Source organism: Nicotiana tabacum, chromosome 6, assembly GCF_000715075.1.
Source record: "Nicotiana tabacum cultivar K326 chromosome 6, ASM71507v2, whole genome shotgun sequence".
NCBI lineage: Eukaryota > Viridiplantae > Streptophyta > Magnoliopsida > Solanales > Solanaceae > Nicotiana > Nicotiana tabacum.
Genome location: NC_134085.1, coordinates 205497270 through 205563950, shown reverse-complemented (window position 1 = coordinate 205563950; position 66681 = coordinate 205497270). Strand labels below are relative to the sequence as shown.

The window sequence follows — 66681 nt, the reverse complement described above, 5'->3', positions numbered from 1 at the left end:
ATACGGGATGGACTAAGTCACAATCCCAACGTAAGAGGCGATCTTCCAAACACTCTTTCTTCTCCCAAAACACTAGTAAGTGATTTCTAACTTATTTCTTTCACTCCTTAACTTCTTTTAACAATATTTCATCCTAGAATCTAGGGTTTTCATGATGGAATTAGGAATTTTGGGTAAAACCTAAGAATACTGAAATTTGGGGATTTAGACCTCAAATTGAGGTCGGATTCCAAAACCAAATATATATCCGGGCTCGGGGGTGAATGGGTAATCGGTTTTTGATCCGAATTTCGGGTTTGGACCAAGCGAGCCCGGGGTCGATTTTTAAAGTTTTGGGAAAATCATTAGAAAACCTATTTTCATGCATTAGAATTGATTCGTTTAGCATTTATTGATATCGTTAAGTAAATTGAGGCTAGATACAAGCGAGTTGGTAGTGGAAACAAAAGGTAAAGCGGTAGTTGAGGCTTGAATTGTGTTCGTGGCATTGAGGTAAGTGTTTGGTCTAACCTTAGCTTGAGGGATTAGGAGTTGAGTCTTATTTGCTATGCGTTAACTATCGAGTACGATGTATAGGCATGGTGACGAGTATCTATACGTTGGTGTCAAGCATGTTTGTGAGTCTTATACTATGATTAATGTGACTCCATTTCACATTGTTCCTGCTTTATATGATGATTTCTATTGAGGAATATGATTTGTGAAGGTATTATTGGTAATTGAACATTGTAGAGCGTTGGCTCAAGTGAGAATTGAATTGTTGAACATTGTAGAGCGTTGGCTTAAGTTGAGAATTGAATTGTGAGGTAAATGTGGAAAAGAAAAGATTTTGATATTATCTCCCTTGCCGGGATGTTATTGCTTTTGATATTATCTCCCTTGCCGGGATGTTATTATTCATGATATTGTTTTCCCTTGCCAAGATATTGTTGTTATGCTATTATTCCCTTGCCGGGATTTTATTGTAATCTTATTTATTCTCTTGCCCTTATTGCTTTGTGATTATTATTTGGGTAAGGAAGATTGTTAAAGCACGAAGGGTGATGTCATTCATGATATTTGTGAGAGAGTGCAAAGAACGAAGGGTGATGCCGTGTATGATTTTTGAGAGTGTTAATGCATGAAGGGTGATGCCGTGCCAATATTGTGAGTTAAAAGCACGAAGGGTGATGTCGTGCCGCACGATGTACCATTCTATGCCGATTTGATTGATTTTATGTTGAGGACGGGAGTAAAAGCATGAAGGGTGATGTCGTGCACTTGTCTTTTATTTCTGATTCTTGTTGGTAATCGAACTTTGGTGATCCTTATATTTATCTATTGTTCTTCTGTTATTTTGATGTTCCCCGCAGCATCTTTTCCCCTCCCATCTTTAACTGTAAATATCTGCTTTTATTTTTCTGCTGTATATGATTTAACTGCACATATTTATTTGGTAGTCTAGTCCTAGCCTCGTCACTACTTCGCCGAGGTTAGGCTAGGCACTTACCAGTACATGGGGTCGGTTGTACTGATACTACACTCTGCACTGTGTGCAGATCCCAAAGCAGCAGCTTTTGGACTACAGTGAGGGTGATGTCTTCAGTCTATTCAGGTGACCTGAGGTAGTCCTGCAGGCGTCCGCAGGCCCCGACGTCCCCTTCTATCTTTCTATATTGTTTCCTCTATGTATTTCTGTAATAACTTGTATTTACTTTTGGAACCCTTATTTGTAGTATTCTTAGACAGTCTGTAACATTGTGACACCAAATTCTGGGTAGAGTTGTACTTAGACTTCTGCAGTGTATATTAATCTAACTATCAAATTTTGTCTTCCACACTGTTTTTGTTATTATTATTTTTGCTATTTTTGGTTATATTGTTTTTGAATTGCTAAGGGGTTAAAAATGGAAATGGTTAAATAATTGGACTAATTGGTTTGCCTAACTTTCACTAGTGGGGGCCATCACGACTTCCGAGGGTGGAAAATTCGGGTCGTGACATATATAAACATGAAGCATGTATTTCCATAATATCATATAAGATCATTTCCTTTCTCAGATATAGGGGTGTACAAACCGAATTCGAAAATCGCACCAAATTGAAAAGTCAAATCAAACCGATTAAAAAAATCCGATTAGGTTTAGTTTGATTTGGTTTGGTATTGAGTAACAAAATCCGAACCAAACCGATATATAAATATATAATTTATATATATATATATATATATATATATATATATATATATATATATATATTAAAGACATTTTATAGAATTTTCTTTAAAAAAATATCTAAAAATATTTGCTCTTATGGGATATAATATTTAGTTAAATATGAAGTGCTCCTATTTTTATTAACTTTAAATAATGGTCGTATGATCACTTTCTTATCAAGTGTTGCTGAAATGCATCAATGAATATCGTTATCTCTCCAATTTATTATGAGTATCCCCAATACTTTTGAAGAATTATAAAATTCACCACAAACAAACAGTGGATTTCACATCAATTTGACTGTGGGGAAATCTTCACACGTCATCTGATACCTGTGCTACGAAACTGATTTGTTATTATTTAATTTTTTTAATTATTTAATTACTTAAGTTTTCCTACTACTATATAATTATATGTCTTCATTGTAAAGTTGTCATCAATATTGTACTATATTAGTGTTCTTCCATATTCATATGCCATGATCTATTAAATTCTTATATCTTTTTCAAATTTGAAGTGGTATTTCGATAATTTAAAATTAAATAGAACGTATCATTATTTAGGTATCATATTTTTTTTATATTTAATCATTAAATTCGGTTAACCTTAAAAATATTAATGAAAAATTATAGTCAGACGATTAAAAAAATAACTATCATGTGTTACTAAGAAAATTCTCCCAGAAGAATATTTTAATAGATTATATGTTTGTCAGTTTTTTAATTTCTACTAAACATATATTTATAAAAAATTTAACAAAATAATAATATTGATATAACAAAAAAACTAGGAGAACCTGAAAAACTCGACAAAATCGAATCAATCCAAACCGATATGTTTGTTTGGTTCGATTTTGATAAAAAACGAACCAACTCGGTCCATGTATACCCCTACTCAAATATATGGAAACACAACACTTACATTTCATTTTCATTTCACTCTTGATATTCCTTTCGTTCATTTTTTGATTAGTTCAGATACGGAAGAAATCAAGAACCTTTCACAAAAGATTGTCCCCAGGGCGATGGAGTCTACCTTTGGTTGGGAAATTGCACCAACTAATGAATGGCCATCTTCCAATACATCAAACTCTCAAAAGTCTATCGCAAAGATATGGACCGATCTTTCACTTACGTCTTGGAGAAATATTGATCATTGTTGTATCTTTACCTGAGATGACAAAAGAGGTTATGAAAACTCAAGACCTACGCTTTGCTACTAGGCCCGAATTTATGTCTGGAGATATTATTTTCTACAATTACACAGACATTGAAACTTGTCCATATGGTGAATACTGGAGAAATATGCGCAAAGTGTGCGTCATGGAACTTTTCATCGCAAAGATGGTCAATTAATTTAATTCAATTCGACAAGAACAGATATCAAGTCTCATTTCATCGATTAATTTGACTCATGATGACTCATTGATCAACTTATCAGACAAAATGTTTTGGTTTACAAGTTTTGTAACTTGTAGGTCAGCTTTCGGGAAAGTGATTCATGATCAAGATAAGTTGATAATGTTGGTGAAAGACGTAACACTATTAGCTGGTGGATTTGACTTGGCTAATTTGTTCCCTTCCCGAAAATGGCTTCACGAGATCAGTGGATTGAAGTCCAGAATGTTGAAGCTTCACACCAAGATAGATGTAATTTTGGAGAATATCATTAATGAGCATCGGAAAAATCGAACAATTGGTAAGAAGGGCAATGGTGAGTCTAGAGGTGAGATTTGATCGATGTTCTACTACGAGTCATGGAGAGTGGCAAATTAGGAACTCTAATCACAAATAAGAATATCAAAGGAGTTTCTTTTTTTCTTTTTTTGGTCAACCAAAGAAGCATATATTATAGATTACGTAATATTACAAGGAGCAAAGTGCGATGTTGGTTCAATATTACAAAAATAGGGTTGATCATTGATACCAATTTGCGCTGCAGTACAAAAAAGTACATGGTTACTATTACAAGTGGTTGCCAACATGTCTAAGCAAAAAAAAGGAGGTTCCAACTGCACTATGGTAGATGTGGTGGGCTTGTGGAGTTTTCCCTATTGTTCTGCTTTGTAGTACAAAAAAAAGGTGGTTGCCCAAGTTTAGTAGTTGGGGCATTACAAGCTAGGGTTTCCCCATATTTAGCTAGTTTATCCGCTACTTGACCTGTATGTGTGTATCACCCAAGGTCTACCCAGTTGGTGTAGCAGGTACATGCATTCATGAATCAAGGATGAGTAGTGCGGATTAAGGGAGTGGATTAAAAAAATTACCTCTGTTGAATCAAGATTGGCTTGTAGTGGAGTGAGATGGTGATGTAGAGCAAGTCATAAACCTTCCAGTAGGGTAGTGAGTTCCATATAAATGTGGTTTTCCATGTCATTGTACCTATATATCCCAATATCCATTTGCCTGTGGAGTCTTTAATTACACCCCTTAAGACCCCCTTTTTGTGAGGGATACGACAAGCTCCGTCAGAGTTTAGTTTAAAATATCCATTATTAGGAGGGTTCCATTTAGGGAAAAGGGTGAAAAATACCTCTCTACAATGCGAAAAGGATTATTTATGTCCTCCGTTATACTTTCAGTACACAATTATCCCTATTGTTACAAAACTAGTTCAAAAGTAACCCTCCTTCATTAGGGCCCTCCACCATGGCCAAGATCATACTATGTGGCCTGACATATTATTGAGGTGGATGCCATGTGGCACGCCACCTCACCGCCCCAACCCCATTTTACCCTCTTCCCTCACTTCTTCTTCCACCACCAACCTTCCCCTCCACCCAACCAACACACTACCATAAAGATGGTAAAGCAAACTCCTGATTTTGGTGCCATATTGTTTAGAGGTTTGTGTCACTAATAACTGTCCTTTCCTAAAAGAGGGAGACCAAGATTTGCTGGGTCACCTGTACGCGTTCATTATGCTAGATACTCTTAAGTCTCTAAGAACTGATTTTCATGTTATTTGCTTACCCAGTCCAAAAATACATATAAAAGAAGTAAACATATTGTGTCTAAAAACATGGATCACCCTTACAAGAACAAAATTGATAAATGTGCTACGACCTGCATAATCATCTCAAGCACTTTCAGGAATGTCTCTTTGTAAGGGGCATCCCGATAGAGTTCTATGCTGAAAAGGCTATAAGCTATTAGTATTCATTTAAATTCAGCTCTTTTCGGTGACCTAATTCACTCTTTTTTCCACATCTGCTGTCGAATCTCAAGAGCATCAGCCCACCGACCCACTACTTTGTACACATTTGTTAGAATATCGTAACTCATTGTACACATTTGTTAGAATAGCATAACTCAAATGATAATCAGGTTGTTGTTCCATCAATTTCTTTGCAATATGCTCTGCAACAATAGATTTGTATTGATTGGGTGAAGGGGAAGGTGGTTGTGGAAGAATAAGTGAGGGAAGGGGGTAAAATGGGGTTTGGGCGGTGAGGTGGCATGCCACATGGAGTCCACCTCAGTAAGATGTCAGGCCACACAAGATGGTCTTGGCCTTGGTGGAGGGCCCTAACGGAGGAGGGGTACTTTTAAACTAGTTTTGTAACGTCAGGGATAATTGTAAACCGAAAGTATAACGGAGGGCATAAATAATCCTTTTCGCATCGTAGAGGAATATTTTTGACCCTTTTCCCTTTCATTTAACGTGTATGTGTTTAGGTTGTGTGCGACACATGTGGTTGTTTAATCATAGATAGAAATATTCAGATGCTTGACCTATAATGTGTGGGAGGTTAGGAGAGTGGGTAAGCCTTCAAAAATAGTGTGATTCCTACTTTTCCAGAAGTGCCATAGAGCATATGGAATTAGGGTGTGGGAGTGGACCTGGTTAGCAGTAACTTTGTTGTTTAAAATGAAATTAGATAGCTTAAGTGAGGGATTCTCGTGAAACCTGTCTAGATTCCCATTGTGTGGATTGATGTCTAATTGATGCCAAACCATTTGTGCTTGGGGACATTGGAAGAAAATATGAGCGATGGTTTTATCATGGGACTGGCAGATTGGACAAAGCGGATTTGGAGATAGCTGTATATTGTGTAGATAACTTGTTGTGGGTAATTGATGGTGACTCATAGCCAGAGGAATTTTTTTGGGGGGTAGTTGAAGGTTCCATAACCATTGGAAAGATTTTTGTTTTGTTTTAGCACGCAATTGATTATATTATGATTTTACCGTGAAGATTCCATTTGGGGTGATCCCCCAGTAAATATGATCCTAGAATGTTTTATTTGTGAGGGTAGGAATGTAGTGATTACTTATTAGGTTATTTAAATTATTAGGGAGCTCAAAAGGTATTTTTTGAAAGTTTATTGAGTTCCCGGCAATATAGAGTGCTAATGTGGATGATTGTTTATTACGGGGTAGATGACCTTCAATTAATTCTCGTAATGTCAAAGTTAGGGCCTAACCAAGGTTTCGTACAAAATTTAATGTGGCTTCCATTTGTGATATTTCAATTTATTCCATTGTGACATGAAGCCCATCCTTGTTTGATGGCTTTCTAACTAGATGAGATGTTAGTTGGATTATTATTCCTAGAGTATTTTGATATAAGGATTGAAGCCCAATGGGAGGAAGGGGATTGGAACAATCTCCAAGCTAGTAAACTAAGTAAGACATTATTTTTATCTGAAAGATTGTAAATTCCCAATCCACCATAAGTTTTTGGTAATTGGATTGTTTCCCATTTAACAAGGTGAAGCTTATGTTTCTGTGGTTTCCCATAGAAAGTTTCTTCGATAATGTTCTAATTGATTAGTAATAATAGTACGTAATTTGATCAGCTGCATTACATGATTTGGTAAACAGTTTAGGATAGCTTTTATTAAGGTGTTTCGTCCCGCCATTGTTAACACATTTATTTTCCACCCGGCTAATCTATTTTTGTAGTTATCTAGAAGGAATTAAAAATTAGAGGTTGTAGGTCGTTTGTTGAAAATGGGATATCAAAGATATTTGCCAAAATTTGACCCCTTGCTCATATGGAAGGAACGAGTCACACTTTCTCTATCCACTATGGAAGTGTTCTTAGAGAAGAATATTTTGGATTTGGTATAATTAATAGTTAATCCCTAAACCTTAGTAAACAGGTTGAGTGTGTCAATTATAGAGTTGATACTCGTTATGGTTAATTTAGTGATTAAGGTAATGTCGTCAGCAAATAGGAGGTGAGAAATTTGCTGACCTTGCCTAGATAATTTGATGGGGTGCCACTTTTGGTAATCTACTTTAGCATGTATTTTACGGGAAAGCATTTCCATATAAAGAATAAAAATATAGGGTGAGAGGGAGTCCCCTTGGCGGATGCCTCTTGATGGTGAGAAGAAAGGGGTAGGTGCTCCATTAATTAAAACTGAGATGGACGTGGTGGTTATGCAAGACATAGTTAATTTGATCAACTTAGGTGGGAAATTGAAGTAGTGGATGGTGTCATGTGTGAATCCCCATTCCACTTTGTCAAATGCTTTTTCGAAATCTAATTTGAGTAGAAAGGAAGCCTGAGCACCCTTTTTCCTCCTGAAATGATGCATAATCTCTTGTACGATAATTGCATTATTAGCTGCTTTACGATTAGGCAGGAAGGATGATTGTTCTAAGCTGATGAGGCTAAATAAAATTGGTTTGATACGGTGGACTATGATTTTGAATTAATTTGTAGAGTGTGTTACAACGACTTATTGGTCGATATTAAGTGATGAAGGTAGGTTGTTGTGTTTTAGGGATAAAACAAAGGTAAATTTTATTAATTTCTGTAGGGATTTGTTGTGTATTAAAGACCTCTATACAAAAAGATGTGACTGAGGAGCTCACTTGAGTCCAGTAATTTTGATAGAAGTAAGGATGTAATCCATCAAACCCAGGTGCTTTAAAAGGTTGGAAAGACTTAAGGGCATTAGTGATTTCTAGTTGTGTAATGGTGGAGTCCAATTAGGAATAGTCATGAATATTGATGGTATTGGAACGAGCTTTATAAGTAGGATAAGTGTGGTGGGTGTGACTAGTAGTGAATAAGTTGTGGTAATAGTACTCAATCGAGGTATTGATTTCTTTTTGATCCAATATCCAATTATCCACCGAGTCTTTAAGTGCAGTAATACGACTGCGTTTATGTCGTAAAGTAGTTAGGTGAAAAAAAAATTGTGTTTGCATCTCCGTCTTGTAGCCAATTTATTCGAGATTTTAGTTTCCAAAACTCCTCTTCAATCTTTAAGATATCATTATATTGAGTTATTAGGTTAGTTTTCAGGTTGTATAGAAACTGACTAGTGGTGTATTTGGGAGAATTTTGAATTCCTTGGATTTTAGCTAGAAGCATTTTTTTATTTTTAAAAATGTTACCAAAGGTGGTTCGATTCCAATCCAAAATATATTCTGTAAAGTCTTTGATAGTTGTGAGTATAGGTTTATTCGGAGTCCAATTGTGGGTAATTATGGAAGGAAATTGAGGGTGAGTAGTCCAGATTATTTCAAAATGAAATTTTCTTTCGTTAGGACCTTTTGTGTTTATTAAGATTTAGTAACAACAGGCGATGGTCGGAGTGTGTTCTTGGTAGGCGTTGAACAGAAGCTTCAGGAAATAGGTTTAGCCATTCATAATTTGTTAAACATCTATCTAGTCTTTCTAGTATACGATGTGATGGATGTCTATTGTTGGACCATGTATATCGACTACCAGTATATCCAAGGTCTACTAGATTGCAATAGTTAAGGCAATGAATAAATTTATCACTCCTCCTATTATTAATCTATAAACCACTATATTTTTCAGTAGATTTAACTATTTCGTTAAAATCGTCTCCTATTAACCAAGGTAATTTAATTTAGTCTTGTAATGCTCGCAAGTTATCCCATAAAACAGAACGTACATAAATGTTATTTTTAGCATAAATGACAAATATTAACCAAGATTTAGGGTTTGGGGGTACCTGGACAATGGAATGAATTTCTTGACTTGTGGCTGTTACTTGATCCAGCTTGATTAGATCATCTTTCCAAAGTAGAGCAATTCCCCGAGAGATGCCTTCAGCAGGTTATTGAGCCAAGTGTGTAAAACTAAACTTAGATTTAAGTTCTTCATGATCTTGCATGTGCGTTTCAAGTAGTGCTACCAAAGCTGGTTTATGGTAGTTGAGCATGGAGCGAAAGTTGCGTTTGAACTCCGGTGACTGGGCCCCTCGACAATTCCAGATGATGAACTGTATGGATTGATTATTGAGTGGGCTTGGTGGAGTCTCAAAGGAGTTATTTTTGTAAGTGTAATACCATATGAGAAATTTCATTTTGTTTTCTTTTTTCATTTTATTATTTATAATATTTAAACATTGAAGTTAATATTTATGATAGAGTACAATATTGAAACGTTAGAAATTGTATATATCTTAATAGTTTTCTTTACATGCAGAACATATTCTTAGCAGGAGCTGAAACCTCATCTACAACAATTATTTGGGCGTTGGCTGAAATGATAAGAAATCCAAGTGTTATGGCTAAAACACAACTTGAAGTTAGAGTAAGGGTGTCTGATGGGTGGGACGGGCCGGGCTGGGTAGGGAAAAATTGAAACCGTCCAGGTTTCGAACCGGGCCGGTTATGGGTTAGCGGTTACCGGGCTTAACAGGTTGGGATTCATCCGGGTAAAAAATGAACCGTAAGGGTTACGGGTCCAAGGGACTGGGCTGGGCCTGGTTATTATATTTTTATTTTTTTTATTTTTTTTGTATTTTGTATAACTGTTGTAATGTATATTAATATAAATTAAAAATATAAAGAATACAATGAAGATGGAAACAAATGCACTTATAAATTGCAAGTGCTACATTTATTTCAAAATTCAAACTTATAAATTGAAAGGTTTACATTTAACAACAAGAAAATTAACGAAAAAAGAGAGAATTCAATGGTTTTGCATTACCTTAGACTCTAAAACCTTTAAAAAAATCTAACCTTTAAACCGGTCAACCAGTTCTACATGGATTTTGGTTGATCGGATTTGACCGGTCCGATTAATCGGATGAATTAAAGTGAACAGACCAACCCCTTAACCCCAGTAACCCAGCCCACCTGCCCCCTAAGTATCGGGCCGGGCCGGGCCGAGTTTCAACCGGTCTGGGCCGGGCCGATATCGGATCAACCTGGACCGTTTGACACCTCTAAGTTAGAGAATTCCTAAAAGGAAAGAGAACATTTGAGCATTCTGATTAGAAGAGTTGAAGTATCTAAAATTAGTAATTAAAGAAACATTAAGGTTGCACCCTCCTATTCCTCTATTACTCCCAAGGGAATGCAGAGAGAAAACAAAAATTGGCAAATACATAATACATATCAAAACTAGAGTCCTAGTGAATGCTTGGGCCAATAGAAGAGATACTAAATATTGACATGATAAATAAAGTTTTATACCTGAGAGATTTGAGAATAATTCTATTGATTTCAAAGGAAATCACTTTGAATTTATTTCGTTTGGTGCAGGACGAAGAATGTTTCTAGGATTATTATTCGGTTTAGTTAATATAGGACATCCTTTAGCTTAATTGCTTTATCATTTCGATTGGAAGATTCCATCAGGAATAACTGCAGACAGTTTCGACATGACTGAAACAGATGGAGTAAATGCCGGAAGAAAGGATGATCTTTGTTTAATTGCTGCTCCGTTTGGTCTCTCCTAGCAATAGAAATAGACTTAAGAACATTGTTTGGAGTGTGCACATTTCACTGGTTACTATCTGTGTATTAGGCAGTGATGAATAAGAAGATAGTGGTTTTTATTTTACAATAACTCGTTTATCTGTACATGGTGTATCTATTTTCATGTTTCATGTAAGCGGCAAATAAAGTAATCCATTATGTCAAAAGATTAATCTTTTCAAAATACTAGAGATTGTTTACAAAGTGGCGTGGTTATCAAGAAGTATAAGAAAGATACTAAAGAACCCTTTTTTTTTTCTTTTTCACCTGAGTATTAGGAGTTAGAAAATGTGTTTTAAGCCCTCAAACATCATAGGGTAAATTTTTATGTTTCTTTGAGCAAGGGAGAAAATTTAATTGATTACATTTATTCCACTTAATTAATTGAATTACTAATCAGTTTCAGATTGAAGAACAAAGCATACCATTTCAGCTGATAGCTGACTCTTCAGTCTTCATATTGTGTTAGGTACTCCTTCTATTTCAAATTAGATGAGATAGTTTGACTCGGCACGGAGTTTAAGAGAAAAGAGGGCGACTATTGAAACTTATGGTCTTAAAAGCTCAAGTGGTAAAAGCTTTGTGGAACCATGATATTTGTATGGTTATAAAAGCTTCTTATTAAGAGTAAAATGGGTAAAATAAAAAGTTTAAAGTTGTATTATTTCTCATTATAGAAATGTGTCATTTTTTAGCGAACTAATAAGAAAAATGTGTCATCTAAATTAGGAAGAATAGCATAGAAGACACCTATACTTGTTCCGATTTGACATCCCGGTCCTTGTAATCCATAAAGTTTCATTTAGACACTTCAACTCGATTAAAACTAAAATTTTAATCACCTCCGCCCATGTGTGTTGTTCACTCTCCGTGATATGGAGGACACATCAGATCCACCTAGATAAATAATATTCATATCATAATTTCTTTTACAAAAATCTACAGTTTAAAAAATCATCAAATCAATTTATTTTTCTTAACAAAAAAAAACTCACACCTTTTCTTCTCTCTCCACGTTTTTAGCTCTCTACCTTTCACCTATCACCACCATTTTCACCCTTGAAAGCTCACAAATTCTCATATGGTGACAAGCTACTTCTTCAACCCTTCAAGGTTTTCTTCTCTATTTAACCTCCTCTTTCTATTCTATTCTTTCCAAATTACATAAAGTCAACAACAATAATAACAACAACAACAACTCAGTAAAATTCCATTAGTGGGGTCTGGGAAGGGTAGTGTGTACGCAGACCTTACCCCTACCCCGAAGGAGTAGAGAGGTTGTTTCTGAAAGACCCTCGACTCAAGAAAACAAAAAGACAAAAGGAGACAATATTAGTGTCACCACAGAAATCATAGGAAAAATAGGGACAACATGAAATCCAGAAGAAAGATGCAAAGCAAAAGCGATAGCTAGTAAATAGGTCATGCACTGAAAAGTAAAATAGTAAGATACAACATTGCCACTAGCTATCTTAGACAAAAACCCTACCATACTAGTCTTACAATGGTACGAAGTAAGGCAAAACTCAATATCCCCAAATCCACTCTATGTACCAGTCTAAATTATGCACCAAGAGTAACAATTCAACGACTAATTTTCTTGATAGCCACAAATCTTTAATCTTCAAGGATAACAAAAAGAAAACATCAAAGGAGGATTTGAGTTGATTAACGCCATGAAATTTGTGGACAAGAAGGCTGGTAAAGGTCCAATTTATGTTGGGGTATATTGCCTTTAAGAACCAAATCATCATATCTGTTGAACTTGACCTATTTGAGAACTCCAAAAATTCATCCAAAATAGAGTCAAACACTTCAAATAATCAGATTTTTGTTTAATTTATTTTCCTATTTGGATTGAATTGATGGAGAAATAGGGAGAAGAGGAGGTGATTCTTTGTCATTGTGGAGGTGGTACTGGTGGCAGCAAAAGAAATGGCTCAAAAACAATTCTAAAATTTAGGGAGGTGGTGGTGATGATGGGAGAGTAGATGGAGGTGGCAACGGTAGAGATGGTGGCAGGGGCGGCTCAAGCTCATATGGGGCCTAAAGCCAAAGTTTAATATGGAGTTTAAGGCCAAAGTTTGTATCTTCGTCAGATTTCTCATAATCCTCTTCTTCAATTTGGATTTTGTTATCATTTGACTCAAAGTTAGTGACTTGTTTATCTACATAATATTCTCCTACATTTTGCGATTTAATTTTTTCATTATTTGTCAAAAAATTCTCAAGAGCTCCTTTTTGAGATTTTATTAAATTTTTAACTTTTCTTTTCTTTTGGATTTTTGAATATCCGGATGCATATTTTCTTGTAGACATGTTTATATTCTAAAAAATTTAAACGATATGTACATAGTAAAATTAATAAAATAATACTAGAAAGTTAGAATGATATTATCCGACTAACTGATTTAAGAAGTTTGAAGACTATGATTCCAAAATATCTAGTTGTTGGCTTGTTGGAGTCTTGGAGAAAGAAAGAAATATAGTAGAAAGAAGATGAGAATGAATAAAAAGGAAGGAAGAAGGTATGTCACTATGTCTCATTCTCCTATATGGAATATGAAAATGAAAGGCCAAATACATAGACATCTCATTAAACTTGACCCAATTTTTCATTTTGGCACTCTAACTTAGTCTTGTTCTATTTTGGCCCTTCAACCTTATTTCTTGTATTCCACTTTAACACAAAAGCTGACTAGATTGAGTGTGTGATTTGCCACACCTTGTAGGCGCGTGAGGGATATTTTTTCAGCCAAATTTCCATCTCCAACAGTAACAACATAAATGTTGGCCCCATATTTAATCCCCCATCTTCCTTCCCCATTATTTTATATTCATTATTTTTCTTCCCCATTTACTTTGCCCCACCTTCACTCTCAAAGTTTCAAAGAGCCAAGTTTGAAGGCCAATCTGCCGATTTCATACTTTGCCCCATTTATTTAATATGATTTCTTTGTTGTGAGTTTATTTCAACTAAGTTTGAAGTTTGAAGTTTGAAGTGAATTCATGTCTCAAAGAAAATTATTTTCTCACAATGGAATGGATATTTGTTGTTGTGGATTTCAAGTTTAACTGAAAGTATCATGGACACCAAGAAATCCAGGTCGTCGCTTTTATGGGTGTAAATTTGACAAAGTAAGTGAACCATTTTCGAATTTCATTTTTAGTGTTATCATCTTCTTGTCTCTATTTACATTGATTTATTTGCTTTTGTCTTGTGTTTTACAGCGTGGCCGCAATTATTTTAGATGACATGATGATGAGTTTCCAGCTCAAGCGAACAAGGTTATTTATGGTTTGCTAAACAAAGTAAAAGAAAGAGATGCAAAGTTGGCTATGTGGAAGAAGTTAGTTGTGTTTCTTGTTGTGTTCATGTTATGGAATTGGCTAGGTTTTCCTGGGTTTTATTGATGTAATTTGAGTCAAATTGATGTAATCGATCAGCCCTTTCAAGTTTCAAAAGTTCATATTAGTTGGTGATAAATCAATTTGGTCAATTGCAAACTTTCTTGTTTGTTGATTTCAAGTAACTCAATAGATTGGTAAATCTCCAGAATTTCGGCAATACAGTTTTTTGCACCAACCAAATATCCAAATAATTAGCTATTCGGTAGATACATAAATATCCAATATAAACCAACCAAAGATAAAAAGGAAGTCATATTTTGTGAAGAGTAACGTATAACATTGGCAAAACCAAAAGCCAAAAGCCATGAATATTGCCAAAACGTATAACTCTAAGTCCATGAACATTGGCAAAACCAAAAGCCAAAAGCCAACTATTTTTGCAACTTGCAGACTTAACACAAAAAACATAACACTTCACAAAGCTGCCAAAAGCCAATTGTTTTTGCAACTTGCAGACTTAACAAAGCCACCCAAAGCCAAAAATATAACAATGTGTTTAAATCACATTCTTGAAACAAAACTGCAAAAAATATAACACCTCACATGGTGCCAAACAAGTTTTTATCAGAAGGAAGACATGTTGCTTCCACTTTGTTGAAAAGACCCTATATTCCTTATTGCTCGCATCTGCTGCAGTTGAGAAGTTGTTACTGCATTTTCCCCCTTCCATTTGAGACCATGAGGTTTAAATTCAAGATCTATATTTGTTGCAGATGTATCTTTGTAAGTTCCAGGTATTATCACTCTCTCAGAAGGTATACCGGGCTGCAAAATGATATCAATCAGTCACTATTTAAATTGATAAAAGCCATAGCAAAGTAGTACAAGTTCAAGCTTACATTGATAAATGTTCTTCCACTCCTAATGTATGTATATACTCCAAAACCTGCTGCTGGCCTTGGCCTTTTAAGTCCCAGACCTCTACCCCCTCCCCTGCCTATACCGGTAGACTGATTTTGGCTACTTCTTTTCACTGCGGATGTGTCATTACACATTGAAGGTGGATTGCTAGTTTGAAATGATCTACTTGGAGCTGGTGGGATTGGTTGAGATTGTTGAGTTGGTTGACTTGGCTGATTGGAAGTTGATACAGGCTATAAAACAACAATACATAGTCAATTATACATCAAAATCTATAAAAATAAAACAGCATAAAGTAACAATTACCACTGATTTACAAGAAGTTCTGTTGTGGCGCAATTGATGATACTTTGAGCAAGTCATTTTCACCCCATTCTTTGACAACTTTCCATATTTCCTTTTTGGCTCATCCTTTGACTTTCTCCTGCATCTTTTAGGTCTTCCTGACATTGGTTTTGGTTCATGAGGTTCAATAGAGGGGTTGTTTGTTTCAAGCCACATCTTCATATTAGGCATGAGTTTTATGACATATTGGTAAGCCTTTACAAACACATTCTGTCTGTACCAATCCTCGACTTCATTCTCTGGTTCTTGGTCTAAGTCATAGAAGGCACAAACAGCATGAGCACATGGAATGCCTCTCAACTGCCAAGTTCTACATGTGCATGTCCTTCTTACTAAGTCAACAATAAACCTTTTGTCACTATCACTTATTTCAATCCAGAATCTCCATTCCACAACACTTTACACTTCCTAGAAAGCTCTTTGTTTTCTTCTAATATTAACCTTGCCATTGGTGAAATGTCTATTATCCAGGTCTCAGCAAATCTCCTCATATCAACATGCCTATTCATAATTTTATGTCTAATTTCCTCTAACATAGTAATAATTGACTTATGTCTTGGTCATACTATCCAAGAATTGAAGGTTTCACACATATTATTCTCAACAATATCACATTTAGAACATGTAGAAAAGTAAGCCCTACACCAGCATTCTTTGTTATATGCGAGTAAGTCTTCACATATCTCCTTCTTACCAAGTTTTGCCATGTTTGCAATTTCTTCCTTGAATTTTATTTCATATGAAGACTTAGCACATTTCCAAAATTGCATTCTTCTTTCTTCCCCTCTCCAGATTTTGGCCCAATTAGACCAAATATGTCGAGCACACATTCTGTGCTCTGCATTAGGTAATAGCTCACTAATAATTGAAACTAGACCCTACAAAACAACAAAATAACAATTTAATTTAACAATAAAATGCAGAAACATTACATTATACAAATAGAAACAGATTATTTAAAAGAGAATACCTTTTGCATATCTGACATAACTTTTAAGCCGACTCCATCTCCTAAGTCCAAGTCTGAAATCAAATTTTCAATGAACCAAATCCAAGAGTGTTTTGTCTCCTGGTCAACAACAGCCCAAGCTATAGGAAACATTTGATTATTTCCATTTTTACCAACAGCTACTAGCAACTCACTTTTACATAACTCCTTCAAGAAGCATCCATCAAATCCAATAATTTTCTTACAACCTTTTAACCACCCTCTTTTAAGAGCATCAAAACACACATAAAAATACACAAACAAGTTCTTTCCAGGTTTAGTATCTTTATCTATCCCGATCCAACACGAACTTCCAGGATTTGTGCTTTTAATGATATCAACATAGTCACACAACCTAGAGAATTCCAACTTCCAGTCCCTCATGAACTGCTTGAGTACCATACACTTAGCTCTATAATAGATAGTCCTTCCCACATATAACCCCTCTTGATCCCTAACCCACTCCTTGATTTCCCAAAGTTTTATATTTGGTTGGGATATGATCATGTCTTTGTATTTATGTGCAATATACTTGGAAGTGCACAACTTGTTTTTGTTTTTGGTAGTGCACTTGTGAATTGATTGGTATTTCTTCACAATAAAGTCCCCAGAATCTCTGTCAGTGCTTGCATATAGCTCCCATGTACATAGCCCTTTGCTTTTACACTTTACTCTAATCCTGTGCTTCTCATTGGGATTAAGTTTTAGCTGAACTTTGTACGCTATAGCATAAGATTGCACTGCTTTCGTAAATTGCATAGCATTCTCAAAAACCGTACCAAGCTCAAATATAGTTATTTTACAAAATGGGTCAACCCTTAATTTTTTACTTTTCCTTCTAGCTAGTAAGTCAACACCCCTTTCAGCTAGAACATCCAACTCATCTCTACTATCATCACTTCCAATATCTGAACTGTTGTTGTAGTAGTCCTCATCCCCCCTAATCTTCCAGCATACTTGTCTCTTTTATTTGGCCTCTCAATGTTATCAAACCTTTTGTCTACTCCAGCCTCTCCTAATTCAGCCTCTGGTGTGGGAGTAGGATTCTTCCTCTTTTTCTTTGGGTTTTGATTGTTTTTTCTTCTTCTTTCTTGCCTTAAGGCTCTACACTCATCATTTAACTCACTATCATCTTCCTCAGGTATAACATCTAATTCAGATTCACTACTCTCTATATCTGAAGGAAAAATAGTATTGCCATCTCCTAGATTAGAGCTTTCTTCCTTTCTAGTCAAATATGTGTTGTTTTCTACCTGTTCAATGAGAGGTTAGGTTTCTACAATAGTTTGTTGAGCATTTATATTGTCTAAGCCATCTAATGTTGCCCTAGACTCATTATTTATTGAATTGTCTAAGCCAAATGGGACCCCTTATTCTAGCAAACCGACATGACTAATAAACAAATCAAGAAAAGCACCATGTTTAAGCTGAGATACAATATTCAAAATCTGGTTGTCATTTTCCAACAGAACAAAACCATTGGAATTAGAGTTAAATACATAGAATCCCCCAACAGTTTCGTACCCCATGTCCTTTGAATAATTAATCAACTCGACAACAGAAAAGTGGTCCTTGTCAATAGGAGTTACCTTTATTTCTCTCTCACCAATGAATTTTGAGTCAGGCGTTTTGATAAAAGTTCCACCATGGTGGAAACGGACAATAATATAATCCTCTACCATTTTTTTTACTTTAATTTGACATGAAAAAGAAGAAAGAGACGATTACCAATAATATTATACACATACTGTTTTCAAAAATACAAAACCTAGCTTTCGTATCAGTTTCCCAATATACATAGACCAAAAAAATAGGGCCAAAAAATAACAATGCATTAAAAATCGACACTTACCAGTACAAGAACCACAACATTCGCTACTTCTAAGGCCAGCAATCACGTCTTCAGATCATGAAGAAACCATAAAAAATCGAAGGTTACCTCATGTTGAATTAGGGATTTTTACGGAGTAGGGTCACAGTAAGGGGTGTATTTTTACGGGACCGTTATGGTGAAAGCTTATTTTTACTGGATTTGATGGGTCGGGTTCGGATATAGGGTTTAGGGATTTGGTTTGACATGGCTGAAATGGCAATATTTGATTAGATATAATTACACATCAGTTTTGTGTGAATACACACGCTGCTTTATTTTTACTGGAGTCAGCTTTTGTATTAAAGTGGAACACAAAAAATAGAGTTTGGGGGCCAAAATGGAACAAGACTAAGTTAAAGTGCCAAAATGAAAAATTGCGCCAAGTTTAATGGGTTGTCTATATATTTGACCAAAATGAAATGAAATTGAAATGTTGGATTGGATCTCGGAATTATTTGGGAAGAAGAGCAAAAGTAGAGTTGTCAAATCAAATCCAAGTAACAACTATTTTTTAGTACTATTTTAAGCTTTACTTTATTAATATATTAAAAGTTTTTCTTTTTTTATATATGAAAAGTTAAAAAGCACTATATATTATTTATTTTTTTTTTTAAAAAAACCTATAAAATATATAGTATTCCTAAAAAATGGGACCTCACAAAATTGGGGCCTAAGACACTTGCCTTACGAGTCCGAAACTTTTTAATGCCTTTTTGAGCAAAAAATACATTTCTACTACTAAAAAAAAAGAGATTTTTACCTATCTATACCATATATCAAACTTTATTACTCTCAATGTTTAAGGTTTGTGTTTATTACATTTAAGCATACCAAATTACCATTTCTATACAATAATTCAAATTAGGGATATAATTAAGGGTTCATTTATATTAGGCATAATTATAGGACTGTATCTTCCCACTTTCTCTTTCCTTTCATCTCAACTGTTCACAACACACACACAACTCACGATGCTCCTATGCTTCCTCTCGTTGATCATCCCCAACTGCCCACCACCGTCGAAGAATATCATATTTTCAGATTCACAAGAAAATTTTAAATTCTTTGATCCAACCGCTTGAATTCCCACTGGAAATAATAATGGCAGAGAGTTCGAAATTCTTTGACCTATTTTTTTTTTGGACAGTGGTTGAAGGTTACTGGTTAACACAGTCGATTGAAATTCGAAGAAGAAGATGAGGAAGACATATTTCCAGAATTTGTAGATATTTTGTAGTCAAATTGTAGTCAAATTAGAAAAATTGTAGATAAATTGTAGACTGTTTTTTGCAGAAGATTTTGTAGAAGCTTTAGTCGTTTTGGATTTGTGAAAACAGAAAATAATGCATCTACAATCAGAATACAAATAATCTACAATTTATCTACAAGATATCTACAAAATAGATACATTGAATTTTAATATCCAAATTCTCATTTCAATTGTAGCATAATTGGCATTTTCGACATAATTGTAGAAGATTTGTAGAAGTTTTAGTCTTCCCAATCTACAATTCATCTACAATTTATCTACAATTTATCTACAATATATCTACAATTCTACAATTTAACTACAATTTCTGGAAATACGTCTTCTTCTTCTTCTTCTTCTTTCAGTCTAAAATTCAGTCAAAACCAAGTCTAATATTCACCAAAACCCCTCAAAATTGAGATATAAACTCCTAAACATATTCCGAATTATTTACAACAACACCCAATCCAAACAAATAATGATTTTTGAAAACCCAAATTTAAATTCAAAGCTTTCAAGCTTTTTAATGGCTATCAATGGTGGAAAATATATGGAAGAACAGATGAAGATGAAGATGAAGATGAAGAACAGAAATCTCCTTTCCGTTTGATTACTGGAGCTTCAGTAGCTTGCGTTTTTTGAGAATTGTAGTTGAGTGAGAGAAGAGAGATCTCTTTCCGTTGAGGAAGGAGAGAATTACGCAGCAATTCGAATTTGATGTTGACAGAATCACACGCAGATCTGGTGCCTCATTTTAGGGCTTTTTTTATGGCAAAATCTACCTATTTTTGGATTGGTATATAATTTGTAGTAAAAGTGTGGACTACACGGGTAAATAACAAATTATGAACATTTTTGGTAATAAGATTTGATATATGGTATAGATAGGTAAAAATCCCAAAAAGAAAGTTACATAAATAACTAAAACACAGTATAATACTGCATTTTACTTTAACGGAAAGTTAGTCGTTAAAGTAAAACACAGTACTATATTGCGTATTATTAAAAAATTATTTTTTTAAAGGAAAACGCAGTATAATACTACGTTTTCCTTAAACGTAGTATTATACTGTGTTTCCCTATTAATATTGGGTCCACCTATATTTAATTTAAGGAAAACGCAGTATTATACTGCATTTTCCTTTAATAAAATAAAGCCTTTCTTCTTCCCCAAGACAACGACAGAACGTTATCTCCATTAAAAAACACCCCTGCTCCACTACTGGTCCCCCCTCCCCTCGTCAAATAAAAAAAATGGGCCCAAAATTTGGGCTCCACCCGTCACCCAAAAAGCAAAGAGTGTAGGTCTCGCACACAAGACAAGCTTTGGATTCCTTCATTCGGGTGCAAAAATTCGATTTGAATCAATTTCAAAAAACTTAAATCGAGGTATTTCGATTTTGTTTATATTGAAACTCGTATAGTACATGCATATTTGTATTGTTGAATATGTTTCCATGTTAATTTTTGTTATGTTTGTGTTTAAATTTGTATCTTATTTATACCCGGATTGATTTATTAACTTTGGGACAGTAAAATTTGATAAATAATTTTTATTGTTAATGTTATGTTTTTATTTGCTTAAATAATAAATAAATATTGTTTATTTAGTTTGTTGTTCATATTTGTATGTTATATTTGCCGTTTTTATATGTAATAGGGACCTTTTAGCATAGTAAAATAAAGAGCCTTTTAGCGTAGTAAAATATATAGCCTTTTAGCGTAATAAAATGTAGAGTCTTTTATCGTAGAGTCTCTGTAGTTTAAGTATGTAGTAATTGCAAACTCTATCCAATTACACTTTACAAAATTAATTATTTAATTTATAAAAATAATCTTACACAAGTAAAAAATTAATATATGTTGTCAAATTAACTCAAATATCGAGCATGGAACTCATAAATAATTACTCAGTCCAATTCAATAATTAATTATTTAATTTATTAAATTAACATAATTGAAAAAATGCTGAAATTGACACGCATAATAATTAAGGATAACTTGGTGCTACCAGGCCTCAAATATCGAGCCTGAAACCCATACATAATTACTCAGTCCAATTTTAAAAATATTTATTTAATTTATTAAACTAACAAAATTCTAAAAATGCTGAAATTGACACACATAATAATTAAGGATAACTTGATGCTACCGGACCTCAAATATCGAGCCTGGAACCCATACATAATTACCCTGTATTCCTCCGAAATTCGCAAAAAATCTCTAAGAGTTTCATCATCTTCGATGTTAAACTCAGAGTAATAAGCAAATGTCTGCGAAGTCACTGAATACGGAAATCTACCGGTTACTTTAAGGTTAACCGAACGCTTCCTCTGACTCATTTTTTTACGTAACAACGATATTAATTTATCGTACTCCATGTAAGCGGCAATTTAACATCACACTGTGGAGGGTTTGAAGAAAAAGTATTAAATGAATTTTCATATAATTCAAACGCTTTTAAATAAGCTTGGGGTGCAGAATTTTTTTGTATAAAATCCTGTATTTGAATTATTGGTATGTCAGTTATCCGCAAAACACTTATTGGTGGGCCCAAATTTTAAAGCAAAACGCAGTATAATACTGCATTTTCCTTAAACGCAATATTGTACTGTGTTTTGCATTAAAAAAAATATTCCCAGCAGATTCTGCAGAAGTAGGCCCAATATTAATAGGGAAATGCAGTACAATATTACATTTAAGGAAAACGCAATATTATACTGTGTTTTCCTTAAAAAAAATTTAATTTTTTAATAATACGCAATATAGTATGCGTTTTGTTTTAACGGCTAACTTTCCGTTTAAGAAAATAAAACACAGCATTTTAGTTATTTATATAACTTTTTTTTTAGTAGTAGAAATGTATTTTTTGCCAAAAAAAAACATTATAAAAGTTTCGGACTCCTTGCCTTACCCCATACAATTATAGAGCCGGCCCTGGAGTGGTGGTGGAACAGGAGGCAGCGATGCTAGCGCCAAAAAAAAAATCGAAAAAGCTGGCGGGTTGAAGATGCTATTTTTTTCCCTTTCTCTTTTTAATTTTTTGTCATTCTCTAATTTAGAGACCATTTCACGCTCACTATGCGCATGTATATCAAGAATTTGTCCAACTGAGTTATATTTATGCCACACTGGTCAAAGGTAAAAAAATGATTAAAATATTAGTTTTGATTGAGTTCAGGCACTGCCAAAACCTCTTCTCAACAGCACAGTACCAATAACTCTTGTCCACCAATATAAGAGGGCAGAAATCACCTGCCCATTTCTACCTTCAATTATGGATCCATTAATGTGTTGGTCATACAAAATATATCATGTTTCGCAAACTCACCGCAGGCGTCAATGAGGAAGAAGAATCCTGCATTCTGGACTTGTAATCATTTACCATCAAACTACTCTTAGAACACAGCCCCAGGTTGCGCCACTACCAAGGGTAGAGGCCGGGGCTGAGGCAAAGCTCAGCCTAGAGCCCGTGCAGCAGCACCTATTGCCGAGCCTCAGATCGAGCAGGATGAGGAGATCCCTATTTCGGCCGCGCCAGTTGTAACAAAATAGCTACATAAATCATCAATCAACCAGAAGAAAACTGGAAATTTTTTGCGTCTAGCTCAGAAGTGAAACGAATCAGTTGGAAAGTGAATAAAGCATATAAACAATCTGAATGTGAAAATGTAATAAACAATGAAATGTACGAGCTTATTAGTGCACAAGCCGTAATTAAGAACGACACATGCAAGCATATAAACTCGCGCCGCAACGGCGTATTATCGGCAACTAAAAGGGCTGATTGCGCTACTCTTTGTTCAAAGCGCACCAGTGACGAATTCTGATTGCCTTTTCTATAAACTATAAAATAACAAAATTAACATATAAAATAGATATAATTTTCATACTTAAGATCTCCGGCCATTTTCCGACTATATGAATGGAGACGATAGGCGGCGCGGCTGCAGATTATTTAGAAGACGAGCAGGATCCGAGATTTTATAAACGGCGAAGTGAAGTGAAGCAAAAGGAGCCCTAGTTTTACTTGGTATTGGGCTAGTAGCCCGTCAGGAGAATGTGGGCCGTCTTATATCAAATATCGCTCAATATTCACCTAAATTACCAAAAACCCCTCGAAGTTCCTGTAATTTTCGTTTTCGCCCATAAAGTTAATCGAATTTTAATCAAAACGACGACATTTTGAATGGAAGCTTCAGTAGGATCATGGCAGCTTCCATCTCTAAAGCCCTAACCAGAAATCTTCTCCGGCGAAGTGGTGACATTACACGAGAAGTGCAGCTTCGGTTCTGCTCCGCCGCCACGTCAGCTGCAGCCATCTCTGCCCCTGAAACTCAACCTGCAGGTCTCACCTTCTTCTCTCTTCTTGTCAAAGTAAATATTTTTCCTGATTTAGGTTTTATGGGAAAATCTTCTTTTGTATTTTTTGCTTTTTTCCCCCCTTTCTCGTTGCTGAATTCAGGTGATCTGAATTACTACATTTTGTTTGTATTCCTCAGAGAAAAATGGACCTTCTAGATTGTCAAAGTTACTGCTTTTCGTACCTGGGGTTATCACCTTTGGCCTTGGAACGTGGCAAATCATCAGAAGGCAAGAAAAGGTTAAATCTTAATTTCCAAAAAAAAACATTTATTTTGGTATTTTAGAAGACTTCTCATTTCCCTATGATGCAATATATTGTGTGTTTCAATCGGAGAGGCAAAAAACACTAGAAGTTCCTCCATCTGTCTAAGCGATGGTCAGCACAATTACCAAATACATGTGTGCTTGTGTGAGGTAGCAGGTACCCGAGGTGCGCACAAGCTTGCCCGTACGGTCATCCAAAAAGATTTAAAAATAATAATAAAGGAAGCGTGTTAAAAAGTGCTGTTGATGCAATTCTTTTCAGATGGATACATTTTGTTGCTTGGTTTGATCAATCACTGTGTCTAAGTTCTGGAGTGTGGTTTGTTCATATAGTTTCAGTTAATTTGCCTGTTTATTGAATGCAAGATTGCTTGAGAAAGAAATTGTAACACCAATCACTATTTGCAGATTGAAATGCTTGAGTATAGACAAAATAGATTGCGAATGGATCCTCTAAACTGCAATGAGGTTTCCCCTTCTAGTGAAAATGTGGATTCCTTGGAGTTCCGCAGGGTACTTTGTAGTGGAGTGTTTGATGAGAAAAAGTCCATTTTTATAGGGCCCCGCTCCAGAAGCATTTCAGGAGTGACTGAAAATGGCTATTATGTTATTACTCCTCTCATGCCTTTGGCAAATGATCCTAAGAGGTACGTGTACCTAAAGTAGTTTAATTTTGGCATGTTTTGTGCATTAGTTGTTTTGGGTATCTATTTCTGGCTCAAACTTGGTTAATCATTAAACAGGATTTATTCTACATCTAGTCACCTGCTATATACGTTAAAAGGAAGTTACTTAATACTGAATTAGCAGTTGAAATGTCACTGAGTTACGATCTTGGGTTATTACAGAGAGCATAAAAAGATTTGGTTGATGTACTTGGCTGCACATAAAAGAATCAATATTGTCGTTTATATAGTCTTGAAAATAGCTTTCTCTTCTCATTTACAAGAATTTAGTTCCCTTACTTTTATTTTATTAATTTCATTAGTTCCTTTACTTCTTCTAAGTCTGGTGCATGAAAAACAAGCATTTAGTTCCTTTACTTCTTCTTAGTCTGGTGCATCTTTTTAGGACTTCGTCAAGTGTTTACCCCCCCATAACTCCACTTACTCACCTATGTATGTATCAGCTCAACTGCAATACAATATTACGGCCGTTCAGCTTTCTTATTGCATCTTATGGTTCAGTGAAATTTGGTTACTCTTTTTTTAATTTACTTCAGTACTCTTGGGATTTGATTAGGATTGAGGTGAGTGGATTTATTGATTGATTAATGTCTCGGTTTCTAGACTGTTGTGGAACTAATTCTTACACCATCTACTACCTTCTTTACTCTCCTTACCTTTGTATGCATTGGACCATCCATCATACGATCATTGAGATATCCCCTAGATCAATATTTCTGTTTGCTTTACTTTTTTGGCACCTTTTCATTTGAATTATTGATCCTTTTAGGAAAATCACTTCAAATTTATTGTGCTGTAATTTTTTGCCTTCTTATATCTTCTCTTGTTGTTATATAGTTCACGAATTTTACATATCCTATCTTAATGTTGGTCCTGTAGTGCAGATATAGCGAAACTCGATGAGATGTGATCCCCCCCTGAAATTCTCCATTATCGAACTTTTGACCTTCTGGTTGTCTGGAAATGTTAATTATTGACTCTCCTTGCCCTATTTCTTTGAGCAAAGGCCGCTCCATCCTCATACTCCTTCCACTTTTGGCCTTTCTTTGTGTTCCCATATAAGGCTGAAGCTACCCCGGAATTTTATTTGAGCAGATAATAGAAAAGAATTACGATGAACTTTTGTAGGGAAGTCATAGCAGACGCATCTTTGTATAAAAAGTTTCTCAAAGTTTGTAACTGCGCAAAAATCGAACAATAGCCCTGTTAGGACATGTAGAATCTAACAAAGTTCCTCCGTTCCTTTTAAATGAAGAAGCTCCTCCTTTCTTTAATTAAGTTGTAATTTCTTTGAGTAGGCATATGGTGTATGTTTTCCCTGATTTAACTTTTACATAGATAAAATAAATTATGCATCACACAGTTAGCCCCCCACCCCACCAAATGGGGGAAAATTCTTGAAGAAAATTTTGGAAAGAGTAGGACGCAGCTATGGAATCACAAATTTTCATGTCTGGCAAAGAAGTCAGTGGCTAAATCTGTCTAATCGTGTCAAATTCTTTTCAGCGTGCAGTCACCAATTCTTGTCAATAGGGGATGGGTCCCACGAAATTGGAGAGACAAGTCTTTGGAAGTGGCTGGGGCTGATGACCAGCCTTCAAGTACTGCGCCCCCATCTCAAGAGAGTGCAAAGAGCTCCTGGTGGATGTTTGGATCAAAAAAGAAGAAAGTAGAAGAGGTTTTTCTCTTTCCTTGCATAGTTCCTGATTAAAATCATGTATATCTGAACATGACACCTGATGGCAGTGCATTCAATCAACAGGATCAACTTCCAACTGTTAAGCCCACAGAGGTGATTGGAGTTGTTAGAGGAAGTGAGAAGCCCAGTATATTTGTTCCAGCAAATGATCCCAATTCGTTCCAGTGGTTCTACGTTGATGTTTCAGCCATTGCTCGTGCTTGTGGACTCCCTGAGAACACACTCTACATTGAAGACATCAATGATAATGTCGACCCAAGCAATCCCTATCCACTTCCAAAGGATACAAACACATTGGTTCAAAGTTCTGTAATGCCGCAACAGCATCTTAACTATACATTGACATGGTATTCCCTGTTCAATATATGTTCTAATACATGCTTCTGAGTTTTTTGCCATTGATATATCGATCTTTCCTCTCATCTTATTGAGGCTGCCTCTTGTCTATGTCTAATGCTAATACTTTTATCAAAACTCGAACGTAAAAGAATTTCATCTCACTAGTATATTTTGATTCCTTTTACCAACTTCTATCTGGCAAATCTTTTCTTATCACGTTTTGATGAGCTAATATTGGATTCCTTAAGAGTGAGAAAATTAATTTTTTGTTAAGATAAAGTATATTGAGCTGGCATCATTTCTTGTTTATACTAGACTTCCACATGCATGAAATAGATTCATTAATATTTGTGATACAAAACTACTACAACTCATTGTTTAGAAGTTTCTAGCTCATAATCAGTATAGATTTCAATTGGATGATACCTAGAGAACTTCAGTGCTGCTGTTATTGACACTACTGGCAATAGAGGGAAAGGGGGATGTTTGCTTGATCCGTGTTGCAGACTGGAATAAATTAGGGGACAGCCCTCTAAACAAAAAGAATAGTGACGATTTGGATTTCCTCTTTTTATTTGTTCTCTTTACGTTTACCTGATGTTTTCTTTTTAAATTTTTGCAAGGTATTCTCTATCAGCTGCAGTAACTTTTATGGCTTTTAAGAGGCTAAAGTCAAAGAAAAGCCGGAGATAGCGAATCGTTTGAGTTGTTTCCTTTGAGGGTATTTGGCAACGTTAGAGCAACTAGTCTGTGAGGCAATGCTGCTATAGCAGATTAGCTTCATCACATCGACCATTTCTAAGGAACGCAAAGCTGCTATATTTTCAACACGTCATACACCTTCATTCGCTTGGCTCCTAAGTTCTACAGGCGAAAACAATCCATATTTAAATGGTACAACCCAATAAATGCCCTTTTTGTAGTATTCTCGAGGTTTCGTTAGGTAGCATTTGCATGTCAGCTAAAAATTGTTTGATATTTGTTCTTTCAAATCCCAAAGGCATTTTCTCTGTCTCTGGAGGAGAGTTTTATCTGAACTACAGAACGAACTTCTGCTTATGACAATGCATCTAACGTAATGCATGTGAACCCTTCGCATTTTTTTATTCACAAAGAAACATAGCTCCTCGAAGAGGTTCAATTTGGCCAAAAACGTATTCCAACGGAAAGAGATTGCTGATTTGGGCATTCAATAGCTTGCCGTCCGAACTGATTCAGGACAATAAAATTATGATCCAGAAGGAAAGTAATTGCTCTTCTGTGCATGTGGTAGTTCGTACTGATTAAAAACTAGGTCAAACCGAAAATCTATTTACTCCCACGTAAAACTCAACCATCGCAAACTGACATTCATACACTGATTCTTTCCGTACACTTTATACACAAATTTCACTGCCTACACAATAAATCAAAGAATGGAAGACCTATGGGAAACACATCCACTGGAAAAAAGAAAAATAAGGAAAGCAAAGATAACACCGACAGGGGGAACAGGAAGAGTAAACCAGACCCAAAGAATGAAATGAATATAAAACAGAACCCCGAAAAAAGAAAAACAGATTTTACTTCGTTGAATGGTGATATACAAGGGGGTTTGTGGTTGCTTCACCATGTAATGCTTGCAATAAAGCCACAAAGTTGAAGAGACTTTCTTCTGAAAACCACTTGAGCTTCCATTTCTGGGGACCCAAGACAGGTTTTCTCTTTACGAGCTTCGTATCCTCGACTACCTTGCCCTCCTTCAATGTAAGAGGGAAATCTGACATGACACCTCCCAAAGTCAGGGTCACACAATAGCAATCTGTCATTTCAATTACCTGAAAGTTAAAGGAAATCCATATCATCAGCTTTGTTTCTTTACACCAAACAAAAGAACTCTTGATTTCTTGTATTCCAAAATATAATTTTTATCAAGGTATCCGAAAATATTTTCCTTTCTACATTTCTCATCAGGATGGATGGCATTGAGACAAAATCAGTGTACACGAGCATGCTAGTAAAACCGACTTATGATATGACCCTAGAAAAAGGTTCCATATAAACACGAATGATATTATATACTCATAACTCAACAATCAAGGGATAAACTGTTGAAAGGGACCATGTATAGGATGCTACTAGATTGATATACTTGGGTGGGTTTTGGTTTTGGTTTTGGGGGGGGGGGGGGGGGAGATGCTGCTGCTAGATTGATAGAAACAAATGTTCATAAACAAAATAATTACCACTTCAGACACGCCGACAATGGGGCAACAAGAGTCCAACGAGAAGTAGGAAGAGCAAGATACACTCTCCGAAAGGGACCCAATTAGGGTTACGTCTTCCATGCACAGAAGTAAATGCCTTTCAAGCACAAATAGTGATCTCCCCAGCCATGGATCCTCTGTCAATGACATAGAAGTTTCATTATAACCAACAAACCTAATTCACTGCAGACGTGTTATCAACCTAAGAAAATCACATTTATGTCGACCAGTATATGTACTCCAACGCAAGATGGACAATTGTTTCCTTGTCCAACAACATCCAAATCTCCCCAACCCCCCAACCCACAACCGAAAAAGGAGGAAACAGGAAAAGTGGAAAAAAGAACTGAAACCAAATTACCTACACAATCAAAGGAGACACAAAGAGAGAACAACAAAAAGGATGCTATTTCTGCTAGCAAAAATAGATGCACGGCTTAGGGGTAAAAAGAATGTTATTTTCTGTAGCATGTAGATCATCTGTTTAAGCTAAATAATGGATTTCTGCTGCCTAGCTAACTAAGTTTCATGTTTCATAAGACATAGTTCTTTTTCTTTCATGTTGGTGCTACTTACGGCCATCTTATTTCCGCTGCCAATCAAGTTAAAACTTCTTTGGATAAAGTAAAAGTGATTGAAGTTATAACGAAACGAAATGGAAATGCTTGCAAACAGGCCACCCTTTCTTTACACCAAGAAAGCCTTACTAACTAAAAACACTTAGCCTTGTACAACAGAAGAAGCAACATCTCAATGATGAACTTCTGACAGAACAAGAGCTTAACCTACTCATCAAACAATACGGCTATTCACTTTTTCTTGACATCAGCACTGAAGCTATAAGGACAACTCTCAGTCCATGTTCGACTGCATCAGTATATGGATGAACCATATAGAAAACTGCAAGAGCAACTAGAAATACCTTTAGAACTGTTGCACCAGAACATCACCATTGCATACTGAAGGATGCTCATCTTTAAACCTCCACAAACATGCCTTTCAAACAGATCAGCCTGAACCTGCTCCAAACTGTCATTCAAATTTCCAAAACCAGCACATGATGAAGTGGAAATCAAAGTAGACAGTACAAAACTTGAAAGTTTTGTCACATAACCAATTTAGACGTACAGAGCCAAGATAGATTACCTTTGCAGAGAAAAATTATTTTCCACCGCACGTGAATCAGCAGACGCCAATATAGATAAAAGTTCTCTGGAAATGTCTATGCTTCTGGTCACAAAGATGTAGGTTGTTTCGCATTCGAAGCACACTCTACTTGAAAGAAAAATGGAACACAATAAGGTCTTTGGAAAAGTACGAGGCAAGCAAAACAAAAAGAAATGAAACAGAACCCACAAACCTTATAATCTGGAGTCCCAAACCCACAAAAATCTCTCTCTTCTGTTCAACACCATGACATCCAACTAATTTAAAGCTTGAACCTGCTAAAAGCCAACAGATAAATAGTGCTTGTAAGTATGCAGAATCATTTGAGTCTCACAAGTATAAACACAAAGAACAAAAACTTCACATCTTGCAAAAAGTTCATACCACAGTAAAGCTAACCTGACCCATCACATGAGTTTTCAAGGAGTAGCACATGTAACTTATGCTCGCTGCTCAAGGTGACAGCAACTTCACTGTAGGTTCAGTAGGACACAGTAAATAATTTGGAAAGAAAACAGTAGCTGAGATAACTAAGGCTCACCAAAGTATATGCATGGCAGTGCCTAAACAAAACTACACCACAGAGAAACAATCTCCAGATGATCTCATTGAGGCATATGATATGTTTAGTGAAACTAAAGTCGATTCCCACATGGCAGAAAACACTGGAAGATTATATCTAGGCGTCCCATGACAATTAGCAAAAACACGCCCAAACTTTAGATAATATTATCATCCTGCATAGACCAAAATAATTGTAGCTTCTTCGTGCAATATCTATCTAGTTTTACTTTTGAGACTTCCTTCCCATGCATGACATACTTTAGAAAACTTTTTCCACTGAGACCAATTTTTTCCCGATGAATCAAATAATCATTTCATTTAAGATATGAATCAACGTGTCTCAAAAGTTCCAATATTTTCTCTTTTTTCTGTTTTATATAAATGCAAGTTGCAATAATTTTATCACTGAGCTTCTTTCAACTTAGTCCAGTTAAAAGAGCCAACTACACTTGTGCTTGATTCATAAACTTAGTTAAGATTTTCCTTCCTTTACAGAAATTAGTATATTTAACCTTCAAGAGGAGTTAAAGAATTCCATTTAGCCCTTTTGCGGGCAAGGCAACAGAATTGAACTCCCATAAATAGGTTCACCAGCTTTTATAACCCTCTGTCACATCCTGCAAACTGAGGAACATCCTTCACACCCTTGAAACCACTGTTCCAATCCACGAACCACTTCACATTGCAATGAGATAGCTGAGCATTCTTAGGTGAGGGTGTGAAAACTGACAAAGAACGGTTTTAGAGCAGTGGCAGCTACAAGGGGTTCAAGCTTAGGTTAATATGTTGATACATAATTTTGAAGGAACAAGATGTGCAAGCTGATTATTTGAACACCAGAATTCAGAGAGGAAAACTAAATAATTTTAAGACACAGGGGAAAAGAGCAAAAGAAAGTTTATATATATAGTGGAAATTAGAATTGCCTCCCAAAATTGCCAGCAGTTAACTGACAAGCTCATCACCATTCATCAGAAGTGCACGTAGTAGACAATTTAAGTGTCTGCTGTCCACAAAGCTCTATTCCAGTTAGATTAAAGATTTCACGAATGTTACATCTACCTTTCAATGCACTGAGATCTTTCCTCTAGCAAACAGTTGCATATAATATATCTCTGACAAGATTCATCAACTCCAGATTCTGCAGCCTTTTTGCTAAAATAATTCTTAATTAGATTTTCCGCCCCCCGTAATGATGGGTTGCTCTTGGCATGAATTTGCCTGCCACAACTATCAAGGGTTATTCTCATTGCACTTTGGCAGGAAGCTCTCTCTGAAGTAAACTGTGCTTCAACCCCCACACCATCTCGAAAACCATTTATTTCTACATCTGGTTTTTTGGCTTCTGCTGTCTTATTATCTTCATTTTCCTCACACAATGAGACTATTCTCCTAGCTGGTTTCCTACGACGCTTTTTCTTCTCCAACCAATTGACGTCCTGCGTCATCACTTGTTCACTTTCAACACCTTGTCTGTCGGTAGAGAAATGCCCTTGCGAGGAGGAAGCATCTGATGCTCTGACCACCATGCAATTAGAGTTTCCTTCAACGCCTAAACTTGCTGGGAATCTACAATTTATTCTTATTGGATACAATTTTTCATGGGATACATCCATATGCAGATGAACTGGAGAGCAGCTATCCACAGTCCTCTCTGAGAAGTTGTTGATAGGAGATTGATCAACCAGGGACATTGAGGTCAGTTCAGGGTATTCATCATCACTGCAGCTCGTATCACTATCAGAAGATGCAACTGAGAAGGACTCAGCGGACAGCTGCAGGAATTCTTCTTCCAAGTTTTGGCGTCGATGCAGGATATCCTCCTTGTAATGAGGAGGTGATCCTGTGCTAGCCAAGGATGATTGAAAATCCAAAATATTATCAGTATCAGTAAGTGGTGGAATATTGATCTTGGCGCTCATTTTAACACCTCTTTGAATTGAGAAGGATTCAGATTGTGGGAGTATCGTAGTTGGATGTAGAGGCACTTCATTATTTATAGGTCTAAAACTATCCTGATGCCGGCTTCTAGTAATCTCAACGGACTCTGCTGTGTTATTGCGGAAGATTTTGGAAGCTGCTTCACCAATTTGGTTGGGGTACTGAAGCATATTGATATTAGCAGACGTCTCTGCAAATGAGTTGTCAGATTCTAGTATATTTGTGCTGCTGTCATCTCCAGAAGCCAGCATAGAGTCGGATAAATATTTTGAGGTCTCTCCGAGCTGTTTTTCTCTAGTCTGGTGTCTTAAGTTCGTCATCTCTGTGGTTACTGGAAACAGTCTCTTTGCCTCTAGCAAGACCAACAAAATTGTCAGAAGAGTCATTTATCCAATCTTTGAACTCCTGCAGCCATACATCAGATCTTTCCTTCTTCATATTCTCGATACGGTTCATCAACTCAACTATTTCAGCTTCCTCATCAGAAAGGGCATTCTCCTCCTTGCTTTGGTTGTCGATATCAAGAGACACAGATTCTATATCAGAACAAATAGAAGTATTCTGTTCTTCCGTCTCGATACTAGCAACACGTGAGAGCTTCTTCTGCAATAGGTATATCAAGATGAACTCAGAATTGCTGATGGGTATAGTAAAGCAAATTAGAAATGAGAACCTAAGGAGTTACTGACCCTTTTTGTATTAATACTTCCTTCTATTTTGGCCCCATCTCTTGCCGGTGAATAAAATCCAAAGCTAGCAGGCCGCTTTTGCCTGCTGGCAATGATAATTTGCCGCTGCCATAACTCACTTGTACAGATTTTCTTTTCATCTAGCTCCATCTGTAGTGTGCAATCATGGAAGAAAAAAAATGGGCAAGTCCGAAGACTAAAAGTTAGATGAAGGGACAGATTCCTCTGTAAAACTCTGAGCAGAGGATGGACAAAAAGAAAATTTAGGAACAGAAACCGACAAGTGATACTGATACATAAAAGATTTCAAACGGATAACTCACCTTCTCTGGATTTGGAAAGAAACTGAACACTTGAGCTCTATACCAACGAGCATAGCACAGAGGATTCCCCTCTAGCCACAAGCTTTGAAGAGATGACAGGCCAGCAAGAATTTCCATCTCTAAGAAATTGGAGATTATATTGTACGAAATATCAAGCCCTTGAAGTGACTTCAAATTTTCAAGTCCACGCAATGTTGTTAGAGCATTGTTCCTCAACACAAGCTTAACAATGTGACATGAGACCTGCATTTACAAAACCTCTATAAAACAACATGTTGTAAGCATTGTCCCATGTACTTCATGCTCGTATAGACTTCACGCAACATTACAGAAAGGGTGCTGGAACAACAAAAATTATGTCACATCAATCAACATTGTAGAATTAGCACAGGATAAATAGCAAATAGTACTTCATGAGAGGCTTTTAAGACCGGCTAATTTATGACTAAATATTACTTTGCGCCTCTTACGACTTCGAACCCTCCGAGAAATGGATATAAGACCAACTTGGCCGAAAAAAAGATATTTGAGACTATACTCTATTGACGTACTATCCTTCATTGCATCTAAAGTAGAAAGTTTTTGAACACTATCGATTTAGTTAAGCCTTTTCTCCTATCCTTTTTCTTCATTCCAGCAATGAGGAGCATGGAGTTTCTCGAACTGGTCAGATAATTGCCACAAATGCAATTTTACCACGTCATTTAGAGTTGATAGTGCAAGTATTTATGACTGCTCCAAATTTCATTAACTCTGATTGGATCCTCAATCACCATTCTTTGCATGAATATGGGTTGTGCTCGAGAACTGATTGGTCATCGTAACACGCATACTGCTTGACTTTATGAAGATTCCATTGGATTCTAGAAGCTCGAAAGGCACGATTCCGAAACTTAAGAAGTTCTATAATAGTAAGGACCAATTTCTTTTCATACTCATAGCAAATATTGTTCTTCGAACAGACAATAAAACAGTATTGCATCGAAATAATTATGCCATATTTACCTCAATAAAGGATGCAACATTTCTCAGGTGATTAAACCCCAGATCCAGATGCTTCAACTTGGTGCATTTGCGCAAATTATCCACTTTAGCAAACTTATTTCTGCTCAAATCAAGAGTTTCAACAGCAGGAAGAAGTTGCAATGACTCATCCATCAGTACCAAGCCATTACGAGCACATGAAATAAATGACAGTTTATTCCAGTGTGGAGAATTCTTTATATCAGCAATTCTACTAGCAAATATATGCCTAAGAGCATCCTGCAAACAATCCAATCAATCACACAATCAAAATGCTTAACCCAAATAAATATATAGCACGTGTAATTCAATTCACAGGCAAAAAATTATAAACTCACAGTTGAATTATGACATATTAATTTCTCTAAAGTGTGCCTTAATTCCAAGAGTCCTCTAGCGGCAGAAGTTGACAGATCACATCCTCTAAGTTCCAAAATTTTAAGTCTACCAAACGGCAAAAGAGACAACGGCGTCGGGTCCCGAGCAGGAGGCGGCAGCACGGAGACAACCTTAAGCGATGTAAGAAGGCGAAGAATCCGGCGAAGCTTCTCGAGCGCACGGTGGTCACCTAAATCGGAAACGTAAGCACGCAAATAATCTACAGGAGCTCCTGATAGAAGACTCTCGAGCTCCGACAAGGCTTCGAGCCTAGAGTGCACGTAGTGAAGACCAATTGGATTCAATTTAAGCACCAAAGTCCCTTCGATCAATGATTCCACATTGTTTTCGACGAATTTTACAAGCGAATCTAAGTATCTATCTCCGGTTACAAGCACCATCTCAAAATTAGGGTTCCGGTGATTTGAATTAATGAGAAAAAGGGGGTTTTGGAGGAATTGAGAGCAGAGAAACGGCCATGGCTGTTGTGTGTGTCTGTGTGAGAATGAATGACTTTTGCGAGGGGGGCGCTTTTGGGTTAATGATTGGGTTTAGACCGGTGGGGGTGGGGTTAGCGAAGCAATTTGCTGGAAGACACGTGGCGTGCTGGAGTGGGACCATTACGCGCTTATATCGGACATAATATCCTCAAGAGTCAAGTCCAACGCTACTATTAAAATTTCCATTCGTCCCAATTTCTACGTGGTCAATAAGAGGAAATATCCTTTGAATTTTTTTAACTTTGTAATCACCGCATCTGAATTTTTTGTACCATGAAAATTGATGTTAATAGCCTAAATTGTGTTTGCAATCAAATAAATAGCTCGCAAGTAGTTTATGCAGGCAGTTTTACAAGCAACTCATGCATGCAGCTTGCAAGTAGCTTTACAAAAATCTTACCATAATTTTTGTATATGATAAAAGTGGGTCTTAAGAGATGGGTAAACTAGAAGCGACACGCGTCAAGAATGATTACTCAGCAGTGACTCAACCATGGTGACATCGGATGCAAATCTGTGGCCGGATAAGAAGCAATTCAAGGTATGACTGTTATAGAAATGTTACATAATTTATAAATAGAGACTTTCATTCTATTGTAAAACATCAAGAAATACTGAGAGCAAAAGACTAATATTGTTTCTCTCATTCTTTTAAGTTTTGTATAAGTATGCTCGAAATTTTTCAATTATTATTGATTCTGGTGAGAACATTTTTAAGCTCAGGCTTGTTTCTTCTTCAATTATACTTATTTTAATCGCTTTGTTCTTTATTACTTTATTTTATCGGATCAATTTAATCCATGCGTCTATAAATCACGTTTCAATTGTACTATTTTACGAGTAAATAACTTCTTGAAACAAGCAGCTTGCAAATAGCTCATGCAGACAGTTTTAAAATAGCTCATGTAGGCAGCTTACAAGCAGTTTCACGAAAACCTTACAACAACTTTCAGAAAAAAAAGCCTCATAGCAATTTCCTTTATCCTATAAATACGAAGCCAAAATAATTCATTTATACATCAATTTAAATTAAATAATATATTAATTCTCTTTATATTTGTCTTGAATTATTTATTTTACGGTCTTTATTTTATAATAGTCTCTTCGTTTTGTTGTGTTGTACTTGTACCATGAGAATTGATGTTTCTTTGTTTTGATGCCCACATGTACAGAAACTGACAAACTTTACTACATCGATTAACTTGAATTTTTGTACGACGACCTAAATTAGCATAAGCTTTGCATTATTTGTATCCACTTGCATTAAACGAGATTCCGATCATTTTTACTTGTTCATTATATTAAATTAAGAGAAAAATTATTTTTATTTATTTTATCCTTATTAATTACTTATTCCCCAAATTGTTTTGCAAAACTTCTAAAATGCTATTGTTATAAGAAATTATATGGTAAAATATATACTAAATTATTATTTCTTAAGGGGCATGAAAAATTTAAAATGGACAAATAAAAGTGAGCGGCGGGAGTATGTCCTAATCTGTTTTTGGCTGGCAGAATGATAGATATTAAGTTATTATTCTAATCTAGCTTCTTAAATTAGATTTCAAACGTCATTATTGGTGTCCTAATATTTTTTGCGTTTCCACGAACTATAAAAGGAATATATTTCTTTGTTTGGTAAGGAATTAGAAGAAGTGACGAAGTAAGTATACAATGATTAATAAGTATGTTAAATAACCTTACACGTCAATCTTTTCAAACTGTTCTATTTTTTTATTCACTTCCAAATTTACTAAACTTCAGAAAACATATACCTCTATTCCAGTTTACATGAATCTATTTTCTTTTTGGTCCGTTCCAAAAAGAATGATCTTTTTCTAAATTTAGTAACAATTTAGCTTAAACTTACAATTCTACCCTTAATGAGAAGCTTTTATAATCACACAAATACTCTGGGTCTCTTTTTGATTTGTGTAGGACCACAAATTCCAAAATTCTTTATTTTTTCTTAAACGCCATGCCTAGTTAAACAGATTCACATAAATTAGAACGGATGGAATAATAAATAGTTCACCAGCTACATAGGAGAAGTAAACAAAATACACTAGTTTATCTTTCCTTAATCATACCCTTCCATTGATAAGTGCACTATGTCCATTAATAAGCAAATAAAATACATATTTTTAGTCTTCAATTTTGTGATTTACATATTTTAACCATATCAAACTTGTATTGGTCAAAATCTGACCATCACGATCAAGTTGACCGACATCCCGTCTCAGTAACTAGGCAGTGAAGGTCAACAGAGCCCACTTCATTTCTCCTCTATGACATCCGACGAATCGATAAGAGTGACGCCTAAAATCATGACCTAGACACACCAGTGGCAAGAAAATGTCGAGTCAAGCAAAGGGCAAGGATACCCTGACTATATATTGCAAGGGAAAGCTCTCAACTAGGGGGCTTCTCCGATTTTTCAAAAGGAAGACAAAAAACTCCCTTCTTGTATTCTAGAAAAAGAGGAAATGACCTCGAAGGAAATATGTAAATCTACTTCCTCATCGATTGATGAGAAAGACAATGTCGAATCTTAGTAAGATCAATCATATCTATTTCATCCCATATGCAATCATTGTTGTTAACTTTTCGATCTAGAATTAATTATTTTTGACTAAAATTTACCCCTTCATCTTTGATTGATTTGTTCAAAAAAGTTTTAATATCTTTTGAGTCAAATAATTTGGCGCCGTCTGTAGGGATTTTTTAGTGAAAATTCCTAGTTTCTCTAGATCAAAGCCAAGAAACACAATCACCCACCAAAAAAAGCACGAAGGGAGAATCCAACCCACGCGAGACATGGGAGCAGCGCAGTAAGGGAAGGAGAGCCAAGTAGGATTACCAAGCCTAGAAATCATCGCCCCATCAACCGTAGATATACTAAACAAGGCAAGCGGTGTTACCAACCTGTTCTCCCCAACCGGACCACCTGGCGGGAGCAAAGAAAATCTCATCCTCACCTCCCACTCTTTGTCCAGGAAAGCACATAAGACCCGCATGGACGAACGTATACAGGAACATCTCGATTGAAGGACAAATTGCTTCAACGCAGCTGAAATATCTCCTTCCGGCAACATCTCCTTCCGGCAACATCTCCGACCACATTCAATCACCACCTAAAATCGACCAAATCTATGGCTTCCAAAGCCATTGATGGCATGTATCTACCCCCTACGACTCCTACATGCTCGATTATCATGGCTTCAAGGCCAGACCTTGAAGAAATTTGGTCCAGACCTCGGATGTTTTCAGTGTTATGGCTGTCTTCGGCCATTTTCGACCTTGCTCCGACCAGCTTTTGCCATTCAGGCCTGATCTCAACCTCTCCTGCTTAGATCGATGATTTCCAAGCCTTTCTCACCCTCTGAGTTTCTTCTGAAACCCTAACCTTCGAGGTTCTTCTGATTCTTTTAGATCCGTTGTAGATTTGTGTTCTCTCTAAGATTTTAAACGTTTTCTCAAAGTCTCTTTCAAAACTTTACCTTCAAAACCTTTATCTTTTCTGATTTAGGGTTTTGTTAAGATATTTCGAAGCCTTCTCTGATTTTTAGCATGTTCTACTATGTTTTTTATGTTAATTCTTCTATTGTGTTTCTTATGTTGATTCTTCTACTGCGTTCTTATGTTGTTCTTCTATTGTGTTTCTTTATGTTAAAGTCTTAGTCCTTTCTTATGGTTTCTGATTTATTCTCTTCGTTGATATTTTGTCCGATTCTTTTGTCTTTCATCTCTATACTCGATTGATGGTAAAAACCCTAAAATTTGGGGGTTCATTCGAGTTTTGAGACTATTTGCTATATGATTTGTTTGTTCCTCATCTCTGAACTTGTTTGGTTTCAAAACTCTGATTTCTTTGGACCTATTCGAGTTCTTGAAGTCGTTTCATCTACTGCTCGACTGAGTTTTGAAATCTTTGTTTCAACTTTTGTTTCTTTATATGATTCTGACTTCCTGCTAAACCCTATAAGATCTTTTACTTGACCCTTTGCATGCTATTTGATACTCTCCCCTTCTCCATTGCTGAGTTACTGAAACTGACCTATGTGACCACCATGTTCCTATAGTTCGCTACTTACTGATTTTGCAATTGCATGACACTTTTCTTTGTCCCAAATTCAGCCTCGGATGCCTAATACTTGTGTGCTCTTTATATATGTTGAGCTTCTTCTCTAAAATGACTTTCAATTTTTGATTAATTTCAGACCTCCTTGTGTAAGTCAGATTGATTCTTTCCTTGTTTTACTAATTTTCCTATTTCTTGGTTTGATTTGAAAACTTTCCTTAGCCTTTCTGACTTGGTTTATTCATGAACCAGTAATTTCGAATCTTTGACTCTTTGATTTACTATGTACTGATTGATTCTTTCCTTATTTGTTTAACCGTGTATTTCAAAGATCCTTCCCTTAATTAAACTCCTATGTATTTACCCCTAATTGTCTATTTTGCACAAGATGCTTATTCGATCTCTTTCCTTAATTGGTTTCTGCTCATTATCGTTAAGTTTGAACTCCTTAATTAAAGGAAGTTCTTCTGCTAGTTGATTTTAATTGGTACATGGTTATTTTCTTGATTATTCTCTGCATGTTTTCAAACTATAAATACAATGCTCTTTCATTGACACAAGAAGACACGAACACTTTTAGTTTTCTGAACTCACGCTCACATTCAAAAGGCACTTCTCTTTTGTTACTTGTATTGTGGCCTGTTTTCTTTCAAGTACTGCTACTGCTGTATTTTGCTTATTTGAACTGGTATGTTCTAATTAAATTTCCAACATCACAACAATGTGTTTACTTAAGACTTTTACCTTCTTGTTTGTCTACTGCTTGTGTTTAGTTCAATACTTATTTTAGCATGCTATAGTTTTCTTCTGCCTGTTCTGAATCTATTATGAATACCAAACCCCCACCCCAATGTATTTGATGCTATGGTTTGCTTGAAGCATGACAATACTGAATATTACTACCCATGACTCAAGCTTGATCCCCTACTTCTATGTTTCTCTGATATTGTATGTTCTGGTAGGCTTATAGGCATGCCAGTATTATCTATTGATGTGCATTCCCAAAGCTTACCCTTGCCTAAGCACATAGGCTCTTTGCAACTTCCTTATTCCCCTGAACCCCTTTTGTATACTTGTTTGTAGTTGTTTCCCTCTCCTTCACCCCTTTAGAACTGTGCTCTTCTCTTGCACTCTCTCTTAAACTTTAAGTTCTGCCCCCTCCCCCCCCTCTTGTGAGCCTTGCCTTGGGACCACTTGAGTTCCCTCTGAACTTGGACACTTGAGGGCTGGTACTTCCACACTGCACTTGCTCCTATTCTGATAATACAATTTGGGTGTGAGCACTGCCCGGAGTCCCATTGAGGCTCTTAGGGAACTCTAACACACTCAATTGGAGAAAGGCTTTGGATCAATGGTCCTTGAGTTGGGTTTATCTTGTAACTCAGAGAGGAAGTCAGAATCAGGCTTCCTCTAGTTGTACTTTTTTACTTTTCCTAATGTAATTTTATTTATTATGGTTTGTAATAATTTGTAATAAACATTTGGGGCTTGTTAGTGAAAAATAGTGGGTAACTATGTATGCAAAGGGTAGAAATCATGACTATAGGACTACTGTATTCCTGCATATTCAATCTCATATAGAAACCATGTCTATAGGATTCTGCATATTCAATTACATCTAGAAATCATGTCTATAAGATTCTATATATTTAATTTCATATAAAAATCATGTCTATAGGAATGTTCAATTCTGCATAAGGTTTAAAACAAGGTCCGCACTTAGACACCACGTCTACAATGTCTTAAATCAGTAATGCCTAGAAAGTATGCCTATAGAAATTTCTAATAAAAAATTTAATTCACCTCACTCAGTGTTAGATATAAAACCAGTAGTAATGGTTGCTATCGTTTGCAGAACTTGCAATCAATTCGTTTAAATTTTGTCTCTCTCTTTCAATAATTTGAGTCCATCACTTGGCGCGTATGCATTCAAACGGTTCATTTCGAATCTTACTGTTTCATTGCTTTCTGAATCCAGTAGATACCATGCTCATAGGATCTTTGTCCAACAATTAGGCGAGCCTTAGGGTAATAAATATAATCTGAATCTACTTCTGTTAATAATTACAACTAGCAGGCAGGCCTGATTCGGACTTCTATCTGAGTTATGTGATAAGCTGAAACTGTCTCAACAATTTCTTCTCACTCGTCTTTAATACCTTCTAAATCAAACCTAAACAGTATGTGTAAGTCATGCTAATTACGTGCTTCTTTGTTTAAGGAGGTATATCTGAGCCTCTGCTTGTTATATGTTTTCCACGATTTGCAATGCGTGTTTTGTATGTTGCCTAGAGTTTTACCTTTGAAACCCCAAATAAGCCCAACATCCTTCCCTTTTAGGATTAGTAGTCCTAAATGCCTCTGGGACTGATAGGATTGGGGCGGGTAATAGCATGCAATAAATAAACCAGACCAATCCGCGCTTTAAATACCTTAACGGGGTGGGAAGGGTAGATATGGATATGATGACAACACGATAATGTCACGTGTAGCCCCTGATTGAGGAGTGATTACCGGGCATTGTGTGGGGTGATCCATATTGTTAATAAACCTAGGACCCCCTTTCCCTTACTTCTTTATTTCTTTTATCATTTCAACTCCTTCTTTGAGAATCAGCTTCCTTGGCTCTTTCAAGCTTTGTTTTTTTGCAAACTATTATATGAAATCCCCTCTTATTTGAGCCTTATTTGTCTACATGATAATTGCACCCCCAAATTCACAATAATTGTCTGGCTGGGAACCACACTAGTGGATTCTGAGGGGTGCCTAACACATTTTCCTTGGAATAATTTTAAGCCCTTACCCTAATCTCTGGTTATTCAAAATCAAACTCTTTTGGTGTCCTAATGCACCTTAAATCATTAGGTGGCGACTCTTCAAATGCAAACCCAATTCCCAAAAGGAATGAGTTGTCCCTCCAAAATGTCATAAACCTAATTTTGCTCTAGAAAAAGAGGACGCGACAGATGGTGACTCATCCATTGGGCGAACGACATCGGTCGGAACTTTGTCATGAGAAGTGGCCCTCGCCGGAGTAACCAAGGCCGCAGACTCAACTGAAGCAGCCGTCGATGAAAGTCGGGCAGTGGGTACTGCGATAGGACGAGCGGATGCGACCAGCTGGCAGAAAGCTAACGGAGAGGCCCTTGCTCTCCGCACCCTCCCTAACAATGACGAACGACGCATAAGAAGCTAAACAAAAAGAGGAAGAATAGTAGATAGAGACGTCATCTTACCTGTAAGGGGCATGCGAACCTCTCATGAAAGGTCGACCATGTGCGAATCCCCAATGTATGGGGAAGTATGGCCTCCACCCATTCACGGATACCTTCGACAGGCGGAGGGGGAAATCTCTCAGCTGCAAAGACGAGATAAAGTTTAGTACTCGCAAAAAACGGTCGAGCATTTCACTAACTAAAAATACAAACTTATGTGCGAAGTTCCATCTCTCAGAGAATCTCGTTGGGTCCACCACAATATGTTCAGTCCGCATATAAAAGTAATTATTATAGAAACGACGGTTGGTCCTGTCGTCCATCTTCACCACTAGACCCCTCAACCCCCGAGGGCGCATGCGAATCATCGAACCACAAATAAGTTGAGGAGCAAACATGCTGAGCATATGGTCCAAAGTAACCTCACGAACGACGAGTTCCGCGTACTTGAGTAGCATAAGAAATATCTTGTACAAATATGGCGAAAGTTGGGCGGGACACACTTCGTAGAAACGACAAAAATCCATTACCAACAGGGAAAGAGGAAGTGTGTACCCTACGATGAGGGGTAGGCGTAGAACACACAGTACCCGGGGCTGTCGAAATGAACTATGTCTTTTCCCACTGTCGGCCGCATATCCACATAACCGGGAATCCCCCACCTTTCCTTCAACTCTACAATGTCCCTCTCCCTCATAACAGAGTGAACATGTTCTGGTTCAACCCCAGTGGGAGTATTGAAGTCAGTCGGCTCTCTCCCAGGGCGGGGAAAGATCTCAATCACTGAGGGGACCTCCTCATCCTCCACCACGTCTGCCCCTCCAGTAATCTGGGCAACATTTTCCGGTGCCGGATTAGCAATAGGGAGATTGTCACGAGAAGAATCACCAGCCATTCTTGTCAGAAAGTACGTCAAAGAAATAACAGAAAGAAGAGATGAAAGTTTTCAGTAAACAAGGGGGCACGAAGAAATTCGAGGCATCAGAAAGAAAGTATATCAGCAAAATTCTCCCAAGTGAAAGATGAAGTGTGTCAATCGAGTGACAAATTTTCTCTATTTATAAGAGACACAAATCCCCCGAGCACGAAACCCAAGAGTCGCCATTCGAATCTGATAGGGCACGAAACGTTTCAGTCTCCCAGAAATGTGTGTCATAATGGTGATAACCACGAACCAACGCTTCAATACCAAACGACGTTTCGGTTCCGAAACCTCCGCAACGGTCCATGAGGATCGAAAGAACCCCGCCACTCCATTAAAAACCCACAAAATGTGACTAAGGAACTGAAAGTCGTAGGTCAGATTTCTCTTGAAATCGTAACGAACATGATCCGTTTGCCGAGTTCGACATAGGACGACCCCGACAAACGGAGGAACTAACTGTGTTGGTCAAAATCTGACCATCACGACCAAGTTGACCGATACCCCGTCTCAGTAACTGGGCAGTGAAGGTCAACGGAGCCCACTCCATTTCTCCTCTATGACATCCGACGAATCGGTAAGAGTGACGCCTAAAATCATGACCTAGACACATCAGTGGCAAGAAAATGTCGAGTCAAGCAAAGGGCAAGGATACCCTGACTATATATTGCAAGGGAAAGCTCTCAACTAGGGGGCTTCTCCGATTTTTCAAAAGGAAGACAAAAAACTCCCTTCTTGTATTCTAGAAAAAGAGGAAATGACCTCGAAGAAAATATGTAAATATGCTTCCTCATCGATTGATGAGAAAGACAATGTCGAATCTTAGTAAGATCAATCATATCTATTTCATCCCATATGCAATCATTGTTGTTAACTTTTTGACGTGGAATTAATTATGTTTGACTAAGATTTACTCCTTCATCTTTATTTGATTTGTTCAAAAAAGTTTTAACATCTTTTGAGTCAAACAAAACTCATTTCTCATAGCATGTGATTAATTAAAATACAAAAAAACTTGTACAATGTTCTATTACTTCTTACATATTCCGACATTGACCTCGTTTTCATCGAATCTTAGCAATGTCTTATTTATAAAATCAAAATAACCTGACACCATTCACCCATCCGAGGTAAGCAGAGAACAACAGTGGTCCTATCACCTATGAGCATTAATTTTGAGATTGTATTTTACTTTCTCTTACCTAGTTCTTAAACATAGGTTGTTGTAGCGAATGTGACAACTTTTGTGCAATGACATCAATTCCACCCAAATCAATAGACTAGGAGAGATCCGAAAAGTTGTTGGTTGAAGGGTAACTACGCAGTATAGCCATTTCCAAAAATAAAAGTCGATATATATTTTAAATATATATTTCCTATATTTAACAAGCAGATATAATTATTTTTAGGAATTTTTACGCACTATAGAAAACCTTAGTATCCTATTTATTTTAAATAAATACCATTTTAAAATATTACATCCTATAGATACATTTTATACTTTATAGCCAAATATCTAATTATAGTTACATCCTACATTTAAGGCACCATATATGCTAAATAATATTTTTCTCTCTCCTTTTAGTCTTTTCTCTCACATAATCACAGTAAAATTGACTAACCACGTTCTTTCTCTTTATGCATACACTTTACTCTTTCTCCCTCAACCCACGATTCATACCTCTCCTCCCACCCAAATTCTTTAGTTCTCCTCCATTATCACTCCATTACAATCGTCTAGGGTAAGTTTAATTCGTGATTTTGATAGACGAAGAGCAATTGGTTCAACTGTAGCGGCTCGATTCTGCTTGACAGTGGTCGTTGAAGTAGGGTTCACAACTTTTGCGTAATTCATGGCTTCGTTTGTGCGATTTGAGGGCTGGGGATTGTTTGTAGTTGTTGTAGGAGGTTGGACAGATGTGTTAAAGGGCTGACCAGCCGGAATTAATGGCTGGCCGCCGGCCGGCGAAGCCATCAGGCTGTTTCTCTCTCTAGATCGCCCAAATCACTTATTTGTATTCAGTTGTATTCGAATGTATATTTCAGTTGTATTCATATGTATTCAGTAGCATTCATTTATATATTTTAGATGTATTAAAAAGTTATGCGTATTCTCTTGTATTCAGCTTTAATCAGTTGTATTTAACTATTTTATTCAGTAGAAGTTAGTTGTATTTTGTTGCATTCAAGAGTTTTATTCAGCTGTATTCAGTTGTATTTTGTTTTATTCAAGTGTTTTATTCAGATAAATTAAGTTATATTTTGTTGTATTCAACTGTATACAGTTCTACTCAACTATATGATTCATATGTATTTCTCTTTATTCAGCTATAATCTTTATTATGTATCTTTCAAATACAGATTAATGAGGGATCGTTTTAGTTCGTTGAGTTAAATTAGGAGAATATCATGTGATTTGATTTCCTTAGTTCGTGGAGTTAAATTAGGAGAATATCATGTGATTTGATTTCCTTCCGTTTTTAACCAGTTTAACCTTCTGTATTTAACGTTAATGCTGCTTGAATACAACTAAATACATGTCAAACTTAGCTGGAATTTCAGTTTTTACGCCTTTTTTGTTGTTGTATTAATGAATACAACAACTTAAATACATGAAATATATTAAAACATAAAAGGTATCTATAACACGTAATATAGCAAAGGGTATTTATAAATGGCTAATTAGACCTACATGTGACTTGCCAAAAGTTGAAGGGAGACAAAGCCCATCTAACGAAGAGGAAAGGCCCACATTCAATATTCCAAGGCCCCCAGCAAGTTTTATTGGGCTAGCTGTTCCTTTCCACAAAGCCACATGAGATACATGACCGATTCACGTGACTGGTTCATGTGATGTCGTGCTCAGTCAAAGTTCCAATTCTAAAGAAGAGTACAAGACAAATTGTGATAGCAGAAACGAGGTAGCTAAAATCCATTCTCGTTTTTGTCCTAATTTGAAAACTAATCTTGAATCTTGATATGATCTGATGGAATAAGATGTACTGGAACAAGATAATTTCGGAGAAATTCTTCTAAGGATTTTAAAACTACACAAGTCAATATTCAAAACTTTAAATAAGTTAATAATTTTTTTGTCAATGAATAATGTATTAATTTTTTTTAATCAAACTACACAACATTTAACTAAACAAGTAAAAAAAACTTTTAATAGAATTATATTTTTATTAAATCAAAATTAAAATAATAAAAAGAAACATTAGAAATTTACTAATAAAAGTAAGCATAAAATCGAAGAAAAGAAAGTTGAGAGGATTTGTAGTTTGTAAAGAGATTTTATTGACTTTTTTTTTTTTTTTTTTTTTATATAGAGCTTTACTTTTACAACAATAACAATAACAACAAGCTTAGTATTTTCCTACAAGTGGGGTGTGGGGAGGGTAAGATGTACGTAGCCTTACGCCTACCCTAAAAGGACAGAAAGATTGTTTCCGATAGACCCTTAGCTGGAGAACAGGTGACAAAAGTAATGACAACAAGAAGGAATAACAACAAGATAAATATATTGAAGCCAAGAAAGTAGTTAAACTCTAGGTAGTAATAGCAATCTATGAGTAAAAGGGTTTCATACTAACACCAATGCTAGCGAACTGGGAAAGACAAAGAGATACGCTCGACTACCTACTAGCCTTCTACCCTAATCTTCGACCTCCACACTCTCCTATCTAGGGCCATGTCATCAGCCAACTCCAGTGGCGCCATGTCCCGCCTAATAACCTTACCCAAAGACTTCTTAGGCCTACCTCTTACTCTAGGTAGTAATAGAGCTTGACTTTTAAATTATAAATTTATTTTAAAAATAAATTTTAGTTAAAAGATTACTTTTAAAATTAGTTGTTTATTTCTACACAAATTATAAGTTTTAAGAGTTATTTTATTAGGAAATTTTTTAGAATGAAAAATAATCAAATAGACCACACATGGTGGTCACAATTTAGTTTTGGCAAATAAAATGAGTAAAACTTTCAATTCGTGAACAACACGTCAATTTAAATATTCTGAACCGCTAGACTGTCTCACTCAATTGTGTTAAGAGTATTCAAAATATAATATATAACTATATGAAGTAGTAGTATTTAACTTATAAAGGTATTTAACTTAAATACGGAGAATAATTTCTCCGTGAAGAATGTGCTTGACCAGCCTTAGCATAAGGTGGCTACGTCACTGAGTGGGATAATGCAAAAGAATAGAGACTGATTTAAGGCTATAATACATCCGTTTGGGATTCTAAGTTTCAACTATTAAATTCATCATCTTATTTGAATCATGGGTTCACGATTCTATATTTTTCAGCATTTTCAATAATGTTACGTAAATAAATACAAGCCTAGGCTAAAAAATGTGAGGTCAAATAAATTCACCTGTAAACTACTAGATCCACCCCTGCAATAGTATTTAGGAGTCTCTTATCATTTGGGGCATCATATGTGTTAGGGTGTACAAATCGAACCGAAAAATCATATTAAATCGAAAAGTTAGACAAAATCGATGAAAAAATCCGACTAGATTTGGTTTGGTTTGGTATTGAGTGAAAAAATCGAATCAAACCGGCGTATAAATATATAATTTTCATATATACTTTTAAGACTTTTTATAGAATTTTCTTTAAAAATTATCTAAAAATATTTGCGATTCTTTGATGGGATGTAATATTTAGTTACACATGAAGTGCTCCATTTTTATTAACTTCAAATAATGGGTTGTATGATCACTTTCTTATCAAGTGTTACTGAAATGCGTCAATCTCTTTGTTCGTTCATATTCATATGTCAAGATTTATTAAATTCTTATATCTTTTTCGAAATTGAAGTGGTATTTCAATAATCTAAAATTAAATAGGACATATCATTATTTAAGTATCATGTTGATTTTTATGTTTAATTATTAAATTTGGTTAAACTTAAAAGTGTACATCAACAAAAAATTATTGTAAGACGACTAAAAATATAGTATCATGTTTTACTAAGAAAATGCTCTTACAAGAATATTTTAATAGATTATATATTTTTCAATTTTTAATTTTTACTAAACAATTTTTACTTATAAAAAATTTAATAACGTAAGATTGAAATAATATTTATGTAAAAGAAAATCCAAAACCTTGAAAATTCTGATAAAACTGAACAAATCCAAACTAATATAATTAATTTAGTTTGATATTAATAAAACCAGACCAATTCGATCCATGTACACCCTTAATATGTGCAAAGAGAATTTAGCAATATCTTATCAATTGGGGCATCAGATGCGCAAGCTCAAATAATAGGTTACGTTATTACTTTACTATCCTGAACTCAAGTACTGACTAGCTAAAACACGAAATAAAATATTCAGGAAATGTTATGCAGCCGACTGATAAGTTTGTTTCCTTATTTTGTAATTTCAGCTTGATGTAAAGTTTTGTAAATAATATATTGTTAGTTGTTACAAATTGTTTATCCGTAAAATTGGATAACAATTAAATTTATAAGTAATTTTAAGGATATGTAATTTCACTTGGCATAAACTGAGGAATATGAGAATTAATGTTAGAAGCAATACAATAAGCGGTTATGACCCTCGTCCTCGAACCAACTGAGTATGCTATTGAAAAGTATGAACTGAACAAATAGCTTAAGAGAAAAAATGTAATGTATTGCTTTGATATGCGTGAATGATGATTACAAAATGATTAGAACCCCCTTTATATAGTAGAGGAATTCTGCTTATGGTACAATTCTAAATACGGAAGGAGATCCCATGATTGGCTAAATAATCGGTCCTGACTCGATATGTGCCGAGATTTCCGCCACGATCCTTTCCGATCGTGGATATCTCGGCTTTCTGTTATTCAATTTAGTAGGCTTCCTTCGATCTCTTTCCCGCTTCGGTCTCGATCACGGCTGGTCTCAATCTTGATCGGTCATTGATTCACGATCTTAGCAATCCATCTCCGTACCATGGTTCGATACAGTGCGAGGTCGAGCTTTCTGCCACCCCGTTTTCGGTTAACCATCAAAATTAGGGGAGCCCGATTTTGACCGTATACAGATAGTCCCCTCATTTTTTGGAGTGTAATGACAAAAAATGAATTGAGTCTTCGAACTTCCCCTCGATTTACCATGACTTAAGCATTGTGACGCAAGCAGTAGAGGTGGCCGAAATGTCTCGTCAGTACAGTTTCCCAAGCATTTAATGCGAGCCAGCCGACGGTCAGCCACTACCGGACTTGAACCGTCATCTTAAACCTATAACTATATCTTTCTTCATTTTTCAAACTTTACTTACAAATCTTCTTCTCCAAAATCCTTTGCCTTACTCAGAGTTTTGTGTTTTCAGATCTCTGAGTTTCTTTACTTGTTTCATCGCAAAATACCAAATGTTCCTCCTCCGTTTCATTCTTCACCACTTGCAAAAATGGCCAAGACTTCAAAAACCGTCCCACACAAGGAAACCGCTTCCTCATCAAGGCCTGCCGGCACCGGAGCCTCCCCTAGAGGACTTCGTTCAGACAAAGTGACCCACTGCTGCCGATTTTACGGTGGAGAATACACCCTCGACACCGGGTCGATGCGAACCGATGTCGAGATACATATGTACTATTACCGACGATCTCCTCAAGAAGGTGAAAGAGGAGTGCAACTGCGTAGGCAAAGATGTAGTAGTTCCTGTGAGCACGTGATTTTTGCTTCACGGAAACTACTCCAAAAGAAATAGAAAAAGAAATAAAACAAGTTACCTTCGGGTATGATTTTGAGAATTTGCGTGACGTTTTGATAATTATTCTGTCCGTAAATACTCGCCTTGCTATAGTTGAAAATACAAAAATACATGTTGCACGCATTCTAGAATTTAGTGGTGCATTTACGAATTAATTAACCATAATTTGGTTAAAAGAAAATCACAAAAATTATGCACGTGTATTTCTTGTCATTGTGTTATTTTATTTTTTAATATTGTGTGTAATTATTATAGGTGTTAAATAATATGTGTGTAATTTTATTTTTGATTTTATGACTTATTTAGGATTTTTGTTTAATTTTGATAATTAAAAGAAAGAAGGAAAATGGGTAAAAATAAGGGAAATCGGGATTGGGCCACCCCAGGTGGACCCAAATCCAGGCCCAAAAACAACCCCACATGCCCGGTCCACTTTGGTCAAGCTTCAAGACGCCTCAAACGGCGTCGTTTTGTTCCTTTTAATTGGAGCCATTGGATTAAATCAATCCAACGGCCAGGATCTCATCTCCCTTACCCGTTCCCTGAACCCGACCCGTTGCCTGGTTCGAACCGCCCCCCCTACTTAACCAAACGACACCGTGTTGTTAAGCTCCCCTAATCCTGGCCATCGATCTTGATTGATCCAGAGGCCAGGATTAAACCACCCACCCCGTATATAAAACCCAATCCATCACCCCACGCCCCAAACCAAACCCCCACTCGCCTACTGTTCATCTTCGTCCCAGAAACCCCCCCTCTCAAACCCTAGCCGCCTTAGGATTCCTCCACCATAAACCCGACAACCACGGCTCCGATGACTACCAAAATAACACCCCTGATGCACCCAACCACCCTGAACACGAATCCGTTAACCATTTACCTCGAATCACCCTACAGCTTCTCGAATCTTCAATCGAAGATTCGAGCAAAAACCAGATCTACACCCGCCGACCCCAAACTTATACCACAACACCTCCTGACCTTCCTCACCCCTTGAATGACCTTGGTTCCGTTCGAATATGACCAGAACTGAACGAATCCCAAATCAGACCACCAAGAACCCTAAAAAGACCAAAAGTTGAGGTCTGTCCGAATTGAAAGACGATATGGGGTCTAATCGACCTTAGTCGAAGTGTTCTCAGTTGAGAACACTCGATTAAGGTCCATTCGACCCCAAAATTGGTCGATTCCAAGTTCGAGCCTGGGTCAGTTCTGATTTTCAAATCCCTGAGGTAAATTTTCCCTTTTCTTTTGTTCTCTTATGAATTCTATTTATTTTTCATGTTTAGTTTGTTTTGTTTCTGATTTTCTGTCAAACTCTATGAATCCTGGGGTAATGTTTTGTTTGTTTTGGTGTTTTAATGATTACCTGTTGTATATTATAGCTTGTATAGTCATTTAAATAAGTGTCGTCAATTAATTTATTTGAAATTAGAGGAAAACAGTACAATAGCTCATTAATACCCTCCATGTATGTATGCCAGGATAGTAGCTCATCAAAATCTGTATGCTAACTTATAATGAACCTTTGGAATATGTTCAGTTTTGTCTGTGAATTAGACTACTCATTCATTCAGTAACATCATGATTTCTCATAGAAGCCTGTTCATTATTCATCACTGCTACGAGCTTAGCCTATTAGCTGTTGTCTTTTGCATTTTTTTGGCTCTGAGTTGGTCAGGATTGGCTCCCAATATGACCAACTCATTTGGTTTTGATTAACACCCCTGTTTGTGATCTGATTTTTGAGTTGAACTTAGGTTAGGAATTGGATATAGCTATAAAAATCTAACAGGTTAAACTGAAATCAGTGTTAGGCTTAAGCTGATTAGCTAGTAGTTAGTGATTAATTGAATTTAGAGGGGTTTATATACTGACTATTAAGAGTCAGGGTAATACAGTAATATGCAAGGTTTAAGGGTAATTTTGGGAGTTCAGTAGTATGTTAACAGGCTGTTAAAGCTGGGGTCTGCCTAGGGGTCATTTGTTAAACTTATTTTAATGACAATGGGGAACAAAACAACAAGCATGGGAATTAAGTGAATATTATAATACACCCATGACTCTTGATTAAAACAAATAGGACAAGCATGGGGAACAATATAGTGGGCATCAAGAAAAGGCACTTAGGCATGAGAATTAAGGGGTATGGGCAGAATAAAGGTTGAGGGGATCAAGGCAGCCTGGGGGCTTGCCATTTCTGGCTTATAAATAGGCTGATTTTTAGAAGTTTAAGAGGCGAGAGAGTTAAGTTTAAGGGCTGGACAGAAGTTTAAGGCAAAGCAGTTTTTTTAAGAGGCTGGACAGTTAAGTTGAGAGCTGGATAGTTTTAAGTATTGAGAGATAAAAGAAAAAGCCACAAACAAGGCTGGACTTTCAAACCTTGAATAGGTCAGCCTAAATTCAGAGTAATAGAGAGTTAAGAGTGTGCTGGATTTTTGAACTTAACAAATCAGAGGCTATTGTTTTCTGCATCTGTTTCCTTCTCTGCTTAGCCTGTATTTGTTGGGACACTGCTGGGTTTTCAGCTTAGCTTTCCTGGTTTCTCCGTTGGTTCAACATTGTTTCAGTTGAGCGTTTTGGGTTCTAAGTTCACTGGACCTCTGTTTGGTTTAAATCTGTTGCTGGTTTCTCCTACTGAGTATTCCTGGATTTTGTTTGGTTGGGTTTGCTGTTGATAACAAAAATCTGACTGCTGGGGTTGTGTTGCTGTTTTTCTGTTGCTGCTGTTGCTGTGTATGCTACTGCTTCCACTGATCATTCCTCTTCTTCTTTTGCTTTCCTATACCAGGTACACGACTGATACACTGTCAATGTAAGCTGAAATTTGAAACATGAATACAAAGAAAAACTGGAAGAGTTGAAGTTATTTCGAATTAGCTTTAGAAATGTACTGAAAATTGGTTGTCTGCATGATAATTTACTTTCTCTAATAGAACTATGTAGTTAGCTGTGATGTAACTGAACCTTTATACATATCATTTAGTTGGAAAACTCTATGTGTTGCTTATAATTAAAAGGGATTAATGTTGTAGTAGCCATGTTCTATTAGTTCATTATTGTTTTGTCAAGAAGCATGTCAGGTACCCAATAGTTACTTCCTTAAACAAATGGTCTGTTTTAAGTTGGTAGGAATATGGCTTGATTAAGACAAGCAGTACATTGCATTTCAGCCCCCCCTTTATAAATGTCAAACATATATCAAATAAGTTGAAAAGGCCCAATTGGAATAAGGGTGGCCCAGGCCGAGTTTAACGTTATGCACATTGGGCCTGGGCCCGTAATATCTAAACGACTACCCATATACGCATTCATGTTCGGATTTTGCAAATCATATTCGGAACCCTACTATAACTAACTTGTAAGCATGTAAATAAAGTTGGACCGTTCTTCTTTTTTCATTATTAGAGACAAACTCAATAGAAAACATAGCCACTATAGGACGACCTTTTAAATAAAAATGAGACGAGCCTCGCCAGATAAAATGCACAGATTGCGGGGCCCTCACAAAAAATGTATGTGTTAAGTACTTAGAACTCGGGATAGGCCGCTTAGCGAACTCCACGGCCTTACCCAAAATAACAACACGCTAGTTTCTTTAGGACGCGTCTTAATTAATCTTACTTTCTTAAACTCGGGTGCACATTTATGTGACCTAAATCCATATCTCAGCGGAGTCGAAATGTGTCTCTAATCACGGGTACATTGATTGTGACGTGGTTCGAGATGCGTGTCCATGATATTGCAAATTCCTTTTAAAAATAAGAATGAGATGAGCCTCGCCGAATAAAAATACAAAATTGCGGGGCCCTCAGTAAATATTTGCTTTAAAATTGCTTAGACTTCGGGATGGACCGTTTAGCAAAATTTCACGGCCCTACCCAAAGTAAATGATACGCTAGTCGCTTTAGCCGTGCCTTTAATAATTTAATTTTCTTAAACTCGGGTGCACATTTATGTGACCCAAATCCAAATCTCAACGGAGTCAAAGCGTGTCGACGACCACGGGTACATTGATTGTGACGTGGTTCGAGATACATTTTCACAATGTTGCAATTCCCTGTAAAATTCACAACGTTGCAATTCCCTGTAAAATAATAATAATAATAATGAAAGCGGTAAAGAGTTAAAATCTGCACATAAGTTCATATTTGTATAAAATCAGATAATCAAGCCGAATATGACAGTTGAGCGACCGTGCTAGAACCACGGAACTCGGGAATGCCTAACACCTTCTCCCGGGTTAACAGAATTCCTTATCTGGATTTCTGGTTCGCAGACTGTAATACAGAGTCATTTGTTTCCTCGATTCGGGATTAAATTGGTGACTTGGGACACCCTAAATTTCCCAAGTGGCGACTCTAAAATAAACAAACAAATCCCGTTTCGATTGTCCTTTAACTGGAAAAAACTCCTTCACCCCTCATGAGGGCGGAAAAAAGAGGTGTGACAGCTCTGGCGACTCTGCTGGGGATTACAAACCCAAAACCACTGGTTCAGGGTTAGAAATTCGAGCTTAGAATAATTGTTTTATTTGGCTCCGTTTATTATCTGATATTGTCATGAGATATGTGCTTTATATGCAAATGATGTGTGTTACCGCTTTGATATTATTTGACTGTATATATAAACTGTGTCGAACCCTTCTCTTCTTACCTTTGGGGATGTAGCTCACTGGTTTGAGACTCTCTATTCTGTTAGTGTCATACCCAAGTAGAAAGAGGCTCGGATAAGTTACAAAACCGGACAATCTCGCGGGTCCCCTGTACATAGCCCCCTCCTCGACTCGAGTTGTCCGCTTGGGTAAGCCAGGTCTAGAACAAAACCCAGTTTTGAAACTTAGTATTACATGACTTCATGCCGGATCCCTAGCAGGAAACGTTTATTTGCATCATGTTGCATTTGACTTAGGGGGCTCAACACAGGGGTTGGGCTCGTCTAGGAAAAGCAACCTGGAACAAAAGACCATCCTGCTGCATCTTGTTTGTTGGCGCATTTAATTTGCTTCAAATTTGCATGTTGACCGGTGGGTGAAAACGGAAATTTTGAAAAAGTGAGAGTTGCTCATTTAATGTCCAAGTAATGTGAGAACTCTGCCAAAATTTTGATTTTGAAGAAAGAAAATTGGATTCGTGATTTAATTAATTTTTCTTACCCGAACTACGTCGGTTTGATTCTCACCGGATGTGAGATACGTAGGCAACCCTTATCGGGTCCAACTTCCTATTTTTGCAAAAAAAAGACAAAATATTGTTGTTTTCATAAAAGAGTCAGGTGATGCCATTTTTTTGCGAAAATAGCCGAATGTTCCCAAAAGGGACGCCGGAAGGCTGTCTTTGCACAAACAGCTGCCTTTGGCCATTTTTCTTACCTTTTGGCCGGTTAAATCCCCACAGCCTTAAAATCTTCATCCCTGAAGAGCTGAAAGGCCGTATTTGGAAAATCAGTCTTTCTTTTCTCAAAATTAAGGAAAATGGGAAAATTAGTTTTTGAGCCAAAATAAAGATTTTGCTTTTTTCCTAAAATCACCTTAATAAATGTGCAGAATGAGCACGAGTAAGAATTCATCTGGGGCCATTATAAACAGAATCCCTTTGGGCTTACGCATGTGGTGGAACGACTTGGAAGAATCAGGGCGAGATAAAGTCAAGATATACTTAGGAAACTTGGTTGGATTACTGGACATCGATCCGCGAGGGGACATTATAAGGGCTTTAATTTCATTCTGGGACTCAGCACACAATGTATTTCTTTTCTCAGACTTTGAGCTCACACCGACGCTAGAGGAACTGGCAGGGTACATCGGATGTCCTAAAATTCCTATGAGAGAGCAATATCTTATTGCACCAAGGACCGTGACCGTACACAGATTCCTAGACACCGTGAAGATCCGCAGAACTGTACACAACCCAGAGTCATCAGAAGGGTTTTGTAGTTTGGCATTCCTATACGACAGGTACGGTCGTCTGGGAGGGTTCAATGATCCCGAGAGTACGATCTGCAACGGGGAAAGCCGGCTGAAATGGGAAAGACATAGGTGTATTGCTTTTATGGTGGACTTTCTGGGTTTTCTGGTATTCCCTAGAAGGGATGAGAAAATTAACATACAAATCGCTGGGGTTGTCAGCACTTTGCTCAAACAAGACAACAGCACTCTGGCACCGATGATAATAGCAGACATCTTCCGTGCTCTCACTGTTTGCAAAACTGGAGGAGATTTCTTTGAGGGTTGCAATATACTACTGCAAATGTGGATGATAGAACACTTATGTCATCGCCCTATGTTTCTGAAATATGGGTCGTCACAAAAGACTTGTATAGAAGAGTTTTCCACAAGGGTCTAGGGGTTCAGCCTGCCAGAAGGGGTCGCTGAATGGGTCACTCTGCTGCGTTCCGTCTCAGCAAACCAGATAAAGTGGGCATTTGGGTGGCTACCCATAGATGAGATCATACACATGTCAGCCGTTGAATCTCACTTGTTGTTGATGGGTCTCCAAAGTATCCAGCCCTATGCGCCATACAGAGTATTGAGGCAGTTAGGGCGATGTCAAATAGTCCCAAAGGAAGAGGATCTCAGTAGCCAGGTGGTCGAAATCGGGCCTGGTGGGCAGTTCCCTGAAGCAGTCGTTCGGAGAATCTGGAACGAATGTCAAACCCTGAAAGTGGATACTTGTGTACAAGACCGGGCCAAAGGCGAAGTGTCGCTAAAATACCTCACATGGTACAGAAGAGAGCTTGAGCACTAGAGACCAGCTAAGAGAGATCACGTCCAAGACTTTGTAGAGTCATCGCAAGCACAATGAGGGTCTTAAATACCAAAGCAACTTGCAAATTGATGCTGATACAGGGGAGAAAAGCAAGTTGACTCAAGAAAACAAGGCCCTGAGAGCCCGAATCCGCCAAGACAGAAAGAATGCGGGTGACCAACATAAAAATCGGTCCAATGAGAGGTTGATAGCAGAGCTGAGGAGTCAGGTCAGCAAAAGCCGAGAGGACTTGGAGAGATCTGAAGCTTGCATAGAGAGAATGCGGGTCAGATGGGCAAAAGGTACAATGGCCCGGAGGAAGCATCTGCAACAAGTCATAAGGGATTCTGAAATAAGCATCGGACTGTTAAGAGAAACAAACTCCACTCTTCAGGAGCGGATCCTTAAATAAGCCCAAGATGCCCAAGCTGACAGAAGGCATTGTTATGATGTGATGGCCAGAATGGAAGAACAAATGGAGAGGTTCCAGGATGGACTCGCCGACAATGCTCAAGCATTGGGATTGAAAAACCGGCAAATAGAGCAATTATTTAGGGAAAGGGACAACATCCGGGGTAGGATTACCGAGATTGGGCACTACATTTACATGAGATGCTTGGCATGTGAGCAGATGCCTCGTGATACCGTACTCGCCTCCGTCATGGGCTATGTTCACCGGATCATGAATGAGTTGAGAAGCTTACAAAGAGGTCTCATACCAAAGCTCGCGGAAAGGCCGAACGATGCCTCGCGAGCACCTAAGTTGAAATCTTTAATGTATCCCTAGTTCGAGTCTTGTTTGTTGGCTTTATGGGTCCATTGTCTTCCCATATGTTTTTTTTTTCAAGTCAGGTTAAGAAATTTGGAACCGGTATTGTTGCTATTTCTTCGTTTGAAATCAGTAGTTTGTAATAGCAAATTTTGGTGATGAATTGAATGATTCCAAAAAGAATTTTGCGTCTTTACTTTGTGGCAGAACTATGCTCGGTCTGATTTACGGGGGGACGTGATACGTAGGCAATCTACATAAGATTCGACCGCCACTAAAAAAAAGAAAAAAAAAGAAAGAAAGAAAAAGGAAAAAAGAAAGAAGGAAAAAGAAAAGAATAATAGAGAGAAAAACGGGGGTTCCCAAAACACTTTAAATGCACAAATAAAGTAAGCCAGGATGACGCATGTGGTTGAGGCAAAAACATGTTAGAAATGGTTAACTGTTTAGGAGCATTGCATCCCCAACGTGCTATTACCAAATCTGTTAAACTCTAACGCTAACAAGTTTGTTGTTTTCCTATACCAGATAGTTAGTTGTTAAAGCATTCTGGAAACACATCCTTATCAAACCAGATCCAAGGGACCTGTACCGATAATCATGACTACTTCAGAAAATAGTGCCGAGGAAGAAAGGCCAGTAAGCCAGTTGTTGAAAGAGGCAATGGAGAAGATAGAGAGGATGGGATTGGAGATAAATGCGATGCAGTTAGCCTTGGCTAAAGTACAAAAGAGCCCTGAACCACTAGGGTATATGTCGGACTACCCTCACTCTGGCCCTTCAACAAGCCTCCTGAATCACCATTATTATCAGGGGAGAAGCCCCTGTGATTCCCAAGCTCCACCACCCCATCAACATCTCCCAACACCAAATGTTCCCACTTTTACGGGACCCACACCAGCCACACTGCAAAGATCTACTAGTGAGCCGTTGTTTCAGGCTCCCGATGCGCAGTACTATCCCCCTGAACCCACATTCAATGCACCAGAACCCCATACCTATAATCCACACTTGGAGGTCCCGGCGGAGATTGAAAAGACGGTTAAGGTCCCAGAGCAAGATGAGGTAATGAGGAAGTTCAAAAGCCTGGAGCAATCCTTCAGGAGCATGCATGGGTTGGGAAACCAGGTCAGCGTGGCCTACAAGGATCTATGCCCTTTCCCGGATGTCCAACTCCCGGCAGGATTCAAGATGCCTAAGTTTGACTTATATGAAGGGCACGGTGATCTTATGGTACATTTGCGGGGATTTTGTAGCAAAATGAGAGGAGCAGGCGGAAAAGATGAGCTACTGATAGCTTATTTTGGTCAAAGCTTGAGTGGATCAGCATTGGAATGGTATACCAGGCAAGATCCTAGCAGATGGTACACTTGGGATGATCTAGCGCAGGCTTTCGCAGGTCACTTTCAATACAATCTCGAGATAGTCCCTGACCGTCTCACATCACTGAGGACCGGAAAGAAGCCTGGGGAAAGCTTTCGCGAGTTTGGTTTCCGCTGGAGAGAACAGGCAGCCAGGGTTGATCCTCCCATTAGAGAGGGAGAAATGGTGGACTATTTCCTGCAAACGCTGGATCCAACTTACTTTGATCACTTGGTGACGACGGTTGGAAAATCCTTCAATGAAGTAGTAAAGATAAGGGTCATAATAGAGGAGGGACTGAGGTCCGATAAAATCCTAAATTACTCAGCGCTCAAGGCAACGACCCAGGCTATTCAGAGCGGTACGGGAGGTGTGCTGGGAAGGAAGAAGAAAGAAGAAGTCGCCACGGTTGAGACAGGCGGTTGGTCCAGGTCCGACAAACCATACTACAACCAACCCAGACCCCACATGCCAAATTATCCATACAACCCGCCACAACACTACTATCCACCTCAAGAACCACACTTCTCCGTACACCAAGCCCAAACATACACTCAGCCTCCGGTTCGCCCACAATGGCGCACGCCGGTTCCCCAAAACGCATATCCACCTCCACAGAGCACATACCCTCCACCCCAAAACGCATATCCTCCACCAAGGGCATACAAGAACCGTCCTGGGCAGGCTTTCGAGGAAGTCAAGCTGCTAGGAATGATAGGCTACAGAGACATAGAGCTTTTACTGAGTTGGGAGAGACCTATACCGCCGTGTTCCACAAATTGAGGCAGCTAGGTTTGGTGAGTCCTGTCGAGCCTAGAGGGCCAAACCTCCCACCCCAAAATTTGGACCGATCAATAAGCTGTGAGTACTGCTCAGGAATGCTAGGGCATGATACCAAAAAATGTTGGAGGTTGAGGCATGCAATACAAGATCTTATTGATGCCAACAAGATCGAGGTCCAGGCGCCGGAGGCACCCAACATCAACCAGAACCCACTGCCAGTACACCACGAAACTCACATGATTGAGTTGGTGTATAAGGGAGGAGAGCCGAGGAAACCCTCACAGACAGTGATGATGATCCAGGCCACTCCGAAAGAAGAATCGACCGGTGGGGAAGCAGAGGTGCAGTTGAAGGGGGAAGATGTCAAGCCAGTGGTGATATTAGGGAAGAATCCGTCCACCGCAACAAAGAAGCCAAAGCCAGCCAAATTGGTAGTATCAGGGACATCATCCACACCCGTAGTTGTTGTGAAAGGGGTCTGCATGGAACTGGTCACCATAAAGCCGGTAGTCCAATTGCCAGTGATTGATAGCAAGGCCGTGCCTTGGAAGTACGAAAAGACAGTGGTAATATACAAGGGAAAGCAAGTGGAGGAGGATAGTTGTGAGGCGCAGGGACTGACTCGATCAGGACGGTGTTTTGCTCCAGTGGAGTTGAGAATGTCCAACCCAGCAGTAGCAAAGAAAACCGTGTCAGAAGAAGAGGCTGAGGAATTCTTGAAAAAGATGAAAGTGTAGGATTACTCCATGGTCGAACAATTGAAGAAAACACCGGCCCAGATCTCGTTGTTATCACTATTGATCCATTTGGATGAACATCGCCGGGCCCTAATGAAGATACTGAATGAAGCTCATGTGCCCAATGAAATTTTAGTAAACCACCTTGAAACGATTGTCGCACCTCCTTTTTCCGCCCCCGCGAGGGTGCAAGGAAGTTTTTCCAATTAAAGGACAGTCGAAACGGGATTTATTTCTTTATTTTAGAGTCGCCACTTGGGAGATTTAGGGTGTCCCAAGTCACCTATTTTAATCCCGAATCGAGGAAAAGAATGACTCTGTATTACAGTCTGCGCACCAGAAATCCGGATAAGGAATTCTGTTAACCCGGGAGAAGGTGTTAGGCATTCCCGAGTTCCGTGGTTCTAGCACGGTCGCTCAACTGTTATATTTGGCTTGATTATCTGATTTTATACAAATATGGACTCACGTGCAAGTTTTATCTTTTTACCGCTTTCATTATTATATTTTTAAAGAATGTGAACATCGTTTAAAAATATGTCTTTGAATTGGGTCACATAAAATGCATTCACGATCCGAAACGTATTTTTATTCAATGTTTTGGGATTTGGATTTGGATCGCATAAATGCATACCCGTGTTTAAGAATGTATTATTATTATATCGCGCCTAAAGCAATTAGCGATTTATTACTTTGGGGTAGGGCCATGAAATTTGCTAAACGACTCCTCCTTAATTCTAAGCAATTAAATGTACATTTATTGAGGGTCCCGCAATCTATACATTTTATTAAGCGAGGCTCATCTCATTTATTTTCCTAAATGGATAAATCTTAAAGCGACTACATTTTGCTATTTAAAATTAGTCTCTAAAATGAATAAAGAAAATCCTAATTAATTACGTTTTTTTATTATTATTTAAGAAAACATGACATGCTAATTGCTTGATTCGTACAAATATTGATGAAAAAGGAATTTTATTCTTAATTTCGAAAATTATAAATTAAATAAAAATTCAACAACTAATATTCAAAATAAACAAATATAGCTAGATTAAAACTCAGCATTGTTATTTTTTTTTAAAAATATTATTGAGATTAATTATTCACAATCATTTGAAACTAAATTTAACCATAATTACTAAAGCTTATTAGAAAGTTTATTAGACTTAAACGTTCTTCTAATCTTGCTTAAGCTCAAGTCATGCCTTAATGCCTAATTTACGATGTTTAATTTAAATTCGTGTCTTAGCTAAATTTAGCTACTTGTTCATGATCAACCTATAATCTTGAAGCCTTCATAACTAGTGAATTAACCTATTTTACCGAACCGATTTATTACAGACTAACTTATGACATTATTTTCTTATTCCAGTCATTATTTAGTAATTCATGAAATAGCTTAAATACAATCAACAAAAGGAACAAAGAAAAAAACGAAATTAAAACTTCAAATTTTCATTCTTCATATGTATTCACGCTTCATATTTCGGATTACAATAACCAGCTTTTCAGTTGTGTACCTGATATTGGAAGCAAAAGAAAATGAATATGAGAATCAGCAGCAACAGTAAAATCAGTACAACACAGCAACAATAGCCCAGCAACAGTAACAACCCAGTAACAGACCGGTGGAGTAGTAATCCCAAAAAAAACAAAAGCTTCCAGCTTTGATGAAACAACAATTAATTCTAATTTCAAACAACAAAAGAAAGCAGAATATTTTTTTCTTAGTTTTTTTTTATTTGAAAGCTTAAATATTTTTCGGAATTTTCTATCTCTTAAATGTTCAGCCCTTTTCTCTCTCTTATTTTCAGATTTGTTTCTCTCTCTCGTATCTGTGTATTTTTCTCAATCTCTCTCTATTTTTTCTCTCTGTATTGTCTATCTTGTCTTGTGTTCAAGACTTCATATATATAATCTCATCCCATAAATCTTTTAATCAATTAAATCAATACTTTTTCTCTACCCAACCCATTATCTTCCCACTCATCCCCATTACATTAAATAAACATATCACACCACCCCATTTCATTTTGTCCCCCATGCTTCACTTAAAATAATACAAGATTCCCCCCACTTAATTTTGTCTTGTCCCCCCTTTATATTAAATAACCATATCACAAACCACCCCATTTTATTTTGTTCCCCATGCTTCAAATAAACAATCACAAAATGTACAATTCCTAAACTACCCCTCACGACCTTACTGAAATTACCAAACTACCCCTGAACGTACTACAAATTACCAAACTACCCATCAGCTATAACACATCATTTAATCAAACATAACCAAAATATAGACAATATGATTAATTTCTAACAATGTTCAAACAACAAATTTCATGAACATGATTTCTTCAACATTTCAACAACAAAGCACATGAACATGATTTCAACAACATTTCAACAACAAATCACATGAACACAAATTGAACAACAAAGAACAACTAAAATTTGATTGAACAATATTTTAGCAACAAACAATCCTATTTTCGGATTCAACAACAACAACAAACAAGTATATTTAGATTTCTAAATTCAATAATATTGAACTTAAAATCAACTACTCTAACAACATTACAACAAACAATTCCTATCTTAAACTTAAACAAGATTATGAGACAAATTCAAGAGATAATCATAAATGATAAACAAAAAATCAAACTATACACATTTCAGATTCAAGATCAAACAAACATAATATGAACATGAATTAAATCTAAAAATAAAAACGATGGATTCAAATGATTAAAACCAACATACTTCCCTTATTACAACTAAATTCTTTTAGGCAAATGACAAAACAAAACCTAAAAAGAAACAATTATGAACTTAAGCTTGAACTTAACAATATTAACAATTTCCGGAAAATACATAAAATACATGAAACAAATTGAAGAAACAATTAATTAAACTTCAATTTGTATCTAACTAATATTAAACTAACAAATATTCATTTAAACAATAATACAAACATGAAATAAATATGAAAACAACTAATTAAACTTCTATTTTGAAATCTGAAAATTAATTTTAACAAAGCACATGAACATGAACAAACTAGAAAAAATGATTTCAACGATAAACAAAGAACAAAACAAGAATCAAATATTTAACGATTTTAACTTTTAGAAATATAAAAACGAAATATGGACAAAATAAAACTATAAAACAACTAACCGAAGATGAATCAACGAAGAACTTTGATTGTAAACAAATCTTTCCTAGCCTCGACCAAAGCTCGAACAAATGACGACGAAGACGAAGAGAAGATGAAGCAGCCCGTAGCTACTGCCACGACGAGCAGCAGCAGTCCGTCCAACACCTGCTGCGACGAGCAGCAGCAGTACGACGTCGAGACAGCAGTAGCGGCGGCGACAGGCAGCAACAACGGCGGCGACAGGCAGCAGCACAGCGCAGACAGCCACGGACGACGACATGGTCGTCGTCGAAGCTCGTCCATGGCTGTGTTCATTTGGTTGTTTGGTTGAGACAGAAGCAGCAGCGACGGGGCTTCGAACAACAGAAGGAACAAACAACGGGCTGGTCGACGCACAAGCAGAAGCAACTGGTGGCGACGACGGACTGTTTTGCTGGAGAAGATGAAGCTCGACCAAACGACGACGAACTAGAGCAACAATGGTGGACGAAGAAGATGAAGTGCTTGGGCAGCAGCTGTTTGGACGATGAGGGTGTGTCGAAGAAGAAGGTAAAGGGCAGCCATGGATGCTTGGTTGGAGCTTTGGAGGAAGAAGAAGAAGATAGGAGAGGGGGGGGGGGATGGTTTAGATTTTAGGGTTTTCTTCTTTTAGTTTTTGTTTTGTTTTGTAAAATGTAAGACAAAAGGGGTTTGGGTCTTTTGGGTTATGGACTGGGTCGACCCAGTTCGAAATGGACTGTGTCGTAGGGAAGATTGGGCCATTTTTTGGGCCTATGGCTTGAAATCGAAGAAGAGGCCCAATTCCGACTTTCTTTATATTTTCGGTCTTTTTTCTTCTTTTATTTCTCTAAAACTAAATTATAAAAATACTTAAACTATTATTAAGAATTAAATTAAGTTATAAAAGCGCAAATTAACTCCCAATAACAATTAACGCACAATTAAGTAATAATTAAGCATAAAATTGTATATTTGGACATTAAATGCTAAAAATGCAAACGATGCCTATTTTTGTAATTTTTAATTTTTTGTAAACAAATTTAATTAGTAACAATTATAGAATTAAATCCTACATGCAAATGCGACATATTTTTGTATTTTTTATTAATTTAACAAATAAACAAACACAGACAAATACAAATAATTATCCAAAATATCACAAAATCTCACAAAATTTCACACCAAGGAAAATCATTTTATTTTGAATTTTTTGGGAGTAATTCTCATATAGGGCAAAAATCACGTGCTTACAGCTGCCCCTCTTTGCCCGAAGACACGAAGGGTTTTCGTGCAAAGATAAAGCGAGCGATTTTTGCCCATCCGAGTACTCCGTGTGAAGCATTTTTTTGAAAAAGATTTGACCGAACCTTTGCTTCAAAGGTTTCCTACATATCCTGGGCTAAACAGGAATCAGGTCAATGTAGTTCGGGAAATTTTGGTAGCTGGGACTACCGTTGGACTGCAATGTTACTGTTGTTGCATGCTATTACTACTGCTTACCGATCTCCTTGTTACACCGTGCTTAAAAGAAAACAAGAAGCTAAGCTATACTGCAATTTTTCTTGTTGCCTTGCTTTCTTGTCTGCTTGCATTTTTTCCGGTGCTTTTCTTCTTTTTGACACATGCACTTGAGTTTGTGCTGTGACCTCTTGTTGCAACCTTCTGTTTACCGGTGCCGGGGAATTTTATTGTTTCCTGCTGGGGATTCCTATTGTAACCCTCTGTTTTATTGTCCTCTAACTTGATCTTGAAATGTATGCCTCTGTTATCTGGGCGGGCTCCCAACTTCAATACTTGAAAATTAAAGACTTGAAATGTATGCCTCTGTTATCTGGGCGGGCTCCCAAGTTCAATGCTTGAAATGTAAAGACTGCAATGTATGCCTCTATTGTCTGGGCGGGCTCCCAACTTCGACGCTTGAAATATAAAGACTGAAATGTATGCCTCTGTTATCTGGGCGGGCTCCCAACTTCAATGCTTGAAATGTAAAGACTGAAATGTATGCCTCTGTTCTATGGGCGGGCTCCCAACTTCAACAACTGAAATGTAAAGACTGAAATGTATGCCTCTGTTATCTGGGCGGGCTCCCCACATCAACAACAACTTTTAAAAATAAGCGCCATTCCTCTATTCAGGTGGGCTCCTGACTTCAACAACAACTTTGAAAATATTCGCCATTCCTCTCTTCAGGCGGGCTCCTGACTTCAACAACAACTTTTAAAAACGCCTTTCCTCTCTTCAGGCGGGCTCCTGACTTCAACCAATACATCGCCATTTCCTTTCTTTAGGCTGGCAAGATTTCAACAACTTTTAAAAATGCCTTTCCTCTCTTCAGGCGGGCTCCTGACTTCAACAACAACTTTGAAAATAATCGCCAT

General features: G+C 37.1%; 1 protein-coding gene and 1 non-coding gene across 2 annotated transcripts; one reads left to right on the top strand and one right to left on the bottom strand.

Annotated features, from left to right (window-relative positions):
• Positions 1-23757: 23757 nt before the first annotated feature.
• Positions 23758-28033, top strand: LOC107807444 (surfeit locus protein 1). The gene is made up of 6 exons (XM_016631823.2): positions 23758-23972; positions 24127-24227; positions 24662-24900; positions 26446-26617; positions 26702-26985; positions 27601-28033. The coding sequence occupies exons 1-6, from the start codon at positions 23834-23836 to the stop codon at positions 27668-27670; spliced, it is 1005 nt and encodes a 334-aa protein (XP_016487309.1). The 5' UTR covers positions 23758-23833; the 3' UTR covers positions 27671-28033.
• Positions 28034-28300: 267 nt separating this feature from the next.
• LOC107807443 (uncharacterized) lies at positions 28301-35840 on the bottom strand. The gene is made up of 11 exons (XR_012711136.1): positions 35269-35840; positions 34913-35170; positions 33908-34150; positions 33585-33734; positions 32017-33498; positions 30790-30863; positions 30584-30665; positions 30370-30495; positions 30146-30252; positions 29203-29360; positions 28301-28794 (listed from the first exon to the last, which is right to left on the bottom strand). It is a non-coding gene; the product is annotated as an uncharacterized LOC107807443 (transcript).
• Between the last annotated feature and the right edge of the window lie 30841 nt (positions 35841-66681).

Coding starts and splice junctions, on each gene's coding strand:
- LOC107807444 (XM_016631823.2), top strand. CDS start 23,834: ATGGCAGCTTCCATCTCTAAAGCCCTAACCAGAAATCTTCTCCGGCGA. Junction 23,973..24,126: donor CCCTGAAACTCAACCTGCAG/GTCTCACCTTCT, acceptor TGTATTCCTCAG/AGAAAAATGGACCTTCTAGA. Junction 24,228..24,661: donor TCATCAGAAGGCAAGAAAAG/GTTAAATCTTAA, acceptor CACTATTTGCAG/ATTGAAATGCTTGAGTATAG.